The sequence below is a fragment of the Lactuca serriola genome, chromosome 3 (genome assembly GCF_051521515.1).
Source record: "Lactuca serriola cultivar US96UC23 chromosome 3, Lser_US96UC23_V15, whole genome shotgun sequence".
NCBI lineage: Eukaryota > Viridiplantae > Streptophyta > Magnoliopsida > Asterales > Asteraceae > Lactuca > Lactuca serriola.
In genome coordinates this window covers 173,005,487-173,077,575 of record NC_136410.1, presented here as the reverse complement: position 1 = coordinate 173,077,575, position 72,089 = coordinate 173,005,487, and the positions used below count along the sequence as shown (strand labels likewise).

Genomic DNA, 72,089 nt, shown 5'->3' with positions numbered 1-72,089 from the left:
CGTACTCAGTCTTACGCCTCGCATTCTTCCTCGGTGGCCAGTACGCGCAACGTATTAGCTGGGTACACCCTGCGTTCAACGCAGTTGACCAAACTTCACCATTAAGCACTTAATCATTTAAGTCACTAATCCAAACTCCTAGATCTGATCCCAAATGGTGACTTAACACGTAAAGTTGACAACTTTACTCCCATGCATGAATTAATAGGACCCAAAACTCAAAAAGAACCATATTAAGGATCCTAACACATGCATGGACCAATATAACTCATAAATATTGTAGTTTTATGGTCAAGGGACCTCAAAGGCGCTAAGATCTAACATCCATGGCTTCTGGAGTAGACCATACTCACAAATATGGATTAAGGACCCAAAAATACACAAATGAAGCCCTAAATTGGATATAGCATAAGGAATCATCAACTAGAGAAATTTATACCTCAAATAGCTTGTAAAGATGATGATGGTTCTGGATCTACAAGCTCAAGCCACACTAAGACAAACTCCAAGTGTTCTTTTTCCTTCAAATCACCAAAAACACCACCAAAACTCACTTCTAAGCTCAAAAATCACAAATGGCACTTAAGTTTTTGTTCTTAGGGTTTAGGGGAGTGGAGGCTGACCTAAAGATACCACCAAGGCAACATAAGTTGCTTAAATAGGGAACAAACTCTAAAAATTAGGGTTTGTGCCTGCTAAGCGTACCCGCGTACTCCCATGTACGCCCAACGTACGTGGGTGCATCTGTGACAAAATAATGAGCCAATACGCCAACATACTCATAGAGAATGCCCAGTGTACTCGACTCAGGACTTAAAATAAAATGAATTTACATTAAGGTTTTAAAAAGGAACATACAATAATCTCGAATGTTACAAATCTCCACCACTTGAGTCAGACTTCGTCCTCGAAGTTCGTTGCCGCAAATAACCCCGACTAATGCTCCCTCATCTCGTCCTCTAGCTCCTATGTCCATTCTAAGCCCTTGCTGTGCTGCTACTGTACTTTCACCAACTTAACAACCTTTTTCCTCAAGGTTTTTGTCTTCCTATCAAGAATCACCACCGGTTTCTCGACATAATTAAGGCGATCATCCACCTGAATATCCTATAGTGGAACCACCATGGAATCATCAACCAAGCATTTCTACAGCTGAGAGACGTGAAACGTGCTATGGATCTGATTAAGCTCCTCGGGAAGATCCAAGCGATAAGCAACCCAACCCATCCAGGCCAAAATCTTGAAAGGATCGATGTACCTGGGGACCAACTTGGCCCTCTCCGGAATCGGATGATACCTTTTCAAGGTGACACCTTCAGGAGAACCATATCCCCAACCTGGAACTCTAAGTCTGTTTGGCGCTTGTCAGCATAGCTCTTCTGTTGGTTCTGTACTGTCTGAAGTGTACTCTGAACCTGCTAAATCAACTCGGTAGTATTGAGTATGACTTCGGTACTCCCCATGACTCGCTGACCAACCTCACCCTAACATATTGGGTTCCTGCATTTCCTCCTATAGAGCATCTCAAATGGAGGTCGATTGATGTTGGTGTGATAATTGTTGTTAAATGAAAACTCCGTCAAAGTGAGATACATATCCCAAGTCCCACCAATACACATGCCTGAATCATACCCTCCAAGGTCTGGATAGTCCGCTTGCTATATCCGTCAGTCTGCAGGTGGAAAGTCGTGCTAAAATGTAGACGAGTACCTAACTCCTCATGGAACCTCTTCCAGAACCTATAAGTAAATCGGACATCCCTATCTAAAACCATAGAAACCGACACCCCATGTCGTGCCACAACTTCCCTGATGTGTATGCCGGCCAACTTCTACATAGAGATACTCTCATAAATAGGAATAAAATACGAGCTCTTGGTCAATCGATCCACGATGACCCAAATTGAATCCTCTCCTCGTGCTTTCAGAGGCAACTTCGTAATGAAATTCATGCTGATCTCCTCCCATTTACAAACGAGAATGTCTAACGGCTGCATCTTGCTATGAGGCTGCCGATGCTCGGCCTTGACTTTCCTGCAAGCCATGCACCTCTTTACATACCAAGCTACATCCCCCTTCATACAGGGCCACCAATAATCAGGACGGAGGTCTCTATACATCTTTGTCGCCTCGGGATGAATGGAAAATCTCGACTTGTACGCCTCCACCATAAAAACCTAACGCACACCACCCCAATAAGGAACCCACACCCTCAGATGGAGAGTAAAAAACCTCCGACTATCATAATCGAAGGAAGCCACCTGACCCACTATGCGCTCAATCTTCCGGTTCTCTTCCTTCATAGCCTCAACCCGAGCCTCTTGAATATGCTCCAAGACCGGAGTAATCACCATCATCCTCAAAAAAATATCTCTGATCGGAGTCATGAACGCCTTGCGGCTGAGAGCATCCTACACCACATTGGCCTTCCCTAGATGGTAAAGGATCTCACAATCATAATCCTTCACCACACTCAACCACCAGCGCCGCCTCATGTTCAGATTCGGCTGATCTATCAAATATTCCAGGCTCTTGTGATCCGTGTAAATAGTACAAAAGAACCATAAATTTAATGTCACCAAATATTGAGGGCGAGCACCACATCCCCCAACTCTAAACCATGCGTAAGATAGTTCGCCTCATGAAGCTTCAGCTACCTCGAAGCGTAAGCAATAACGTGACCCCTCTACATCAGAACTGCACCCAAACATGTGATTGAAGCATCACAATAAACCATGAGATCCTCAAAACCCTCTGGCAGGGTCAAAAATCGGCGCCTCACACAATCTCTGTCTCAGGGTCTCAAAATTTGCCAGCTGTTCAGGCCCCCAACGAAAAGTGACAGTCTTCTTTGTCAATCGAGATAGAGGAACCGTGTTAGATGCCATTTTATGCATCTTATAGGGTAATTTTCATTAGCATTTTGGTTCATATTTTGTACATTTGCATGTCATTTATTTAAATAATGTTTAGCTTATGTATTTCGTTAGAATTCCCGTACTGCTCATGCTTTTATGTCAATTTCAGATAATTCGAGTGGAACAGTGCTTTGGGAGTAGTTAGACGTGTGTTTGGAGCTTAAAATGGAGCTTGGAACTTATGGAGTATGTTGAGGAATGCTTGCAAGATGCTTTGGTCAAGAAACATCCGATCGAATTGATCACAAGAAGATAGAATCTACAATCTAAAGTTAAAGGATGTTGTAGGCAGCTTTGACCCCCTGTCAGTTATTTATCAATATCTCATGAACCGTAACTCTGATTCACGTGATTCAAAATGATCTGAAAAGTAGACAAAATTTCAAACGTCTTAGGCAAAACATGTGATCGAAACACTGGTCCATGCGATCGCATCTTTGGTCGTAACTTGGATTCGAGGTTTTTTAGTGCCAAAAATTCATTCGGGAGTAAAAACTCAAAACATGAGATTGTAGGTTCCCTCTATGCGATTGCAGGTATCCCAAAAAGTGCCAAAATAGCATCCTACTTCATTAAAAACGCCCATGACGTGTTTTCTCAAAACAGGCGATCGCAACTTTGAAACATGCGATCACATGCGCGTCGTTTTTGCTGTTGGACATATAAATAGACCCTCATAATCTTCTAGTAACCTAAGTTGGCGATTCCAGAGGTACCTATGACAACCCGAAATTTCTATCTTGTACAGTTATTCAAATCAATCAAGTTTAGACTCGTTTTTGCTATCTTCTAGCATTGTTTAGAGTCGATTAGAGTGTTCTAAGCCTAGTGCCTTCAAAGTCAGGGTTTACAATTGGGTTCTACAAGTTCACCACTTCCCAAAATGGCCAAACACTCCAACATGAGGAGTGTATGGCCGTACACTTGGGTGTGCCACTACTTGATGGCATTACAATCTACTGTTGTGTCACGTTTTGCAACCAAAGTCTCCAAGAGGCAGATCGTGAGTTTGTGTATAGATCTATATGGGATTGACTATCCTACACCTTGCTGATAGCTACAGTGGGACCTGCAGGTCTACGGGTGACTAATGTCATACTATTTCGATGCCTTAGAGCGTCATGTTATACTAGTCGATCAAGTATGGTTACAATCATATCACATTTTACCTTAATTAACAAACTGGTTTAAGGTAGTTAGTACATTGGTAGTTACTTACATACAATACTACTGTACATCGTTATTTTCCCATTTGATTCACATTGTGATCTTCTCACATAAACGGTAATGTAAACTATATTTTGGAAATGATAGTCATACTTGGGAAAGATACAAACTTTTACAAACAACACAACAGACTAAACATCTGGGCCTTGGTAGAAGGCTACTTTTTAGTAGAAAATATAGGATTTTCTAGGAGATACAAACACTTACTACAAACACTTACAGACTTTTACATCAAACATTTACAAACACTTTCATACAAACAATGACACTAAGATACTTATGAACTCACCAGCTTTAATGTTGATCTACGCTTTCAAAATAACTTGTATTCTCAGGTCACCAGTAGACAGGTACCGATGACCAGGTTTTGAGAAGATGGAGCTTTCAAGACTCATCTTTGTTTTGATTATTCATTTTTTGTGTCTTATAAACTATACACAGAACACACTTATATTAAAATTATATTAATAATGCAATAGATGATGTTGTTGCTTGTTTACTATTATGCATTGTTGTGATATTGTACATGACGTCCTCCGCCCCGGAACATTTCCGCCATTCAGGTTTTGGGGTGTGACAGATTGGTATCAGAACCCTGTTTATAGTGAATTGAGTATATCAACCCATAAAAGATATACAAAATATAAAGACTTTAGGATTAAAAATACTCTAACCAAGAGGTTATACTTTTAAATAATAAAATATTTAACCGAAGTATACACACCTGCATTCATACTAAAATCAGTGTCGCTAGGATAGAACAAAAGTATTACGATTATTGAACAACACAATCAGGCTTGGGAATATGTAATAAGATCTGGGAGTGATATTTCCTGATCAACTATATTTTCTGAGGAGTGCTTAGCATGTGCCTAGGAATTGTTGTGGTGTTGCAGAAAGTCAAAATACCAACACTACTACAATCAAAACAATAGAATAGAACATAAACTTAAAATACGATGGGAGTATTTTATGTTACTATAATTACTTGTTTGAGAACTAAAGGTCTTTATTAGTAGGTCAATAGATGCTTGGTGGATATGCTAATGTTGTGTGTGATTAAGGTTTCATAGACTTAGAATCTGTGATCTTTGCTCTATTTCCTGTTCCTTGTTTGGTTGTGGACTTGGAGTTAGGGTCACTTATTCGAAGGTCTATCATGTTTTGATTACATGTAATCGGTATGCACTATGCAAGTATTAAAGTAACTGATAAATATCATCCTATAGTTATCTTAATTAGTACGTCTATTAATTATTTCTTTTATCCCTATTCTCGCGTAGATAACATGGCTGGATTCCATCCCCACGGCGACCCGTATTTCCCCAACTAAGGTAACGGAGGATGGCTCGATGCAGAGCCATAAGAGAATCATCCAATCCCTCTGGATGACGACTTTGAAGAGAACTTTTTTGAGGATTCTGACTCGAAACCCGAAGTCAACAACCTACCCCCGGTGTCTCAAATCCTAAATCCTAACCCCCGTCCAACATTTCAAGGCTCCACACCTCTGTGGGTGAAAAACTTGAACAAATGGAGCCACGCAGAGGGTCAATCCTTACCTTACAATCGAGATCGAAGTTTCTACAACCTGAGCGAGGGAGGATCAACAGGCAGAGTCCTGCCTATTCTGGTCCGCAGGATTGCTCGTAATGATGAGCAGGGTAGGGCGGCCATCAACCGAATCATGTAAGTTGATGCTGATGCGAGAGTCAATACCGTTCGCATTCGCCATCTGGAGTCTGCTTTAGAGAGAACTCAGAACCAGAATGTGGCCCTGCAGAGAGATCTTACTGCAACCCAAGCTGAAGTTAGGGAACTTCGAGGTCGGTAGGAAACGTCTAAAAGACGCATCAGGGATATGGAGTTTCATCTGGCAGAATCAAGGATGCATTCTAGTGGTTCTCGTCGTAGATAGAGCCTACTAGACTCTCTATTTTGGATATAACTTAAGTCTATGTCAAAACTCTAGTTTTAGTTTCCTATCTATGAAAAGACTTTGAACTTGTTAAGTCTTGTTAGGTCTTAGTTCTGTCAAAATTTTCCTATCTTGGTTTGATGTAAGACCTACTCCTAGGTCATTTTTCCCAAACTTGCTACATCTGTAATACCAGTATTATTGACAGATATCTAATCTCATGGAAATTATTATCCAAATGCTTTCATCTTTCTAGTACTAGATCTACATTCAACCATACTTTCAATTATGTTGTTGGACTATGGAGAGTTAGTCCATGATCCACTCTCGTCATTCTATCTATTAAATTCTTACCAATATCTTCATCTTTTAATCTTATAGCTACAAGATGCCTCCACGTCGATCAGCAAGGCGCACTACTCCAATAACTCCAAATCAAACTCCTCCTCCTCCTCAATACAACCCAGCAACTATTCAAGCTGCTGTGAATGCGGCTGTTACGACATCTCTAGCACAATTCACCACTACTGGTGCTAGCGGGAGTGGTTCTTATGTGCCTCCCACTATTGTCGAAACTCCAGTGCGCTCTAGAGAGTGCTCATACAAGGAATTCACCAACTGCAAACCCAGGGCCTTCAATGGAACTGGCGGAATCATTGCCCTCTCACAATGGTTCGAGAGGACGGAGTCGATCTTTTGAGATCTACTCTTGTCCGGAAGGGAGCAAGGTTAACTTTTCCGCCTGCACCTTCGCGGACAGAGCCCTTACATGGTGGAATAGCCATGTCAAGGCACTATCTCTCATAGTGGAAAATGTTATCGGCTGGGAAGCTCTGAAGGAGCTTATGATCGAAGAGTACTGCCTGAGGGGCGAAGTTCAGAAGTTGGAGCAGGAGCTCTGGCGGCTAACCATGAAGGACTCCAACATAGTCTCCTACAGTGCCAGATTTAGCGATCTGGTAGCACTACGTCCGGGAATGGTCCCTTCTGAAGCAAAGAAGGTGGAGAGGTATATCTGGGGGTTGGTGCCTCCATTCCAGGGGAATGTACTAGCTTTAAACCCTGCTACCTTCGATAGTGCCAACCGATTGGCACAACGGCTCATTGACCATGGGGTCCATACCCCGTCAACAACAGCAACCCTATCCATCTCAGAACCCTCCAAGGTCGTTGGTAACAAGAGGAAATTCTGGGATGACAAGAAGAAAAACGTTGCGTACGAAGCTGCCAAAAAGCAACAGGTCGTAGCGGTTCTTGTTGCAATAGCACCTGCCGCTATTGCGCTGGTGAAGCAGTATGCGGGGAGTTTGCCGAAGTGCAACAAATGCAACTTCCACTACACTGGACCTTGCCGAGAAATGAAGTGCTTTAACTGCTACAAGAAGGGGCACACTTCCCGTTTCTGCAAAGCTCCAACAAGGCCGATCAACCATGTCCCCAGTGTTGGTGGGAGACAGACTTGCTACAAATGTGGTGAGGTGGGCCACTACAAGAGGAACTGCCCGCAGGCAGGGAATGCCGGTGGAGTGGCAAGAGTTTTGGCTATAGGCCACGAGGAAGCAATTATCGACCCAACAGTGGTCACTGGTACGTTTCTCCTCGATAACTCTTATGTATGCATTTTGTTTGATAGTGGAGCGGAGAGGAGTTTCGTGAACCAAAAATTTGCTCACTTACTTAAGCAACAATCACGAGCACTTAAAGAACCGTGCACTGTAGAAATGGCTAATGGAAAGACAGAGAGCACTAGCAGTATATACATAGGATGTACTCTAACTCTAGATAGCCATTCATTTTCAATAGACCTCATGCTGGTCTCAATTAAAAGTTTTGACGTCATTATTGGCATGGATTGGTTGAGTCTGCATCGTGCCGACATCATGTGTTATGAAAAGGCCGTTCGCCTTAATCTTCCATCTAGATAAACTCTAGTTGTCTACGGCGACAAGCCTGGCACGAACCTTCGTATCATCTCGAGCATTCAAGCCCATAAGTACTTGCAAAAGGAATGTTGCGCATTCCTTGCTCATGTTGTCGATATGAGCCAAGAGACGAAAGACATAATGAACATCCCAATAGTACACGAATTTCCCGACATCTTTCCAGAAGAACTCCTAGGATTACCTCCACAACGTCAAGTCGAGTTCAGAATCGACTTAGTTCCAGGGGCTACCCCAGTAGCCAAATCACCCTATCGTCTAGCACCAGCTGGGATGCAGGAACTATCCGATCAACTTAACGAACTACTCAACAAGGGATTTATTAGACCACCCTTCTCACCCTGGGGAGCTCCGGTCATGTTCGTGAAGAAGAAATATGGATCGTTTCGTATGTGCATCAACTACAGAGAACTAAACAAGCTTACCGTTAAAAATCGTTACCCTCTGCCTCGCATAGACGATTTGTTCGACCAACTACAAGGGGAGAATTACTTTTCAAAGATAGATTTGAAATCCGGGTATCACCAATTACGAGTGCTAGAGGAAGATGTTCCGAAGACAGCTTTCCGAACTCGTTATGAACACTACGACTTTGTAGTGATGCCGTTCGGATTGACCAATGTGCCCGCAATATTCATGGACTTAATGAATAGGGTATGTCGTCCTTACTTGGATCAGTTCTTCATCGTGTTTATTGATGACATACTTATCTACTCTCTTAGTAAGGAGGAGTATAGTAAGCATCTACGTCAGATCTTGGAAACATTACGATTAGAGAAGCTCTACACAAAGTTCTCTAAATGCGAGTTTTGGATTCGAAGAGTTGAATTCCTGGGTCACGTTGTTAGTGAAGAGGGAATTCATGTGGACCCTTCCAAAATAAAGGCCATTGAGAACTGGTCAGCACCGAAGACGCCTACAGAAATTCGCCAATTTCTAGGCCTCGCTGGCTACTATCGCAGGTTCATTCAGAACTTCTCTCGAATTGCGAAACCTCTTACAACATTGATCCAGAAGGGTGTGGCCTTTGACCGTGAAGAGAAACAAGAGAAATCATTCCAAACGCTAAAGCGAGCCTTGTGCACCGCACATATACTATCCCTCCCATAAGGAATAGAAGACTTTGTGGTCAATTGCGATGCATGCAATCAAGGGTTCGGTTGTGTTATGATGGAATGAGGTAAGGTCATCGTTTATGCCTCAAGACAACTGAAGACACACGAGGTCAACTACACCACACACGATCTTGAGTTAGGAGCAGTTGTGTTTGCTCTGAAGATCTGAAGACACTACCTGTATGGTACGAAAAGCATTATCTTTACAGACCACAAGAGCCTACAACATATATTTGACTAGAAGTAGCTCAATATGAGACAAAGACAGTGGGTTGAGCTACTCAGTGACTACGAATGCAAAATTCGTTATCATCCGGGTAAAGCCAACGTAGTAGCTGACACCCTAAGTCGGAAAGAATACTCTGGTCGTAGAGTCAAATCATCGACTATGACTATCCATTCATACTTGTCCACACAATTTAAGGAGGCTTAGCTCGAAGCTTTGAAACTTAAAAATGTGGCAAGTGAATCCTTGAGAGGGATGGATAAGAACTTGGAAGTCAAGGGTGGAGAAGCCTAATATTTCATAGATTGGATCTAGACACCGAAACACGGTGGTTTCAGAGACATAGTCATGACCAAAGCGCACAACACTCGATATTCCGTCCACCCAGGTTCAGATAAGATGTATCTGGATCTTAAAAAGTTATATTGGTGGCCTAACATGAAAGCATAAATTGTTACCTTCGTGAGTAAATGCCTTACTTGCTCCAAGGTTAAGGTCAAATACCAGAAACCATCAGGTTTACTCCAACAACCGGAGATACCTGAATGGAAGTGGGAGCGGATCACAATGGACTTCATAACCAAGTTGCCCAAAACTTCGGGTGGTCACGATACCATATGGGTGATCGTAGACAGATTAACTAAGTCCGCACACTTCCTTCCCATCAAAGAAACTGACAAGATGGAGAAGCTAACTAGAACATACATCAGGGAGATCGTATGAATTCATGGTGTGCTCATATCCATTATCTCTGATAGAGATAGTAGATTCACTTCACGGTTCTAGCAGTCGCTACAAAGTTCCCTGGAACTAGGATGGACATAAGTACAGCCTACCATCCGCAAACTGACGGACAAAGTGAGAGGACTATTCAAACTTTGGAAGATATGTTGTGAGCCTGTGTGATAGACTTTGGAAAGGCATGGGATATTCATTTACCCGTTGTCGAGTTCTCCTACAATAACAATTATCACACGAGCCTAAAGGCTGCTCCATTTGAAGCCTTCTACGGCCGAAAGTGCAGATCCCATCTGTGCTGGGCTGAGGTGGGTGATACCCAACTAGCTGAAAGACGCGTTCCTGATAGCACTCTCATAGGTCTGGAAATCATTCGGGAAACGACAGAGAAGATCGTTCAAATCTTTGAACGATTGAAAACCTCTAGAGATCGACAGAAAAGCTATGCAGACAAGAGAAGGAAACCTTTGGAATTCCAGGTTGGCGACCGTGTTTTATTGAAGGTCTCACCTTGGAAGGGCTTGATACGCTTCCAAAAGCGTGGAAAGCTAAATCCAAGATACGTAGGGCCTTTCGAGATTCTCGCTAGAATCGGCCCTGTAGCGTACAAACTCAATCTACCTCACGAGCTCAGTAACGTACATCCTACTTTCCACGTCTGGAACTTGAAAAAGTGCCTGTCCGACGAGACTCTTGTAATCCCACTCGACGAGACCGAGATCAATGAGAGCCTCAACTTTGTAGAAGAACCTATAGAGATCATGGACCAAGAGATCAAGCAAACAAAGCAAAGCCGTATCCCGATAGTGAAGGTTCGCTGGAATGCCAAGCGAGGACCTGAATTCACCTGGGAGCGTGAGGATCAAATGAAACTGAAATATATTCATCTTTTCGCTTAGTTATTCGTAATAACTTAATTGTTTAAACTCTAATTTCGGGAAGAAATTCTCTCTAACGCGGGGATGATGTGACAACCCGAAATTTCTATCTTGTACAGTTATTCAAATCAATCAAGGTCAAACTCGTTTTGTCCTAACTTCTATCATTGTTTAGAGTCAATTAGAGTGTTCTAAGCCTAGTGCCTTCAAAGTTAGGGTTTAGAATTGCGTTCTACAAGTTCACCACTTCCCAAAATGGCCAAACACTCCGACATGAGGAGTGTACGACCGTACACTATGACAACCCGGAAATGTTTTGCTTTTAGCGCTCAGTCGATCAACTCAAATGAGTGTCAAATTCACTGGTAATGAGTTCTAGCTTGGTTAAAGGTTGTTCTAAGGAGTTTTAAGCCTAATACACTTAAGGAATAAGTGTTAGAAAGTACTTGCTAGAACCACAGTGTAGCAAATCAAACCTTAACCTCATCAAAATGAGTTCACGGCCACAAGACAATGAGTTTACGGCCGTAAACTCATGTGGCCATAAACTCAAGGGTATATAGATGATACTTGGCCATTTTTCTCATTCTTTCCTTCCTTGGCCGATTTTCCTTCAAATCCTCTCAAGTATCATCAAGACTTTCTTCCTAAATCTTCAAAAGATGTAAGTATTCATCCTAGATTTGTTGATACATCTCTTAATCTAGTATCCTTTCACTCTTTTCTTAGATCTTCAAATTTCACCAAGAACACCAAGAACACACACTAGTGTTCTTGGCCAATATCAACCATTTCAAGCTTCTAGATCATAAGTGCTCTTCCCTATACTTCATATCTAGTTAGGACTCATTCTTAGAGACTTGAAAACATCAAGAACACAAGGACAAAAGGAGTTTACGGCCAAGCCATCTCCCATGGCCGTAAACCCCTTAAAGGGTGCCATTTTGGCCATTAACCCTCCTAGATGCAAGGCTTGTGACCCAAAACCCTTCCTTGATGATTGTAGGACCTTAAACGACTCTCATAAACATAAATGGTCATGATTTTATGGCTGTAAACTCCTTTGGGTCGTAAAATCATCAAAAGCCTCATTAGAAGTGGTATTTCTCATACTAGTGTTGAGCAAAAGTCCATAAAATTTCCCTAGGCTTCAAACTTACACTTATACATGATTGGCCATGGTATTACAGCCGTAAAATCCCTTTGGCCGTAAACACATGGCCCTAAACTCATGTTGGTGTCATTCTACTCTCCTTTGATGAATCACATGTGATTCCAACACATGGTCAAAGTGTTTCCTAGTCCCGGAAGGTGTTTCCTTTCATATAGTTGCTTATAAACACTATATTCATGACAATATGTGTCATTATATGTCATTTAGGACTTGTTTTGTCTCGGGACTTCATTCGTGGAACTTCTCATCCTTACACGCATACCCGTTTGAATCACCCACATTAGGTGAGTTCATACCCCGTAATGAATCTTTTAACTGTTTTAAATGCTTTTAAGGGGGGAATACAAGTAGAACACAATGATAATTGTGTAATTGTTTGTTATAAACATCTTTCAAAATGTTGCTTATGTCTTCTATAAGTGATCAAAACATTTCAATAACTATCTTGCAGTTATGTTGCTTTATAGTTTAACAAAACTCCGTTTTTAAAGTACAAGCATAACTTGGTAGTAAAATTAGTCTTTTCAATAATAGTGCAAGTAGAATACTAGTAAACTATAATGGGTATAGTTTAGGGGTTCAGTTCATACTAGATACAATACATGATAACAAAAAGAACATACTAAGATACTATAATAAGAGAAGATACTAAGATACTAAAACAAAACGAACACAATAATTTGCTATAGCATGGAATAATTACAGGATCTAACTATACCAATGAATCACTAACGCATTGTTCTAAACAAAAGGTGATAGTTATATTGGGTATACATGATCATATAATTTTAATGTGGATGTTCACGACTTGCAATTGATTGAAGAGGTTGCGTTTGGTTCCCATAATCTTTTGACAGGGAGAGCATTTAGTTTGGGATCTAGCCATCACATTATACCTTAATAATCAATTTAAGGCAATTAGTACAATAGTAGTTCTATATACAATACTACAATACTTACATTTTACAAACGACAAACAGAACAGTCGGGTCTAGTACACGCAGTAGAAAAGGACCATAATGCTAACTTTATGATTCCTTAATGTATACATCGAGGAATATATATAAATAGGATCCGGCAGGTAATAGGATGTGTGCTCTCCGCTTTACTTCCTGTTCCTTGTCTGGTTGTAGGCTTAGAGCAGATTCACCCAGCCTATTATCTATTCGATCTTAGTTATATATATGTTCCGTATACATTAAGTCATCATAAGGGGTACCAGGTATGGGTCAAGTCATAGGACACAAATTCAATGCACAGCTTTCTAGTACAAAGCATAATTTTCAAATCAGAACTTTTGGTATACAAAACTAGAAACATACCAGTAAAGGGTTTAATCCATTTTATTAAACCATAATTTTTAAAGGACCTTGGGTAGTTAACTCTACAATACCTTAGTTTATACACCAAAGGTTATATATAATTAATATCCGGTAGGTAGTTGGATGTGTGCTTTCCGCCTCCTTCCCTGTTCCTTGTTTGGTTGTGGGTTTAGGGTAGATTCATACAACTAACTATCTATTCGATATTAGATTATATATAACTAAGTATAAACTAAGTGACTATAGAGGGTACCAATGTGGACACTATTTTATTATAAGAAATAAGGGTTTTCTTAAAGAATCTTTCATTTAGATATAAAGGAACTATTACAATTAACTCCATGAGTAACAAGTGTATACACCAGGGTTATATATAACAATGATCTAACAAACAATGGGATGTGTGCTCTCCGCTTTATTTCCTGTTCCTTGTTTGGTTGTGGGCTTAGGGCAGATACATACAACCGATTGTTTTTTTTCTCTGAGTTCTATACAACTTGTATCCATTTAGTACTCATAGAAAGGATTGTAGAGTCATTTTTACTTATCTTTCATTAAAGCAGGAAATATAGGATTTTCTGGAGGAATAGGCAAACTTTTCTAAATAGAACTTACAACTTACTACATTTTACTACAACTTTCTACAACTTACATACATCAATAAAATATTATGAATTCACCAGCTTAATTGTTGATCACCTCTTTCAAATAACTTGTATTCTCAGGAAACTAGTAGACAGGTACTCGCTCCGGGAATTCTGAAGATGGAGCAGTATAGCTTCAAGTCTTGTTTTGTTATTTGCTTATGTACTCTATGTTTTGTGAACACATATTTTGTAAACACTTTATTTCTAATGAAATGGTTGTTCATTACTTGCTTACTATGATACATGTCTTATGATACTAAACATGACGTCCTCCACCCCTGAACGTTTTCGCCATTCCGGTTTTGGGGTGTGACATACACTTGGGTGTGCGGATGTACACCCCCTTCTGGCCGTACACTCTCATGTATAAATGAGAGACTTAGCCTTTATTTACCTCTTTTCACACTCCTAATCCAAGAAATCGACTTCTCTCTCAAGTATCATCCGATTTTTCATCTAGATCTTCAAGTTGTAAGTGTTTCTTCCTTTGATTTGTTGATTCATTACACTATCTAGTAAGGATCCATGATTTCATCCATGAAATTACTCCTTTTGTTTAGATCTTCAAGTGTTCTTGAAGAACACCAAGAAAACCTACTAAGTTCTTGGACCTCAAACACCCCTAAAGGCTTCTATATCGTAAGTACTCCTTCCTATGCTTGTTACTTACTAGATAATCTCCTTAGAAATCATCCAAACCATGATCATCAAGGAGTGTACGACCGTACACACCCATGTGGCCGTACACCCTTTGTTTATTGCTTATTGGCCTCAAACTCATGTTATATGCTAGCACATGATCAAGAACACTTAGAGGATGTAAGATATAGCCTTGAAATACACTTTTTGACCACTTCTTCAAGGATTGTACGGCCGTACACTCCATGGCCATACACACCAGGCCGTACACCCTGGTGGCCGTACACACACTTGTGTGGCCGTACACCCATTATATGCAACCCTTTGTACTTCTAACACTTCAATCTAGTGTTTGCTAAGTCCTAGGGTGTTTTCCTTTCATGATTAGTTGTATAAACACTAATTATATACATATATGTGTCATTATATGCTTATTAGGATTCGTTGTGCTCAAGTCTTCACTTGACACTTAGCATCCTACAAACCGATCTTTCATTCGTATCACTCATTGCAGGTGACTTCATACCCCTTAACTTATCTTTTAAATGATTTTAAATTCTTTTATGGGGGGGGGGGAATACAAATAGAAACATTATAGTTATTATATCAATCACATGTGATTAATAACTATCAAACAGGAAGATTTCTTATACTTTAAACTACGTTTCCAAACAAATTTCTTCAAATAGTTTTACAAACTCTTTTACATATTAAATTCTTTATTTAAACTCTTCCAAACTTATATTTTGTTAGATATAGTTATATAAGTAGGATTGAAAAGACTTAGGACTGATAACTCTCCTTATTTCTTGTTCCTTGTTTTGGTTGTGGACTTAGGGTATCGGTTGTTTGTCCGGAAGTCATTTGAATCTTAGTTATATATTATGTGTATGAATATATATATTAAAGTTTTTCATTCTGTCCAATACCTTTGGGTAGCAAAGGTATACAAACATGTTCATTCTTACATACAACATTACTAGTAAACTATAATAGGTATAGTTTAGGAAGTCATTACTTACTATTACTAGAACAATGAACCATACGAGAGTCAGTTCATTCATGAGTCAATTCAAACATACTGTTAAGAGAAATAGAAAGAACATACTATGATGAGAAACAAAGAGAACATACACTACACTATACAAGAGAACATACAATACACTAGAAAAGAGAGAACATACAATACACTAGAACATACTATACAAACACTAGAACACTATAACATTAATGTGAGCCACTACTTCATGGCATGGCAATCTACTGCCGTGTCACGTTTTGCAACCAGAGTCTCCTGGAGGGAGAGTGTGAGTTGGTGTATAGATCTATATAGGATTTGAGTATCCTACACCTTGCTACTAGCTATAGTGGGACCTGTAGGTCTACGGGTGACTAATGTCATACCATTTCGATGCCTTAGAGCGTTGTGTTATACTAGTCGATCAAGTATAGTTACAATCATATCACATTTTACCTTAATTAACAAACTGGTTTAAGGTATTTAGTACATTGGTAGTTACTTACATACAATACTACTGTACATCGTTATTTTCCCATTGCATTCACATTGTGATCTTCTCACATAAATGGTAATGTAAACTATATTTTAGAAATGATAGTCATACTTGGGAAAGATACACACTTTTACAAACAACACAACACAACACACATAACATTTGGGCCTTGGTAGAACGTTACTTTTTAGTAGAAAATATAGGATTTTCTAGGAGATATAAACACTTACTACAAACACTTACAAACTTTTACATCAAACATTTACAAACACTTTCATACAAACAATGACACTAAAATACTTATGAACTCACCAACTTTAATGTTGATCTACGCTTTCAAAATAACTTGTATTCTCAGGTCACCAGTAGACAGGTACCGATGACCAGGTTTTGAGAAGATGAGCTTTCAAGACTCGTCTTTATTTTGATTATTCATTTTTTGTGTCTTATAAACTATACACAGAACACACTTGTATTAAAATTATATTATTAATGCAATGGATGATGTTGTTGCTTGTTTACTATTATGCATTGTTGTGACACTGTACATGACGTCCTCTGCTCCGGAACGTTTCCGCCGTTCCGGTTTTGGGGTGTGACAGTACCAGATGACGAAAATACGATTTTGGAGGCGTTTCTTCTCCGATTTTAACGATTTCTAAATATCTGAATACTGTGGATCATCTCCTTCAAGTAGATTACTAAGATTAATTGTTTGATGTCTCTTTTCATTGTTTTTATCAGATTTTAGCCATGTTTGGCTAAAATCTTAGTTTTCAGTTCTGCAATCTGAGTACTTTTCGTGTGATTGATCATTAGATCTGGTTTTTAACTTGTGCTTCTATCTTGATTCTTCAGTTTTGTTCTTAATGAATGTTTGATTTTGTTTCTTGTTAGTCTGATCACCTGGCTAGGGTTTTATCATTCCAGTTAATCAGTTTTTATGCTTTCAATAAAGGGATGGTCGCAGTTCCATGCAAGCTTGGGAAATCAGAGGATCTTCAAAGTCACTGAAATTCAGATTTTTCACCACATTGTCGTCAAAATCAGATTTCTACCAACTTATTAGGTTCATTCATTCCCAGCTGCACCTTTTTACCCTTATATTCTTTATTGAGTTGTTCATTCCTCTCTAAGCATTGAGAACAATGCATCATTTTAAGCTTGGGGAGGGGGTTAGTAAAAAATTTGCATTTTTGTTAAAAATTTAATTTTTCAGTTTTTCATTTAAAATTTTTCAATTTTTAAATTTCTGCATTGCATTTGCATATAAAAATTTTGAAAATCCAATTTTTTTTTTTTTCTGTTTTTATCATTTTTGCATTCATAAAAAAAGCCCAAAAAGATTTTTATTTCTGGTTATTTTTTATTTTCTTCATATCAAAAAGAAATTGAATTATTTTACATGTGATGATGATATTTTTTTTACATTTGATAGCTCTATTAATATGAAGTGTGATAGTTACTAAAAATAATGGTCTCATTATAATCAATTTTAAGAATTATGTTTTCAAGTACTTTAAATGTTTTCAATATGAACCAGCATATGAGTCAGATAATTTTTACAATGGAAGTGTTGGATGGAAAAACGAACACTGTTTGGAAAATAATTTCCTTGAATGCCTTAAAAAGAACCTAGATTGGATAACCCTTATCATTCCTTGAAGTACTGAACCCTGTAGTTTCTGCGCCTTTAGAGGTTAGGAGGGAACTCTTGTTATACCCACAATTTATTATCAATTTTGAATTATTGAAGATATGGTGGGCCTCATAGTAAAATATGCGCCTAGTCATTATATATATGTTAGAAATGGTACATCAAGCAACTTGAAGAAATCTGCAATTCAAAGTCAAATCCAAGTCAAGTTCAAGTCAAAATCAAGAAGCAAGCAAGTTAAATTTGAAGAGTTGATCAATATGAAGAATATGTGAGGTATAATGAGATTGATCCCTCGATAGTGGAATCATAGGGGTAAGCTTGGAGTTTCTGTCCATAATGGAGCTTACCGCGTTTACTGGACGAGTTCGGAAAAAAAGTGAGGGGTTGGTCAAGCTAAGTTTTTATAAATGAATTTTCGTGAAATTATTTTTTAAAATACATTGTTTTCACAAATTTAATTTGGCATAAAAGTTATTTGTTCAAGCTTGGTTTAACTCATTAAATATGAAATCTGAATCATTAATATAAACTATTAGGACTGTTGTCTCGGTAGTGATTTCATTAGAGCTTCCACGTTGTGAAATCTGATAATGTGAACAAAAAAAGAGTGAAGTGTTTTGATAAAGTTTAAATTTTTAGTTTCCTTAATCTTGTTTTAGTTTTTATTCTAAGTTCCTTTTTATGTCGTCTACATCTTTCCATATGTTTATAATGTTTTATTCTTTTTCTTACTTGAGGGCAAGTAAGGTTTAAGCTTGGGGAGATTTGTTAGATGCCATTTTATGCATCTTATAGGGTAGTTTTCATTAGCATTTAGGTTCATATTTTTTACATTTGCATGTTATTTATTTAAATAATGTTCAACTCATGTATTTCGTTAGAATTCCCGTACTGCTCATGTTTTTATGTCAATTTCAGATAGGTCGAGTGGAGCAGTGCTTTGGGAGTAGTTGGATGCACGTTTGGAGCTTAAAATGGAGCGTGGAACTTATGGAGTATGTTGAGAAATTATTAAAAGATGCTTTGGTCAAGAAACATCCGATCGAATTGATCACACGAAGATAGAATCTACAATCTAAAGTTAAAGGATGTTGCAGGCAGCTTTGACCCCCTGTCAGTTATTTAAAAATATCTCATTAACCGTAACTCTCATTCACACGATTCAAAATGATCTGAAAAGTAGACAAAATTTCAAACGTCTTAGGCAAAAAATGCGATCACAACTCTAGTCCATGCGATCTCATGGAGCCTTTATGCGATCGCATCTTTGGTCGCGACTTGGATTCGAGGTTTTTTAGTGCCAAAAATTCATCAGGGATTAAAAACTCAAAACATGTGATTTCAGGTTCCCTCTATGCGATTGCAGGTATCCCAGAAAGTGCCAAAATAGCATCCTGCTTCATTAAAAACGCCTGTGAGGCGTTTTCTCAAAACATGCGATCGCAACTTTGAAACATGCGATCGCATGCGCGTCGTTTTTGCTGATGGATGTATAAATAGACCGTCATAAACTTCCAGTAACCTAATTTGGCGATTCCAGAGGTACCAAATGATGAAAATACGATTTGGGAGGTGTTTCTTCTTCGATTTCAACGATTTATGAATATCTGAACACCGTGGATCATCTCCATCAAGTAGATTAGTAAGATTAGTTGTTTGATGTCTCTTTTCATTTGTTTTTATCAGATTTTATCCATGTCTGGCTAAAACCTTAGTTTTCGGTTCTACAAGATGAGTATTTTTCATGTGATTGATCATTAGATCTGGTTTTGACTTCTGCTTCTATCTAGATTCTTCAGTTTTGTTCTTAATGAATGTTTGATTTTGATTCTTGTTAGTCTGATCGCCTAGCTAGGGTTTTATCATTCCAGTTAATCAGCTATAGAATACGTAATTGTTCTTGTCAACTGTTAATAAGTAACAAGTAATAAATCGGTTCCGTATTTGGGATTTGACTTTATTATAAACTGCAAAAGTCATATCTTTATGCTTCCGAGCCTGTGAGAAGTATTTGGTATTGCTGGGAATTTTACATAGATCTTAATGCAACTTTTTTTTTTTATCTTAATTAAGAGCTTGTTTGATTAGATAGTAAAAAGTTAGGGTTAATTCAAAGAGCTTGTTTTGGTTTACTAGTTTAGGTAAAATAGATTATACTAGAGCTTGTTAGTTTTTCTCAGAACCAGCTTAGATAGAAAGCATCTCAAATAACCAGGTTAATGTTGATTGCATGATTAGGAAAGTCGCAGCAGAGCTGAAATCATTTTTTATATTGATTTTTTTTTTTAATTTTAATATCACTGCATTTTAAGTTTTTAGTTTAATCGAAACTCCCCTTCTTAGTAATTTCTGTCTTGACTAGATTATGCCTGATGCAAAAAAGGCATTGACCATTAGGCTGTGTCCCTGAGGATTCGGCCCTACTTCCCTATGCTATATTTTTAGTGCAACCAACATTGATAATTTATTTGCTTAATACGTGCGTGACAACGTGTTAACAAACCATTATCTTGTAAAAATCCTGAATGAACCTCCGATAGTAACCTGCCAACCCAAGGAAACTCCGAATCTAAGATGGAGACTTTTGAACCTCCCGTCCCATCATCGCCTCAAACTTGGTCGGATCGACCAAAATACCATTTTGGTTAGCATGGGGCCCCATAAACTGTACCTCACGCAACTAGAACTCAAACTTGGAGAACATCGCATAAAGTCTCTCCTCCTTAGAGTCTCTAATACCTCCCTTAGGTGCTCCTCATGCAGTTCCTGGGTCTTGGAATAGATTAGGATGTCATCAATGAATACAATCACAGACCGATCCAACATCGGCCTGCACACGCGGTTCATGAGGTCCATGAACACGAGTGGAGCTTTGGTGAGCCCAAAGGGCATCACCACGAACTCGTAATGACCATAATGAATCAAGAAGACCGCCTTCTACACATCCTCCTCTCTGACCCTCATCTGATGATAACCCAAACATAAATAAGTCTTAGAAAACCAAGATGCACCCTGAAGTTGGTCAAACAAATCATCAATCCTCGGGAGTGGATAAACGTTCTTTATTGTTAGCTTACTTAGCTCCCGGTAGTCAATACACATCCAATGCGACCCATCCTTGTTCTTCACAAACAGGATAGGTGCTCCCCATGGAAAACTGCTCCGTCGAATAAATCTATTGTCAAACAGCTCCTACAACTATATAGATGTTGGGTTATGAGCAAAACATCAATCCTATGGTGCACATGCAAACCCTAAAGCTTTGGATCTAGGTTTTTCTAATTGTACATGCAATAATCATCCAAAGCTTGTAAACCCTAACACTAGAATACAAAATTGAAATCAACATAAATAACAAGTAAGAATGTTACCTTTCAATTGAAGCTTGATAACCATGAGCTTTTCAGAACCAAACACCTCAAATGCGATGTCTCTAATAGATCACAAACACCAAATCAATTGGCGAATATTAGAGAGGGGGGGGGGGGGAAAGGCTATTTTTGGCTCTTGGAATCCTTCTAGGGTTGTGGTAGCTGAAAATGTGAAGCCAAATGGGTCTTTATATAGGTGAGGAATTAGGGTTTCAGTTAAAGACCTAATCCGGTTGCTTAGGCTCTAAGCAGCCCATAGGAATCTTCCAGAACCCTAGCCTTTGACAAATTCTTATGGGCTATCCATAAGATTTCGTCCACTGCTATCTTTAGGGATCCTCAGCCTATTTTTCAATTATCTGATTAATACAACATCAGTCCCCTTAATTCAATTAACCTCTTTTGATCACAAAATTAATTCTAAATTAATTCTCGACCAATGTTAATTAAATAATATGATTTCTCTTTTAATATATTATTCATATAATATATTAATAAATAACATTTATCCTTTTTCACCATTTTTCATCTAATCAAGTTGCTTTGGTGAAGGCAACCCAAAAGGACCATGCTACAACTGGGTCGAGTACATACCAAATATAGTTATGCACTTAGACACCTAATCCAAAATAGACAACCACTGCATCTCTAGAGGAGCTAACCGATACGGTGCTTTGGCTATCAGAGCCACACCCGGAACCAAATCAATCCTAAACTCCACCTGCCTCTCTGGAGGCACTCCAGGAAAGTCCTCCGGGAACACATCAGGGTATTCCCGGACAACTGACCCATCATCCACAATCGCCTTACTCTTCTCCCGGGTATCCATAACATATGCAACATATCCAGAACGATCGTGCTGATGATAACATTTAACCCTAGTTGTTGAACATAGATTTGGCCCACACTGGGCACTCTCTCCCCCGAACCACTAAATCTCTATCACACCCCAAAACCGGAACGGCGGAAATGTTCGAGGGTGGAGGACGTCATGTAAAGTATCATAACAATGTAAAGTAGTAAATAAGCAACAACATCATCCATTGCATTAAATAGTAAAGTTTTAATACATGTGTGTTCTTTGTAATGTAATAGACACAAAAAATGAATGATAAAAATAAAAGACGAGTGTTGACTGTGCTCCGTCTTCTCAAAACCTGTCATCAGTACTTGTCTACTGACGACCTGAGAATACAAGTTATTTTGAAAGCGTAGATCAGCATTTAAGCTGGTGAGTTCATAAGTATTTATGTTAAGAGAATGCTTCATGTTTCTTTGAATAGATGAATGTTTCCCAGAAAATCCTATAGTTTATGTAGTACATGAAAAGTAGTTACGTTTGCATAAACTCGTTCTGTTTGTAATTCGATGATCTGAAATTGTACTTATGCTTGGCTAATTATACACTAACGTATTGGTAATATCTATTACATGAGTTATTATAACCATACTGACTAGATGGCCTGACCCAGTGTTATGAATGCATTGAAAACTATAGTTATAAATCACATGTGATTGATTATATAACTATATGTTTTCTACTTGTATCCCCCCCCCATAAAAGCATTTAATGTCATTTAAAATGATAGATTTAGTGGGTATGAACTCACCTGAAGTGAGTGATGAGAATGTAAGATCGGTAAAGGATGCTAAGTGTCAAGTGAAAACTTGAGCACACACGGATCCTATTTAACATATAATGACACATATATGCTTACAATTAGTGTTTGTAACAACTAATTATGTAATGTAACAACCTTACAGGCTAGGAAACACATGTACTGAAGTGTTAAACTACATAGGGTTGCATATAAGGGGTGTAGGGCCTCTTATTGGAGTTTATGGCCCATATGGTAACGACCACATGAGTTTATGGCCAACGGGTAATTTCCCCATGAGTTTACGGCCGTAAACTCATGGTATTAAGTACCAAGTTGTGTTATAAGGTCTTACAATTCATAATGAAGTGTTCTATGATCAAGTCTAAGCCTTAGGAAGGAATGGTGGCACCATTGTACCACTAACTAGAGTTTACGGCCCAAGGACCATTTCTCCATGAGTTTATGGCCGTAAACTCATGGTATTTTGTACAATTTCAAATTTTAAGGTCTTTAGCTTATTTTGGAAGTGTTCTAGACTTGGTCGCAAGGCTTTGGAAGGCATTGGGGCTTATTTGCACCCTTAATTAGGGTTTACGGCCCAATGAGGTTCCTTGGCCGTAAACACCCTTTTGATCTTGATTTCATGATGTTTTATAGGTGTAATCTAGTTGATTTAAGTATAGAACAAGCTAAGACAAGAGTACTTACAATATAGAAGCTTGTAAGGGTGCTTAAGGCTCAAGAACACTAGTGTGTGTTCTTGGTGAAATGAAGAACACTTGAAGATCTATCAAAGGAAGAGATTTCATGGATGAAATCATGTACAAACACTAGATATTGAAATATATCAACTAATCAAGGAAGGAAACACTTACCAAGTTGAAGATCTAGTGAAGAACTCGGATGATACTTGAGAGAGAATGAGTTCTAGGCTTGAAAAATGGTAAAAAGGACAAAAAATGACTACGTGTCATATTTATACCTTAGAGTTTACGGCCGTAAACTCCATGTGGTGGTCGTAAACTCCAAACTCTTGGAGTTTTGAGACTTAAGTGTTGTACAATTGACTCTAGAGTATACTTCCTATAAGTACCCCTGATGTATTTAAGATCAAAACACCCAAACTGACTCCAAAACTGCTAAAAGTTAGCAGCAGTAGGTTTAACTTTGATTGAATGTTGGGTTTGTTATAAGATAGAAATTTCAAGTTGTCACATCATCCCCCTGTTAGAGGGAAATTCGTCCCAAAATTAGAGTTTAAGCAAATAAGTAGTTACAAATAACTAAGTAAAAAGATGTGGATATTTCAATTTCATTTGATCCTCACGCTCCCAAGTGAATTCAGGTCCTCGCTTGGCGTTCCAGCGAACCTTCACTATCTGGATACAGCTTTGTTTCGTTTGCTTGACCTCTCGTTCCATGATCTCTACAGGTTCTTCCACAAAGTTAAGGCTCTCGTTGATCTCGACATCGTCGAGTGGGATTACAAGAGTCTTGTCGGATAGGCACGTTTTCAAGTTCGAGACGTGGAAAGTAGAATGTACGTTACCGAGTTCACGCGGTGGATTGAGTTTGTAAGCTATAGGGTCGATTCTGGCGAGAATCTCGAAAGGCCCTACGTATCTTGGATTTAGCTTTCCACGCTTTCCAAAGCGTATCAAGCCCTTCCAGGGTGAGACTTTCAAGAGAACGCGGTCTCCTACCTGAAATTCGAAGGGTTTCCTTCGCTTGTCTGCATAGCGTTTTTGTCGGTCTCTAGAGGCTTTCAATCATTCACGAATCTAGACGATCTTCTTTTTCGTTTCCCGAATGATTTATGGACCAGTGAGAGTGTTGCCAGGAACTCGTCCTTTAGCTAACTGGGTGTCACCCACCTCAACGCAGCACATAGGGGATCTGCACTTTTGGCCATAAAGGGCTTCAAATGGAGCAGCCTTTATGCTCGTGTGGTAACTATTGTTGTAGGAAAATTCGACAAGGGGTAAATGAGTGTCCCATGCTTTCCCAAACTCGATCACACAGGCTCTCAGCATATCTTCCATTTTTTTGTATTGTTCTCTCACTTTGTCCGTCGGTTTGTGGATGGTAGGCTGTACTCATGTCCAGCCTAGTTCCTAGGGAACTTTGTAGCGACCGCTAGAACCTCAAAGTGAATCTACTATCTTTATCGGAGATAATGGATATGGGAACACCATGCAGTTGTACGATTTCCCTAATGTAAGTTCTTGTTAGCTTCTCCATTTTTTCAGTATCTTTGATGGGTAGGAAATGGGCGGATTTGGTCAATCTATCGACGATGACACAAATGGTATCAAGTCCACCAGTTGTCTTGGGCAACTTGGTTATGAAATCCATAGTAATCCGTTCCCAGTTCCATTCTGGTATCTCTGGTTGTCGGAGTAATCCTGAGGGTTTCCGGTACTCGACCTTAACCTTAGCGCAAGTAAGGCATTTACTTACGAAGGTAGCAATCTTTGCTTTCATGTTAGGCCACCAGTACAACTTTTTAAGATCCAGATGCATTTTATCTGAACCTGGGTGAACGGAATATCGAGTGTTGTGCGCCTCGGTCATGACCAAGTCTCTGAAGCCATCGTGTTTCGGTGTCCAGATACGGTCCATGAAATATAAAGCTCTGCCACCCTTGATTTCAAGATTTTTATCCATCCCTCTCAGGGATTCACCCGCCACATTTTCAGGTTTCAAAGCTTCTAGCTGAGCCTCCTTAATTTGTGTGGAAATGTGTGAATGGATATTCATAGTCAATGATTAGACTCTACGACCAGAGTATTCTTTCCGACTTAAGGCGTCAGCTACTATGTTGGCCTTGCCGGGATGATAACGAATTTCGCATTCGTAGTCATTAAGTAGCTCGACCCACCATCATTGTCTCATGTTGAGCTCCTTCTGATCAAAGATGTGTTGAAGGCTCTTGTGGTCTGTAAAGATCGTGCTCTTCGTACCATACAGATAGTGTCTCCAGATCTTTAGAGCAAACACAACTACTCCTAACTCAAGATCATGTGTGGTATAGTTGACCTCGTGTGTCTTAAGCTGTCTTAAGGCATATGCGATGAACTTACCTCGTTGCATCAGAACATAACCAAGTCCTTGGTTTGATGCATCCCAATACACTACAAAGTCTTCTATCCCTTCGGGTAGGGATAGTATCGATGCGGTGCACAAGGATTGTTTCAGTGTTTGGAATGCCTTCCCTTGTCTCTCTTCCCAGTCAAAGGCCACGCCTTTCTGGGGTTAGTGTGGTAAGTGGTTTCGTGATACTAGAGAAGTTCTGTAAGAACCTGCGATAGTAGCTAGCGAGACCTAGAAATTGACGAATTTCAATAGGTGTCTTCGGTGCTGACCAGTTCTCAATGTCCTTGATTTTGGAAAGGTCCACGTGAATTCCCTCTTCACTACAACGTGGCCCAAAAATTTCGAATCCAAAACTCGCACTTGGAGAACTTCGCATAGAGCTTCTCCGATCGTAATGTTTCTAAGACTCTTCGTAATTGATCCAAGTAAGGATGGCACACCCTATTCATTAGATCCATGAATACAACTAGTGTGTTGGTTAATGTGAACGGCATCACTACAAACTCGTTGTGTCCATAATGAGTTCGGAAGGCTGTCTTGGGAACATCCTCCTCTCACACTCGTAACTGGTGATACCCGGATCGTAGATCTATCTTCAAGAAGTAGTTTGCTCCTTGAAGTTGATCAAATAAATCGTCAATGATGTGTAGAGGATAACGATTTTTAATGGTAAGCTTGTTCAGTTCTCTGTAGTCAATACACATACAGAACGATCTGTCTTTCTTCTTTACGATCAAGACTGGTGCTCCCCATGGTGAGAAGCTTGGCTTAATGAATTCTTTTTTGACAAGCTCATTAAGCTGACTGGAAAGCGCCTGCATCTCTGCTGGTGCCAGACGATAAGACGACTTGCCTACTGGAGTAGCCCCTGGAACTAAGTCGATTCTGAACTTGACTTGACGTTGCGGTGGTAATCCCGGTAGTTCTTCTGGAAAGATGTCGGGAAAGTCACGTACTTCTGGAATGTTCTTAATATCCTTCATGTAACACCGTATTTATTTATTTAATAATAAATAAATTAATGAGCGAGTAATAACCCAAAAATAAATAATTATATATCGAAGGATGGTCTCGAGGGGCTAATTGTCATAAATCTAGAAGTTGAGGGCTTAAGGGGTAAATTCGAGACCTTAATTAAAAAGAATTTGTCAAGCAAGGGGCGGTTTTGTAAGTTCTGGATTAGTTTTGCTAAAGATTTTGGGAGATGGTGGTTGTATTGTAAATCTCGGATTTGGTTTGTAATGTATTTAGTTGGCAGGGGTTAAAAAAGTAAATTGTGGGCTGAAATTGAAAAGGAATGTGAAGGGAGGGGCTGTTTGTGACATTATGGATAAGTGCTTAAGTGTGCTGGGTATTTAGTGAACAAACCCTAACCCTAATTCCCCACTTCACAGCCGCATCCTTCCATCCTTATGTCCTCTCAACGACGCCACCACCATCCCATTTTCCGATCAGTGAATGGCCACCATACGAACACCAAGTCTCCACCGCCCTTCTTCTCCTTCTTCTTCTACAGTCGCTGCCACTAGACATTGCCTCCTCTACCCGCTGCCTCATAAGTCGGAGTCACCCTAACCGCCAATGGAAGATGTAACCGCCACGACGTGCGCTGCTACTGCTGCCTTTTGACGACGTCAAGACCGCCGTCTGCTGCCTCGGTGATGAGAGTCTTCACGGCATGGTCGCTGGAGGCGTAACCGAGTTGTGAAGGTGTTGTCTTCGCCTCCCTCATTCATGTTGCGTCGTGAACGGTCCACTACTGCCGTTAGCCGCTTCTATGACGCCTTCGAGCTCAATCCGATACTGCCATCGATAATGGTATGTGCTGTCGTCGTCGCCGGTCACTGTACGCCACCAAGAGGGTGGTTGGGTTCTTTTTGCAACCGGAGCATGTTTATGTGGTTTTATTTTTCCACTTTTGATGTATGATGTGTGTGCTCGGGAGGTTTGTTTCGTCGGAAAGCAAGTGCACCACCATGGCAGCCAACCATGGTGGTTGCCGCCGGTTTTAGCTTTTCTGCCGCCATGTGTACCACCACCGGCCACCACAATGGTGGTTGTGTGTGTGTTAGTTAGTGTGTGTGTGTGTGTTTCTTTTGGTATTTTCATTGTAATTGTAAAAATGAATTAATGGAAATAAATTAAGAACCACCACCTTAGGGTGGTGGCTGCCGCCTCCTGCTGCCGTGTCGGGTGGCGGTTTGCTTGTCTTGTGAGTTGACTCGATATGGGATCTTGAAACCCTAATGGGCCCAATGTAGCCTAATGGGCCTAAGGAAAACCCTAATGTGCTTAATAATATTCTAATGGGCCTAATAGGCCCAATGAAGCCCTAATTAACCTAAAAGCCCAACAAAGTAATTAGTAGATTAGTATTTGGGTTGGAAACCCTAATGCAATCAAAACCCTAATTTTGGGAAAGTAATCGGGACACATGGGAATTATTTAATAATTGGAGATAGTAAATAATAATCATTGGCAAGATTAACCTAAGCGAGAGTGGGACTTAATGGATTAAGTCCTTAGAAGATTAAGTCCTTAATGGGTTAAGTAGGAAACTTAACCCTAATCGTCATTTTATATGAAACCCTAAATTAACTTGGGTTCATTATTGGGCTTTTTGTTGGGTATGGATGATTGGATTATTAATGGGTCATCCAAGATCAAGCAAATGGTCTAGAATGATTTAATGTGCCTAGTGTAAGGTCCATGTAAGGGGTTTGGGTCCAATTTGGAAAATTGGGCCATAGATGGGCCGCAGTTTGGGCCTTAATGATTACATGATGTTGGGCCTCAGAATAAGACCATGTATAGGCCCAGGCCCAATTTGGAAAATTGGGCCATGTGTTGGGCTTTGATTCCTAATTTACTTTAGGCCTATAGATTGGGCCTTGGGCTTAAATAAAGCCAAGCCTGGGGTAATATAGTAATTATCCAAAGTAGATACTTATGGTTATGTAGTGGGACCCAATTATTAATTGGGTGATGTTTTATTAATTGAAAGATCGGGAATCTGTCATCCAGCAGCTGGGGTTGAGTCTGCAGGACCTCAGCAGTGTGGGATTGAGTCTGCGGGACTTCGGCAGTGTCAGGTGAGTCTTCTCACTATACTGTACCTGGAAGCGTACTTATGAGTGACCGGTAGGTCTTGTATGATATGATGTATGTGCTATATGCGGTTATGTGATATGTATGTGCTCTGTATGTTATGTATGATAAGGACCGGAAGGTTAAGATGATATTTATGTATGTGCTATGTATGTTATATATGGTAAGGACCGGAAGGTCAAGATGATATGGACCGGAAGGTCAAGAGGGTATGGACCGGAAGGTCGATACGGGTAGGACCGGAAGGTCTATCGGGATTCGGGATGAAATTCCCTTGAGACACTTGGAGCATAAGATCCCACAGAGTTATGGTATGGAAAGGCGTATGTGTGGTATGTGGTATTTTGGGAAACTCACTAAGCATGCGTGCTTACCGTGTTATGTGTTATGTGTTTCAGGTACATTGTTTCAAAGGAAAGGAGTCGGCTTGGTCGCAGCGCATCACACTATGTTTTCCGCTCACTAGATCCTTGGGATTACACTCTGATATGGTTTTATGATACTCTGTTTGATTAATGACACTTTGGTTTTTGATATGAGATATTATTATGAAAGTTTTTATATTGATCGGTTTATGCAATAACTTAAATAAAAATGAAAATTTTGGCCTTGCATTTGGGGACGTTACACTTCACTTCTTGACTCGTATCGACGATGTGTGCGAGGAATGCATGATTTTCCTTTCACAAGCACTTCTGAGCTTGGATACATGAAATGATGCGAAGGTTCGTACTGGGTTTGTCATTGTAGATAACAAGAGTTTCGTTCTTAGGGAGGTTAACACGAACTGCTTTCTCAAAGCACTTGATGTCGGCGCAAAGATGACTTAACCAATCCATACCGATTATGATGTCGAAACTTTTAATTGGGACCGGCATGAGGTCTATTTTGAAAGAATGACCATCTAGAGTTAGAGTACAACCTATGTATATGCAGTTAGTACTTTCCGTTTTCCCGTTTGCTATTTCTACAGTGAATGATTCCTCTAGTGCACGTGGTTTTTGTTTAAGCAAGTGCGTAAATTTATGGTTTACGAAACTTTTCTCCGCTCCACTGTCGAAAAGTATGCATGCATATGAATTATCGAGGAGAAACGTACCAGTAACTATCGTAGGATCAGCTACAGCTTCCTCGTGGCCTATAGCTAGAACTCTTCCCACTCTGCCAGCATTTCCTGCCTTCGGGTAGACTCTCTTGAAATGACCAACCTCGCCACAACCATAGTAGGCTTGGCCTACACCACCAGCAGGTACTTGGTTAATCGGTTGGAATGGTGACTTACAGAATCGAGCAGTATGTCCTTTCCTGTTGCAGTTACGACACAACATCTATCGGCAATTTCCGTTATGGTGAAAATTGCACTTGCTGCATTTAGGGAGATTACGAGCATAAGGATTAGCTGGTAAGGGATTAGCAGGGACAACAGGACGTACAGTAGCAACATTGATTGTAACTAGTTGTTCTTTCTTTGAGGATTCTTGTGAAGACCCGCTTTTCCTCTTGTTCCATCCCTTTTTCTTGTTGTTTTTGTTTCCCTTTTGTTGCTCGGGTGCAGTAATCGTTGAGTTCTGGTAATTTCCGTGGTCGATAATAGATTGTGCCAGTTCTTTGGCGCTGTCAAAAGTAATAGGCCTTGATATTAACACACTTGACTGAATCTGGGGCGTTAGTCCCCAAATATATCTCTCTATTTTCTTGCTCTCAATAGCAACCATATCCGGGCAAAGAATTGCCAGATCATAGAATCTATTAGTATAGTTTGATACGTCAGAACCAACCATTTCAAGACCCCAGAGTTCCTGCTCGAGTTTTTGAATTTCCCCTCATGGACAATACTCTCTCGTCAGCATGGCTTTTAAGTTCTCCTAGCATATCGAATTTTCCATTATTAGAGTCAGTGACTTAACGTGGCCATTCCACCAAGTTAAAGCCCTGTCAGAAAAGGTACAAGTAGCAAACTTGACCTTGTTGCTCTCTAGGCAGGCACAGATTTCAAAGACTGCTTTTGTCTTTTCTATCCACTGCCTTAAAATCATAACCCCTTTAGTTCCATTGAAATTCATGGGTTTGGCATTTGTAAAATCTTTGTAGGTGCACTCTCGGGAGTGCCCATGACTCTCGCCATGGTTGGAAAGAGGTGCACCAATTCCCAATCCACTAGCGACAAGAGTATTGATGTGTGACATGGCAACCACTACGGCCGCCGTGATAGTTGCTTGGAACATAGCAGCGTCAAACTAAGGAGGTGGTGGCGGTGGTGGTATCGGTGCTTAGTTATTATTGTTACATCTTGGATTTCTGCGAGGAGGCATCTTTTAACTTCAAGTTTAAAAGATAAAAATAATGATAAGAATCCAATAGTATAGAAAATGAAAGTGTCTTGTGAACTAAGTCCCCATAGTTCGATAACAAATGAGAGTATGAATTTCTAAATAGTTTAGATAACTGCCGAAATTACTGGTATATAAGATGTAAATGAGTTCGGGAAAATGACCTAACGATAGGTCTTACATCATACCATATGGGAAAATTTTAATAGTTTAGAAGTCTAATAAAGTACTTGAACGACAGGAATAATTTATAGAGAAGTGCTACTTAGAGCATAGGTAAGAAAGGCTATTCCTTAAATCAAAAGGAAAGATGAGCTAGACATCTTCTACTGGTGACAGGTATTCCTCAGGCGAACCCTCAGATCTTCCAATTGACGTACTATGTCTTGAAGGTGTCGCTCATGAGCTCTTTGACGCACTCAAAGTTCTATAACCTCAGCGCAGGATGCAGCTATCTGTTGCTGTAGAGCCTCATTGGTTCTCCTAGTCCTTTCGATGGCTTCTTCGAGTTGGTGAATGTGGACCGTGTTTACACCAGAATTGGCATCAACTTCCATGACTCGGTCGATAGTTGCCCAACCTTGCTCGACATTTTGAGCAATCCTGCAGATAATAATGGGCAGGACTCGGTTAGCCGAGCCTCCTTCATTGAGACTATAAACGCTTCGGTCTCCATTGAAGGGTAATGGTTGACCCTGCTCATTACTCCAACAATTCAAGTTTGTCGCCCGCAAGGGTGTGGGACCTTGAAATGCAGGTCGAGGGTTGAGATTTGGGTTCTGAACTACTTGAGGTAGGTTGTTGACTTCTGGTTCGGAGTCAGAACCATCCGAAAAGCCTTCTGCGAGGTGATCATCCAAAGGGATTGGATGGTCATCTTCTGGCTCTTCATCTAGCCATTCAACATTGCCTTGATTTGGGAAGTACGGGTCTCCAGGGATATGGAATCCAGCCATGATATCTACGCGAGAAGTAGGGGTAAAAGAATCAGTTAATAGACGTACTAACTAAGATAATTATAATATGATCTTTATCAGTTACTCCAACATTTTCGTAGTGCATACCAGTCATATGTTACCAAAACAGGATAGACCTTCAAATAAGTGACCCTAACTCTAAGTCCACAACCAAACAAGAAACATGAAGTAAAGTAAAGATCACAGATTCTAAGTCTATGGCACCCTAGTAACATATAACCATAGTGTATCCACTCAGCAACTATTGACATACTAATAAGGACCTTTGATGTGCACAAAAGTACCCACTAATTTTAATATTTATAACCTAACAAACTTAGACTAACTATGCACTTATAGGAAATGTACCTAGTCAGATTACAGTGTAGCTTAGGTAAGTCGGGTGTCGATCACAGGGAACGATGGTGAATTAATTTAATATATTTGATTATAGGTTACAGGTCACACGAAAATAATAAAGAAATAGTTTAATAAATCTCAAACTAACAATTAACAACTCTCGATAAACTAACAGGAAAGCAAATCTCTTCAGGTACTTTGGTTTAGATAAATTACACCTTAAAAACATAGACAATTGCATACACAAATTCATTTATTCATGTTCACCGATTCCTAAAATGATTAGATTCGTGTTCACTATAACTAATCCTTTAGCAAACAAGTCAATTTAAACAGTGATCAGTTGATTAAACTAACATGCTTCCTAGTGTTCAGTTCGTATCAAGGAAGACTTGTAAATATAGTTAATCAAATTACTAATTCAATTTAACCTCTTGTTGATGGTCATCAAACAAGGCTCACACATTAACTTACTTATTCCCAAGTTAATCCTAGTTTCACATTCGTTATTCCTAGACTTATAATCTCGATGGTCATCAAAATCATAAGAGACAAGCAATCAAGCAGATGTTCATACAACTCAATTCACTTAACAATTAACAACAAATAATTATCATTAATACGTAAGGATCTTTTAACAAGCTTGGCAAAATAAATTAAACATAAATAAACAATTCAATATAGCAATTAGTCTAATAATCAAAGCTTCATTCAATCATAAACACAAAGTAAAAGGTTTTTACACCCAAATCAGAAACTAAATACAGAATAATAACACAATGGAATGCTAAACATGGTCACGTTAGCAACTCATATGATTACCGACACGTATCCACTCTCCAACCCTTCCGATCTCCGCTCCCGTTAGCTTAACGGCGTTCCGGCCGCCTTTTAGACCCTCAAAACGGCTTAACAGAAGTTTAGTATCGACTAAATTAAGTTGGAAGTCGAATCCCCCCTTCTGGGTAGCTGAAAGTCGACTTTTATAACCTTTGTAGCCGACTTACGTAGGCTGGGCGTAAGTCGGATTACGCTGGGCGTACTAAGGATTTATACGCGATTGAGTTTATCCGATGCCAGTCATTACGCGGGGCGTAATCAAGAATTACACTGGGCGTAATTCGAATTTGGTCGTTACGCTTGGTGTAGAAGACACTTACGCCGGGAGTAATTGGCTCCTCCAGCATTTTTCCTTTCTTTTAGCTTCTAAGCCCGATTTCCGCTTCAATCTTTTCTTTTGTGCTTTATCGACAACGAATAGCTGCAAAACATAATTCAAAGCATTATGAGTACTTTTTAGTTCTAAAAGAGAATAATAAAGGCCAAAATATTAAGATATAATGCATAAATATATATAAAAATACACATATCAACCTTTTTAGTTTTCAAATAAGTAATTATAGTAACACAAAATACTCCTATAGTATTTTAAGTTTATGTTTTGTTCTAATGTTCTCATTGTAGTAGTGTTGGTAAGTTTTTAGACTTGTTTCCATATCACAACCATTCTTGGGCATGTGTTAATCACTTCTCGGACTAGCATAGTTGATCAGGCTATGCCATTCCCAGAACTGGCCATACATCCCCGAGCTTATTTGTGATATTCAACAATCGTAATACTTTTGTTATGTCCTAGTGACACTGATTTTAGTATGAATGCAGGTTTGTATACTTAGCTGAATATTTTATTATTTAAAAGTATAAACTCTTGGTCAAAGTATTTTAATCCCATTGTGTTTATAGTTTGTATATCTTTTATGGGTTAACATACTCAATTCACTATAAACAATGCTCTGATACCAATCTGTCACACCCCAAAACCGGAACGGCGGAAACGTTCGAGGGTGGAGGACGTCATGTAAAGTATCATAACAATGCAAAGTAGTAAACAAGCAACAACATCATCCATTGCATTAAATAGTAAAGTTTTAATACATGTGTGTTCTTTGTAATGTAATAGACACAAAAAATGAATGATAAAAATAAAAGACGAGTGTTGACTGTGCTCCGTCTTCTCAAAACCTGTCATCGGTACCTGTCTACTAATGACCTGAGAATACAGGTTATTTTGAAAGCGTAGATCAGCATTTAAGTTGGTGAGTTCATATGTATTTATGTTAAGAGAATGCTTCCTGTTTCTTTGAATAGATGAATGTTTCCCAGAAAATCCTATAGTTTATGTAGTACATGAAAAGTAGTTACGTTTGCATAAACTCGTTCTGTTTGTAATTTGATGATCTGAAATTGTACTTATGCTTGGCTAATTATACACTAACGTATTGGTAATATCTATTACATGATTTATTATAACCATACTGACTAGATGGCCTGACCCAGTGTTATGAATGCATTGAAAACTGTTGATAACAATTGTCACTCGTAGGCGTGTATGCCTGACTGTAGCTAGCAGCTTGAGTGTGGGATTGTCAATCCCAATATAGATCTACACACACATTGTTTCGATCCCCTGTTGGAGATTCTGGTTATAATATCAGGGCTTAACTATATTGTTTAAAATGAAGTAAACAACCTGTATCCAAGGTCTCATAAAAAGTATATAAACGTTACATGTATTTTAGTTGTGAAAAACCCAATCATTCTGGATTGAATGATTGATATCATGTTCTTTACTAGTATTCTTAACTTGTTATGGAAAAATGTATACTCTGGAGTAGTGTAGAATCAAACCTGTGTTATTGAATAACTATGTACTTTAGTATGCCTGAATCGTGTAATAATGTTCTATGAATCATAAATTATACCTATAATAATTTATATGTACCTCTTGAATTGTTACTGAGTATAAATATAAACCCATTGCTTAACTTGTACAAAAAGTTAAGTGATGATGAAAATATACGTTTTAAAAGAAGCTTTGTAAAACATTTGAAGGTTTTAATAATAAATACTGATGACTTGATGCCAATTTATAAAATGGTATGAAAACAGTTTGTTTGATAAGACAGTTTTAAAGTATATGAAATACTATTGTTTGAAACACAGTTATAAATCACATGTGATTGATTATATAACTATGTGTTTTCTACTTGTATCCCCCCCCCCCCCATAAAAGCATTTAATGTCATTTAAAATGATAGATTTAGGGGGTATGAACTCACCTGAAGTGAGTGATGAGAATGTAAGATCGGTAAAGGATGCTAAGTGTCAAGTGAAAACTTGAGCACACACGGATCCTATTTAACATATAATGACACATATATGCTTACAATTAGTGTTTGTAACAACTAATTATGTAATTTAACAACCTTACGGGCTAGGAAACACATGTACTGAAGTGTTAAACCACATAGGGTTGCATATAAGGGGTGTAGGGCCTCTTATTGGAGTTTATGGCCCATATGGTAATGACCACATGAGTTTATGGCTAATGGGTAATTTCCCCATGAGTTTACGGCCGTAAACTCATGGTATTAAGTACCAAGTTGTGTTATAAGGTCTTACAATTCATAATGAATTGTTCTATGATCAAGTCTAAGCCTTAGGAAGGAAAGGTGGCACCATTGTACCACTAACTAGAGTTTACGGCCCAAGGACCATTTCTCCATGAGTTTACGGCAGTAAACTCATGGTATTTTGTACAATTTCAAAGTTTAAGGTCCTTAGCTTATGTTGGAAGTGTTCTAGACTTGGTCCCAAGGCTTTGGAAGGCATTAGGGCTCATTTGCACCCTTAATTAGGGTTTACGGCCCAAGGAGGTTCCTTGGCCGTAACACCCTTTTGATCTTGATTTCATGATGTTTTCTAGGTGTAATCTAGTTGATTTAAGTATAGAACAAGCTAAGACAAGAGTACTTACAATATAGAAAATTGTAAGGGTGCTTAAGGATCAAGAACACTCGTGTGTGATCTTGGTGAAATGAAGAACACTTGAAGATCTATCAAATGAGAGATTTCATGTATGAAATCATGTACAAACACTAGATATTGAAGTATATCAACTAATCAAGGAAGGAAACACTTACCAAGTTGAAGATCTAGTAAAGAACTCGGATGATACTTGAGAGAGAATGAGTTCTAGGCTTGAAAAATGGTGAAAAGGAAAAAAATGACTATGTGTCATATTTATACCTTAGAGTTTACGACCGTAAACTCCATGTTATGGCCGTAAACTTCAAACTCTTGGAGTTTTGAGACTCAAGTGTTGTACAATTGACTCTAGAGTATACTTCCTGTAATTACCCCTGATGTATTAAGATCAAAACACCCAAACTGACTCCAAAACTGCTAAAAATTAGCAGCAGTACGTTGACATTGATTGAATGCTGGGTTTGTTATAAGATAGAAATTTCGAGTTGTCATACTCTCCCACACTTAGGGTCTGAATGCATACCAACTGATGCTCACAATCAATCGCCGCCCCATTGGGGCTCAACCAGTCTATCCTTATAATAACCTTGTTACTGCACAAAGGAATAAGAACCAAATCAATGGGATACTGCTTGCCAAACATCTCAAGAACACAACCCCGATGAACCCTTGATACCCGGACAGATCGGTCATCCGTAATCTCAACCTTTAATGGACAATCCAGCTCCTCCTGAGCACCATCAAACGTCTTGATGAGTGCAAGGGATACAAAAGACTAGGTAGCCCCCAAATCAAATAATACCAAGGCAGAAATATCGTTCACAAGGAACGATCCTAAAACAAAACACATAAATATAAGCAAAAAATAAACATAAGTAAAGAGATAAGGAGAAGATACATACCCGTCACTATATTAGGTGTTGCGTGAGCCTCATCGGCTATCAGCTGAAAAGCCCTACTCCTCACAATAGGCACATCCGCCTTGCCTTGGCGGTCATCAGTAATCCATAGAGCCGCTGGAGCGGGTGCTGCAACTGGTCCTCTAACTGCTAAGCTTCGGAAATTGGTTTTATGGCCCCTCTGATTGTAGTGGAAGCAAATCAGGTCATATGTCTGGATGGTGGGGGTAGTAGCAGTGCAACCCCTGATCATATGACCTGTCTTGCCGCACTTGAAGCATCCAGAACCACCCACTTTGCATGCACCATCATGCGTCCTGCCGCACTTGCTACAGCGGCCCCAACCCTACTGGGCTCTCGATCTTGAATCAAAAACTTGGGCCTCTTTCCCAAACCCTAAACTTGCTCCGGCTTACTCTTCCTCTCTATCTCCAAGTGATTCTATCTATCTCTTTCTCTCTCTGTCTCTCTCACTCTCTTTCTATCTCTCTAGCCCTTGATATGATATCATCCAGTGTCTTGCAATTGGACCGGCTCACAAAATGTCGGATATCACTCCTCAACATCTCATGGTATTTATCCTGCTTCATCTCCTAATCCGCCACATACTACGGAACTAGCAATGTCCTCTAGCAGGACAATGTGGTGATATCAACCACCGTCTCAGTAGTCTGGCGGAGATCCTGAAACTCTCGCGCCAACTGCTAGACCTCAATCACAGGTGCGAAATTGGCCCTAAATCTCGTCGTAAAATCCTCCCAAGTCATGGACTCAATTGCCTCGCCTCCCAAGGCATGTCCTACCTCCTCCCACCACTCTCGAGCTCTATCTTTCAGAAGACAGGAAGCAAGTCTGACCATTGCCCCATTAATACAGCTGCTAGTGCGGAAGGCATTAGCGACATCCGCTAACCAACGTTTGCTTACGATTGGGTCCTTCTTCCCAAAGAACTTTGGGGCTCCACATGCCCGAAACTCACGGAAAGTCAAAGTGCGAGCTTTCATCATCGCTACCGTCTCAGAACATAATGAGATCAAACGCTCCGCTAAAACAACCATGATACCCTCCTTGATCGTACCAAAGATCACAGGAGTTTGCTCGAGTATCCCGCAAGTAATCTTAGATGAAATTAACTCCCGCATCTGATCATCCAACTGTCCGACTCCAGAACCCGAACCTAAACCCTCACCAGCACCAGAACCACTATCCGATCTTCCTAGAAGGATCATCATACTGAAAATAGATCACTCAAACCATCAGAAAATGCACACACACAAATATATATATATATATATATATATATATATATCGAGGAGTCTTATACTCTACAAGCTTATCGGTATCATCGCAACTCTCCTTGACTCGAGTACGGATCCTCTGTTTCTAGTAGTAAGGGGCCATACTGCCTTTCACATCTATCCATATTTTCCTCAAGGATCACTGTGAATCCTCCAAATCACTCCTTATCCATACATACAATCCTCAACAAGACAAGGCTCTCAACACTAAATCTCTTCCTAGGTTTTCCTAGGGCAACCACCACACTACTCCCCACCATCAGCTGTAGAAGGAACTCCCCCTAAGATCCTCTAACTAGCTAATGAATACAATTACATATCAACTACACCAGATAATTCTTCGAATGAAAGGTCTCACACTATAATAGTTGGACTCAAACAAGAGTTGCACAATAGAGTTAAAGCCTAACCTTGTAAAAAATTTTAGTCTCAACTATATGTAACTTAGTATATTCTCTTACTAGTTAGCTAAAGTTATTGGAAACTCCTAAAAGCACAAAGCAATCAGCCTTTGAGCATTGAGTAATCGGAGCAAGCATAACCTAAAATCGGAACAAGCATAACCTAAATAGATCATCCTATCCCTAACTGACCAGTTCTAGCATGCAAGTCTACAAGATCATATAGTAGGCATATAAAGGCATCTCTCCTACCATTCTATCATGTAATTCCTTAGCATATCCTTGCCCCTAACTAGCATGTGATTCACAGATTCACAAATCAAAGCATATCATAAAACATGTATGAGTATTTTGGGAAAACCTACTTGAGCTCAATCGATTGCATGCACCACACCCTTTTCATTTATTAGCAAACCCTTTTATAAAACATTTCTTTTGAAAAATCTACCAAACCCTCAGTTTGAGTTCAGACACACCCGAGAGTATGCCTGAATCCCTCAAACTAAGGCTCTGATACCAACTTGCAACGTCCCAAAAATTAAGGTGAAAATTTTCATTTTCTTAATTATAATAAAAACCATCCTTCGAAACATATCCATAAACCATAATAAAATCAAGTATGATCAAAACATCCAAATACATCAGAGTAAGGTAGAATGCGAAACATCATGGTGTGTGTGATGCGATCACCCTGGGTTATTCCCCTTGGATCCGAAAGTACCTGAAACATAAACTGAAAACCGTAAGCACAAAGCTTAGTGAGCTCCCCAAAATACCACATACCATACATAACAAACACATAATGAGCCCCGCCCATCATCGAACCCCACCCGATATACGTATAAACATATAAACACATGCAAGAATCACAAAGCTAAATAACATACAAGATAGTCATCAGGCCCCTCCCGGTAAACGTATCAGAAAACATACATACAAGGTCACATAGACAACTAGCATCCTAATCATAATAAACCATGGGCCGACATTGGTGCCTTCAACCCACCAAACACAGTAAGGAAACTCACCTCAAGTTGTTGAATCTCTCAGATAAAATATTGGTCTGCTGATTCAGAAAATCCCCACACTAACACCATCAAATAATATCCGATTAATAATTGGATCTCAACCCGAATTCAAGAATCTACATTACTTGACCAACATCCATGGTAAAAGACCATTTTACCCTTTTCCTACTTGGCCTAAAACCAAGGCCCAACCCATTTTCTCAAAAAGCCCAAACTCCTAAATGGCATCCTAAAACTCAGTATGGCCCAACTTTCTAAATGGGCCCAAAATCCATCATGACCTAAATCCAAGAAAGCCCATATCTTAGCAATGACCCAAAGTCAGAAGTCCAATGGCCCAATAAGGCCCAAACCCTAAAAGTCCAAAATATGGCCTAAACCCATAAAAGTCAACCGAAAGTCAAGGTTGCTGAGTACGCCCGACGTACTCAGTGTTACGCCACGCGTTCTACCTCGGTGGCCAGTACATGCAGCGTACTAGCTGGGTACGCCCAACGTACAACGTAGTTGACCTAACTTTACCATTAAGCACTTAATCTATTAAGTCACTAAGCCAAACTCTCAGATCTGATCCAAATGGTGACTTAGCACGTAAAGTTGGCAACTTTATTCCCATGCATGACTTAATGGGACCCAAAACTTAAAAAGAACCATATTAAGGATCCTAACACATGCATGGGCCAATATAAATCATAAAGATTGTATTTTTATGGTTAAGGGACCTCAAAGATGCTATGATCTAACATCCATGGCTTCTGGAGTAGACCATAGTCACAAATATGGCTTTAAGGACCCAAAAATGCACAAATGAATCCCTAAATTGGATCTAGTTTAAGGAATCATCAAGTAGAGAACTTTATACCTCAAATAGCTTGCAAAGATGATGATTTTTTTGGATCTAAAAGCTCAAGCCACACCAAGACAACCTCCAAGTGTTCTTCTTCCTTCAAATCACCAAAAACACCACCAACACTCACTTCCAAGTTCAAAGCTCACAAATGGCACTTAGGGTTTCATTCTTAGGGTTTGGGGGAGTGGAGGCTGACCAAAAGATACCACCAAGGCAACATAAGTTGCTTAAATAGGGCACAAACCCTAAAAATTAGGGTTTGTCCCTGCTTAGCGTACGCCCCATGTACGCCCAACGTACGTGGGCGAATCCATGATCAACTAATGAGCCAATACGCCCAACGTACTCATAGAGTATGCCCAACGCACTCGACTAGAGTATGCCCAACGTACTCGGCTAGGGACTTAAAATGAAAGGAATTTACATTAAAGGTTAAAAAGGAACATACCAATAATCTCGAAGGTTACAGTAAGGGTAACTTAGTCTTTTTCATATTGACCAAAAACGTAACGGAAACAAATATTAGGTATGGTCTGAGTTAAAAAAAAATCTTTATAGGGACCAAGTGTCCAAATAACCTAAAACCACATGGACCATTCGTGTAATTTACCCTATAATTTATTATTATTTTTATATATTAAAATAAGAACATATTTGGGGAATTAGGGATTTAGGGTATTAGTAAACGAACTTTTTAATGAGCTCGAATCAAGCTTACGTTTATTCAGGTATGTTAAGACAAAAAAACGAGCCAAGCTTTTATAATTCTTTACGAGCTCGAGCTGATCTCAACACAATAACGCTCGAATCGAGCCGCGCTCGAATCGAGCCAACCTGAATCTGGCTATGATTGGGCTCGACTCGGCTCATTTTCAACCTACCTAAACCCGAAATACATAATTAACACCCTGAAATTTTAATAAATACATAATGAGTATTTATTCACTATAAGGCTAAAAGGAACATGGTAAAAAGAACTAGCCTATATTTAAATGGGTATTTATTTTCACATATCCCTTAAACTTATATCACACACACCAACTCCCTTTACACCCAAATTGTCACACAATGATAAACACACAAGAAATTTTATCTACTAACATACTTTGCAACTCTTCCTACAATATCCGGAACCTTCCGAAGATCCAATCATATATTCACGATGCGTCTTACATTCGCCAGCAGCCGCCCACTTGGCGCAGTTCTCATGTTCATCCGTACAGGCATCACTCGTATTATCCTCAGACTTGTCAAAGTTCTTGACATGGATCCACTTTGTTGCTGACCATTTCTCGCCTTCTATCACGGGGCAACTCCCGTGTAAGCTTAATACATCGATTGTAGCATTAGGATAAAGACTAAAGAACAACAATGCATCCCCTTTCTCCGGTTTCACTGCAAATTAACATTTCTTATAAACATGTGAATACCTCTATTTCCAAAATGTGTTTTAAATTCATGAAGACAAAACTTTAAAGATAAATGTGTTAGGGTGAGAACAATACTAAGTATGTGGGTCTGAAGTATTGTAATAATAGGTTGTGGGTCCTGTATGGATAGTTGATTTGAAGGTTATTGGGTTGGTTTGTAAATTTGAATATGGGGTGTTACGTATATAATTATAATTAATGTGTTTTGATTTCAAATTTAAATTATGTGTTTTTATTAGAACTTTCAAGGGATAGAAAAAATTACCAGCATAACCTCTTTTCGCACATTCAGACCAATCTCCATTCGCTTTCGGTTGAGATTCTTTTATCTACAAAGTTCGCAAACAAATGTAGCGGAGAGTATAAAATCTATTGGGTGGTTTGGGGTTGCAAATCTAGAAATCATCTTTTGGAGGGTGGAAATTATGTAATGTATGATTTTATGCTAAACTTTTTTAAGGGTTTAAAACAATATATAAAATGTACATTCATTTATTTTTTTATTCTATTATTTTACTTTCATTTCTTCCTAACAACATTATATTTTGAAAAACCTACCCAATTTTAACAAAGTAATTTAAATAGAAACCAAAAACACTCATACCTCTGACCTTGGAAAGACAGTCTCACCACCCTTGCGTACATTAGAAAGATACATAAGAACAGTGGCAACCCTGTGGCCTCCCTTTACTTGGTTGACTTTATCATGGAAGTAATCCCAATGTGGCTCATATTTTTGACCATATTCATAATGCAATACTTGCATAGCTTCTCCATTTTCAACAGGAAGAAATGTCCACGCAGAAATCCTTGATTCAATTCCAGCAACAATTTTATCCTTCAAATCAAAGATCAAACATTATATCGTTCATATTCCTTCATTAATTTTCCATATATTTACGTTTAATTATTAAAAGGTGAATCAGTTTACCTGAGATTTCCTAAGAAACATGCCTGAACTAGTTCTGATCTCGCTTGCTACACTCTCTCCAGATTCATTATCGGCAACCTTGGACACTTCCAGCTTATCCTTCGCCTGATTATCCAAATTCATGTGAATGTTACGATATCAACTTCTATAGTAGAAAATTCCCACATCATGAATGAATTTGAAAGAGTGAGAGTAGAAATGATTACGCACCAATTCAATGAGATGATCGCACTCTGCATCTGTTAAAAAGTTTCTATACAGAAACGCCCTGAACAGATTTCAGATTTTAAACTGATGTTCATGCAATCGCACAACCAAGAACATGAAGAGATGATTCAAACCTTGGACGCCATGAAATCTGGGTGACCCGAGTAGGATCAAAGGGGTGACCATAGGAATCACCATTTGGTAATCTGATAACCGACCCACGTCTGAAGAAACAAAAGTGAATTGGAATCCGATTAGAGAGTGAAATTAAGTTAATAGTATGAGAATTTGGATAAGAGGAGTCACATTTTGCGGAATCCTGAAGATTCGATGAAGAAATTGCGGAAGAACAGGATGGAACAGAGGAAGTACGGAATCAAGAAGACTCGAAAATCCATGAGGGGTCTTTGATAACTCTCAAAAACCCCTTTTCGAGAATTATTAGAGGGAAAGAAGGGTTTATGAAATACTTTGGATGGAAAGTTGGCGACCATCTTTTTGATCTGAAAATGAAAAGAGCCAATTGGGGTAATCAAGAATGGTAGATATGGTGAATCTCTTTAAACGGGTCGGGTCACGTTTGAATACTTCAAAGAGGGCGCTCTGTTGCGGTCTTTGTTTTTGAATTTACATGAGTTTTAGCTCCAAAACTGAAACTTGAAAGAAAGAAAGAAACAGTCAAATAAATTAACGTCTTTTAATCTCTCACAAGTCGAATCAGCAACTAATATTTTCATGTTTATGTATTTTGGAAAAAAGATGAAAATGGAATAGTCAACGATTATTCTAAAAAGCTATAGATTTATAGTCTAGTTTTATAGTTAGCTGAGGGGTGTGTTTGGTTACAAAGGAGTTGGTTCCGGTACGGTTCTAGGTACAGAAGTGGATAATTTGGTTTTGGAACCGTTCAGGATTGAAAATCTTTGATTTTGAACCGGTTTCGGGTTTAAAACTGAAAACCGGGGCTGATTTTGGCACATAAAATATAAAAAGGGTTTGTTTGATACTTTTGTTTACATGCAGGGGGTGTTTTGTAACATTGTAATTCATTTACATGCAACTTCTATTTGCATGCATGGGGATTGTTTGAGACTTCATTTGTGTCATATATGTCGATATATTTGGGTAAATAAAGCGATTGATAGTGCAATCTGAATTCATATACAAGTGATGCATCAATCTCTTCCTAACGTGTCGTATATATAAAAATTCATGTATAAAATACCAACTAAACCACATGAATAATATTGAATAGCAACCGGTTTCCATTCGGTTCCAACTGGTTCCCGTTCTAACTTAGGTCGTTGGGTATACGTGTTACGTGGGCCACATGATGCTGATGTGGAAGGCTTTCATGGGTTTGAACACCGCCTCCTTTTCCGAACACCTTCACTCTTTTCCAAGGTGATACTTTCTACATTAAAGGTCATTAATCATAAAGTCAAATAGTCCTTTCAAGCTTGCATGATTTCTTCGTCTGTCTTGGGCCGACTTCATATTTTTTTGGATCGTCTTTATTTTTCATTTGTTAATTTAACTATATATTTGGGCCCACGAGTATACTCTCTCCCAGTTCAAGCGAACACAACCGGGTTCTCGATTTCTCTTGTTGACTACACGGTGGTATATCAATGCTAGAATGGTGGTTATCATGGTAAGAGATTTCCATGTAAGGTAAATATTCGTCCCACTTGCCACCAAAGTCAATCATCAAAGATATTAGCATGTATTCAACCATTTAGATGGTTCTCAAATTTCCCAATCCGTTTGAGGATGATATAAGATGGTCAAATTTTATTTCGTCCCTAATTCTTTTTGCCTAGATTTCCAAAACTGTAAAGTGAATGGGGAATCCCTGTCGGACACAATTCTCTTTGATTGTCCTTAAATGGAGATCCAAATTAAGCCTTTGGATATCTTAGCCGTCGACTATTTTCAACAAATTCAAAGTTTATGTCCATCTTTTTTGTAACACCTTAATTTTTTTCAAACTTTTTTAAAAATTATGGTTATAAAATCTTTTTGGAAATTTACTCGCATTTAACAAAACTCGGTCCCACAAAATATTTACATTTAAATCATTGTGTGTTACCATTAAACATCAATACAACCATAACAAGCAGATACAAATTACATCGATACCAATATTAAGGAACTCAACAAATTTCACTCCATCTATCATGACAACACATAATCTAGCTTCTATCGATCAACACTCTATCCTTGTATATAACTTGGGATATATGATATTAATTAAAAGAGAAACGTAAGACAAAAATGTCATGTGAGCTATGCGGGTAACATTTATCACATTATCATCAAAACATTTCATATTTGCAAAACATAATTCAAATAGACATTTTTCCACATTCCGTTCCATATCAAAATATTTCATTAGTCATAACATATTCAAAAGACATTTCTTTTCAAATTTTTCATTAAGGACTAACTCTAATGTTGAACCGTTGCCATTTTTAAACTTATGGTCTAGCAATACCCCAAAGTCTATACCAATGTAGAAAGAACAAAATTAGTCCACCAATCCATCATTCCGTTAGGACATCTATCTCGCGAAAGGGAAGCGTCACCCCCAATAGATTCCTCTATATCACGTTACGGGGACATCATTGCTCGAGCAATATATCCTTGTCATTACTTTTCGTTTCTTATCATTACTTTCCATAATTTACACATTTCATGCGTTAGTATCAAAATACTCATTTTAAAGGTAAACATCTATATTTCAAAAATATTTCAAACATGTTAACAAAACATTCGTTCTTTCAAAACATTCTTTGTTTTTAAAACATTCTTTCCTTTTAAGACATTCTTTCAAAACGTTCATTTCAAAAGTATTTAAGACATTCATTTCAAAACATTTCGTATATTAAAGCATTGATATTTCATTATCATAAAATCATTTTGCCATGTACCTCAAAGTGGGAAAACGCCAACACATACTCACCTAGGCCACCAATGTAGATTGTTACTCCTTTCCAGCTCAAATCAACGGGTAAACACTCCTTATACACCACCTATATAATGTAGGTGAAGATCAACAAAATGACCAAAATAACCTTGCGGGTTATAAAAACTATAAACTCTTCTCAACATCATTTTTCAACCATTTCTAACTAACACAATTGGAATCAGGTCAAATAGAATCTTAACGAAGAAGTTAGAAATCTTTAAATTTACTAATAGCCAAATCTACTCAACCCGACTGAATGGTGTTGCACACCTTTTTTCTTCTTTTTACATCCTACTATGTATAGTTCTTGAAGGCCCTTTCCAATTCACTTTGTACCATCTGTATAGTTTCTCACACATGATTAGAAGGTATTTTATCATGCTAAAACACTTCACTTTATTCATTAAGTGCTCATTAGAACGTTGAGATTAATACAGAAAAATCTCATTATTTTAGGAAATATTATAATAAAATCCTAAAATTTTTTTTAACAGAAAAGTCCCGATTATTTAACATTTTGCCAAAATTAACAAGAAAGTCATTTTTTATATTTGAACAACAAATGATAGATTATGTGATTTTCTTAAAATAATGAGACTTTTCTGTTCAAAAAAAATTTTTAGGACTTTTTTTAACTTTTCCTGAAAGTTAGGACTTTTTTTTGTAGATTTCTCTTAAAGCCTTGAAGTATATGATGACCCTTAAGCTTTAAATGAAGTTTTAGATAGTCTAGTTTCTAATTGCACATTCTAATTCTCACATAGTTTGTTCCTAATTCATTGAGTACCAATGTGAAAGTTGTTAAGCATATAAAACCACCATCAATCTCATTATAAGTACATAAACTAACTATGTAATCCTCAATTCCATTCCATGTTCCCCAAATTGCCATTTGGGCCAAAACAATCACTAGAGTTAGACCTTCACTAGCATCCCTTCATGTTTATGTTCTAATATCCTCTCTAGAGTGGTAATTCATATTCATGAATGTCATTCACTTCTAGTATGTCAATCATCATGTAGTTATCCGTAGACTTCCCAAAATACCTTTATGGCCAAATATTCCATAAATTCAACTAAAGATCATCCAAGTCTTCATTTTTTTGCATTCATATCATTAAAATAGTATCCATTCATGATTATGAACTTCCTTTACTAAAAATATTCTCAACTATAAGTAGGGTTTTGTTTTTTTTATCACAATTTCTCCCAAAGCCACCTAAAATTCATGTTTATGTAAAATTCTACCATCATGGATGAACTTGAGCATTCCAATTGGATTTGTTGCTATCAAATATCATCTAGGCCAGAGAATACAATCCAATATCATCATCAATTGAAATATCCCCAATTTGGGGTTTCTAAGGTTCATGGATATTTTACCAAAATCATTAAATCCATCAATGTGATGATTGGATTGAAGTTAGAACCATGAGAACCACTCAATAGGAGGTTAGAAAACCAGACCCTAATCATAATTTTAAGCCAAATCGACATTGGAGTTTTTCCCCAAACCTTGAATTCGAAATTTAAAGCTAAGGGAGAATAGATTATACCTAGCAAGCTTTTGATTCTTCTTTCCTTTGCTTGATTGCTCAAATCTTGTCTTGGATCAATCCTTAGATGCAAAAAATCACCATGAGATTCCTCTCCAAGTTTTTGATTAATGAGGGGAAATGGATGCATCTTATTTCGCCAACATTTTCACATTTAGTCCCTCAATATTACTTGTTTTGTCGAAAACCCATATAACCTCAATATTTGTGTTTTTAACTTAAGTTTTGACATAATAAGTCCTTCCTCATCCATTATAAATTTGGTAGTTGTAACGTCTCGGTTTTCAATCCAAAATTTTCTTTTTTATTTATTAAATTATATATCATAGTATAATTACATTATGCGGGAACATGTTGTGAATGCATGTATGTACAGTCGAACCTTGCCTTTCTCAAGAGTCAATGAAGTACCTGGAAAACATTTATTTTCAACTGGGTAAGCACGAAGCTTAGTGAGTTCCCCAAAATACCATCTACCACAATACATATACATGTATATGAACAATGGCTCCCGTACTTTTGTTGTTCCACCATCAAACCTAACTAAACCTAGATGGGTCTATAGGCTCCCGTACTTTGGTCATTCTATCATCAACCCTAACTAAATCTACACGGTTTTATAAGCTCCCGTACTTTGGTCGTTCCTCTATCAACCCTAATTAAATCTACACGGGCCTATAGGCTCCTATAATTTGGTCGTTTCGCCATCAACCCTAACTAAATATGCGTGGGTCTATAGGCTCCCATACTTTTGTCGTTCCACCATTACCCCTAACTAAATTATGACAATTACGCACATAGAGACTGCACTCTAGATTCTACTGACACATTTATAATTTCTACTCTACCAGTTTACACTTAAGCACATAAAGACTATTCTATCATCTATACTCTACTAGTTCTCTATACTAACATACATGGACATGTATTGTAATACATTGTATAGTGAGATAACTCAACCATATAGTTACTCTGGCGATCGACAACTATCCGGGTGATTCTACTGGCGATCCAACTGGCGGGTAATGCGCCTAACAAGTATTGACCTATAATACTATAACTTATCAATCCCTATGACAATCTGGTAATGAAAGCAAGATCTTTCACTAATCCCAATTAATAACGAGAGTTCTATCAAATAAGGATTAACTAGGCCGAACAATTGGGAGGTATGACCATTTCGACATATAGCCTTTCTGAAAACCAACAACCAAGCCAACATGACCATTCTAGACACCTCTCTCGTAAGTAGATCAATTAGCATTATAACTGGAATTACTAATAAATCTTATTTATATATTCATAACAACAACTATGAATAACATAAATTACACTTAGAGCAGAGTAAGTGTAGTCTAACTTACAGAGAGTTTCTAGTGAAAACTAGAAAAGTCGCGAGTAGAACTTTGACTCGAAAACTTCTATCTCTTCAACAACTTAGGGCTCCACTAACTATTTCTAAAATCTAAAGGAAAACTGAACTCGATAGGATAATCGATTCAGAGAGAGAGAGAGAGAGAGAGAGAGAGAGAGTGAGTTTAAAGAATTGTGATAGAAAAAAGAGGGTATGGGTTGTTATTTTTCTGAGATGCATATTGTGCCTATAAAGGTGCATGTCGCTCACTTCTGTTGACGTCGCCTACGAAATATTGTCACGTGTCAAGCTCTTTGTGGTTCGTGTTGCCAACTTTTATAAGCGCACGTCGTGCAAAATGTAGATTTTGTAAATTCCGTAACGTCTTCATACGAGCTCCGTTTTCGACATTCTTTATATTCATACGTAGCTATCGACGTTCTTTATATACATCGGCTAATTCTCACTTTATTTTTAAAGTTGTGTTTTTATAGGCTTGGACTGTTAAAGTCCGTATAAAAATCATAACTCTCTCTAGCGATATCCATTCTCGACTGTTTTTATATTACGAATAGGTATTGACGAACTTCAACTCTCGTTTATATTGTTAATCCTAACAATCAACCAATCTTAATTTTGGTTTCTATGTCACACATTGTTGTGCTGAAACTTCTAAAAATGATAACTTCCTCCTACGAAGTCAGATTTGGGCATTCTTTATATGGACGAGTTTGCTTTTTCGATTACTATGAGTTTTATCAAGGCTATTTATCCCTAAATAGTCTTTTCATCAAAAAAAATTATCTTCGTAAGTGGTGGTTTATACTATAAGGAGAAAATGGTGTGTTACAATAGTCACATCCACTCATTTAGTCAACCCTTTGATCAACTCACTTTGCCAACTTGACACTTTTTCCCCTTTAACTTTTGAAATGTTATTATTTTCACTTCTAACTTTCTAAACTTTATATCAAATAATGATATGATTATTACATAATGATTTAATTAATTAAATCATCTTTTATTTGTTTAATTTATTAATTTAAGAGCCTATTCTTAAATTTTAGGATGTTACATTTTTTTATCTTGATCGCATCACTCTTCAATGCACCAATTTATGCATCCAATTCATATTGACCTTCCTTTAATTAGATTTTCTTGTATTTTTTGGCTCAAGGCGTTAGCTACAACATTACTTTTCCAACATGGTGAATTATCTCATATTTTTGCCTCATATTCAAGTCTTTCTCGTGCAAATACATGTTGTAGTATTTTATGATCTCTGTAGAGTTTACACTTCATACTATAAAGGTAGTGCATCTATATCTTCAAAGCAAAAACAATACCTATAAGCTCTAAATCATTACCCTTGTATTTTGTATATGCATCTTTAAGTCACTTGGATGTATAGACATTTATTTTATCTTTTGCACAAGAACATAACCAAGGCTCATGTTTGACATGTCAATATACACAACATCATCCATTACCTCAGACAAGGAACGGATGGGTGCTTCATAGAGTTTTGTTTTAAGATAAAAAATTCTTATTCTTTATTATGGTCCCATATAAATTTCACAAATTCGTTTTTCAATGATGTAATTGACTCGACTATATGTAATAAATCTTAGATAAGTCTTTTATAATATCCAAATACTTCGTGGAAAATTTTCACTTCATGTTGGATTCTTTAGAGGCTCCTATTTTAGCATCACTTGAATTTTTAAGGGGTCCATATTAATGTCATCATAATAGACTATGTATCCCAAAAATTGGACTTATCGCACCAAAAATCATATTTTGAAAACTTGGCAAAAAGTTGCTCCTTCTTTAAGACTTGTAAGAAATCCTTAAAAAAAATGTTACTCATGTTCCTTTTTCGCTATAAAAATAAATGAATATTTTATCTGTGAATGCAATACTTGATTTATCGAGAACGGTCCTGCATATGCGATTCATTAAGTCCATATAAACAATTTGTGTGTTTGTGAGATCGAATGGTATCAAAAGGAACTCATAATTATGTAACTAGTTATGAACACTTTATTTTCATCATTGGATAAATAATCAACTCCTTAATAGTCGAAAAGATCATCAATATTTTATGGTAATAGTAATAGTTCGTGATAGTGATTTTCTTCAATTCTCTGCAAACTATACATATGTACATAAAACCATATATATTCATTATAAATAACACAATCACTCCCTAAGGCGAGGAACAAGGCCTAATTAAGCTATTGTAAAGTATTTCTTGTAATTGAGACATTAACTCGTGCATTTTGGTAGGAGTAAAACGATGGTGTACGGGTAACATTCTATGTCCTTGATTTATTTCTATTGAAAATCAGAAACTTTGTTCCCCTCCTTTCCATAGGGAAAATATTTTTTGAACGCTTAACTAACGCATCCTCATCTACTCCTAAATTACACCAATGTCTCAAGAATGACTTGAACCTGAACAATCTTGACTTTGACTTGGTTTCTTGTTGCTTGAAGAGTAACAACTTTTTTTATAAACCTGGACAATCCACTACAATGTCATTTTCCAATTACTTATCTTCCATTGGCCCTCTTCTTTATCATGTCTTCCATATCATGAGTGTCAATAATAGCATCATCAAGTGTAATGGAACGTTTAACCTTAACTTAATATTTTTGCTAATATTCTAATTGCATGTCAACTAATCCTTCCTTAACTAATCCTTTCCCTTTTTAGGGGAACATATATTCCAAAAACAAACCAATATCCATGAATCTTTTTGTTTCTTCATCAACCAACGTGCTTTCTTTATGAAGGTAAAAAAAATCTTCTACAATCTTTTTGATATTTTCAGCTAGCACACAATTTAGTTTTCAATCTTCCCAAAAACTCATCTAAACTCCAACTTGGTATTCTTTCTTTCCCAATAGTATTATATACAAATTTCCACAAAAAATGCTTCAACTTTAAGAAGTTGGGACGCAAACCCCACATTTTGATTTTCATTGCCTTCACTAACTTCAAGTACTTGTTCAGTTTCTCATATCCAATTCATAGTGATGATGATCATATTCGTTTAGGCAACATGTAAATAAGTATTTTAACATGCATATTTTATTTGAAATTGGATAAGGTCTTTCTCTATAACAACTTAATGGTTGGGTGATAATATCAGTAGATTTACTCCTTGTAGCGTTTTTTGATGTATTTTGGGGTTGATCGCCCAAAAGTTCATCCCCATATTTGGTGCATATCATAAGTATTTTTTTCATTGCATATTATCATGAAGTTTCTTCATTGGTTCTACCATAAATACTTGTGGGCTCTTGTTTTCATTAGAATCCTCTTCATTGGTATTTGGAGGAGACCAGCCCCCTATAAAAGGTAAAGGGTTTGAATCTTAAGTGACATGACACAAGACATTCCCATTTCTTATCTGAACAATTATGTTTAAAGTTAAAGTTTTTGAATTTAGTAGTCCCATAATATCAATTCATAGCACATAAATCTTAATCCAAATGTTTAACATATATTAACATAACAACTTATATGCACGGATTCCTACATTTAATAAACATATAATTGTCACTAACGATGATCATAACATTGTCACTCTTGCATACTCACTCACATTTTAAATCTAGGTGTGTCAAGTTACTAACCAATTCGTTTAATCTATTACTTTAATACCAAGTTGTAACACCCATCTCTTAGCATCGAGAATTAACATAATAAGATAACACTAGTTGTTAGGTTTTCTACAGTAAAGTCTCATTATTTTTGGAAAAGTTTAAAAAGTCCTTTTTTGAATAAAAAAAACCCAAACATTGGGAAATTATTTAGTTTAGTCCTTTTTTACTTATTCAGCCGGTCATCCGCCTATGTAGCATGCCAAGTTGGAAAGGGATGTTGCATAGCAACTGATGTGGCATGCCACGTCAGCCCAGTTATATACACTTAAAAAAAACAGGTTTTCAGAAGTAAAGGAATGTGTTTGTGCGTGGGGGGGGGGGTTTCAAACTCGGGACCTCTACGTCCCAACACACACAACTTAGCAATTAGGGTAGAAGCTCTCCTTGCTTTTTATTCATTCTGATGTGTGTAAAATGCACTAGCTTTTAATCTTACTACTTCAAACACAAATAAACACACGAAAGGCAGTGTACCTATCGTTTAGCAATATAGTTCAAGCAAGCAGGTTATCGAACACAAGGAACGGTAACAATTACACTAACTACTAGAATTATCTAAATAAAAACAAGCAATAAAAAGAAGGGTTTTCTCTAGTTTTGCAAGACTAGAAACTTAAACAATTAACTAACACTCAACCTAAGATTACTAACAACTAACGCAAATAAGAAGTAATTAGATTCAATAATAAAAGAGACTTATGTTCAGGTTCGACTCACTTGTTTCTATGGTTGATTTTATGGCAAGCGCAATGGATTATTTTGTTATTGGCTACCGATTAATGTGATAGATTCATGTTCAGAATTACTAATCCTTAGAAAACAAATTAATTCAAACAGTGACCAATTGGTTAAACTAATTAATGGAACCTCGTTCCTCATTTGACCTTGCTTGTGCTTCGGTTAGGTTCTTCCTGATTGCCTGATTGCTACTGCAAGATCACAGAGAACAAAGGTCGTCAGCCGCTTTCCGGGAGGAGCTCCCGGAAGAACGCTCTGATGGTTAAGTTAGAGGATGATTTAGGGTTTCTGTATGTATTCTCTAGAATGGCCAGAGAACTTACCTCACTAGCCTGAGAATGCATCCTTTTATACCTAGCGCCCCTGTCTGGTCCGTACCAGACATGATCGCTTTTCTGGGGAGAAAGGATCAGAGGCGTTGATTGGAGGGTCATGCGCCTTCAACTGCTAGAGCGCCCTCATTGGCTCTGGTGGTAATGCTCTGATCCCACTGTTTGTCTCCTGACCGTATCTTTTGTCTTGGAGCACGGAGCGTCACTTGGCGGGCGCGAGCCTTCCGCCCGGGCGTTTTGCTCCCAGGGGCGCCAGCGGGCGCTGAGCCCGCTGGGCTGAGCCTGGCTGGTGTGCCCGGCTTTAGGGCTTGGACGCGACTCTGTTGTGCTACCCTAGGCACACCATCAAGTCCCCCGGTCCAGTAGTCGTAGCGTTGCGGCGTTAGTTACGGCGTTCTGGACTTAGATGATTGACGCGTGTTCGCTTTTCTCTACCCGCTGCTCCGTTTTTAATGGCAACGTGACTGTACCTGACTGCTAGCAGTTACATCATTTCGTCAGATATTTAAATGTCCCGCCTCTTCCCCTTCTTTAAGAAGGTATCTGTATAACTTCTTTTGCTTCCTCTTTTCTTCCTTTCCTCTTCGTGTTCATTCTTCTTTTTCTCCCATGGCTAACCTTCCTGGAATCGTCCCTTCTGCTACCGAGTATCGACAACTGGAGACCACATATGGCTTATCCTCCTTAGAAGGTGTGGAATTTCCTACCCTGGTTCTTACATCTCTTCCCCCCCTCCTGGCAAAATTGGGGTTTTCCTGAAAACCTTGGATGCCGGCATACAATTTCCCCTGACAGACTTTCAGGAGGAAGTTTTTCAGAAGGATGGCTGTAGTCTTCAAATGTTGACCCCTAACATTGTCAACAAGGTGGTTTCTTTTGAGATGATCTGTAGGGCAAATGGGTATCTTCCCGACTACTTTGTCTTCAAGTTCTTCTTTCGATTCTGCCTCATCGGAGATAAATGTACCTTCTCAGTTCGGCGCGGGGGGGGGGGGGGGGGGGCATGCCTTGGTTCCTGATGGTCGTACCCCCAAGAACTGGCAAGATAAGTGGCTATGGGTGAACCAGGGACTGGTTGGAAGTGGCCGTTATTGTGCCAATGCATTCGCTGATACTATTCCAAAGCTTTTCCCTCATAATCAGGGTGTCGCCGATTATCTGAAGAGTGTGCAGGTGACCGCCAAAGATTACTCTGAGGCACTTCTTTCCGGTGTGGGGATGAGTCCTTCGTGGCGGTGACGTGGCAAGATGGCAGTGTTCTTCTCCGTCGTTGATGGTTAGTGTAGTATCTTCCCCTTTTTCTTTTTTCGTTTCTCTTCGTTGCTTCTGTGTTTTTGATATCTCTACTCTGTTTTCCCCCAGGCACCGAGTCTTCTTTGTCTATGGATGAGGTACTGCGCAAACGCTATCAGGGTAAACTGGAGTTTCGTGAGGTAGACCTGGTCGATAGTCTTCCCCCTCCTCGCTGGGCGGACCGTCTTGCTCTGACCGTTGCGCCTCCTGTTCCTCTAGTAAGCTCATCGGTGATCAAAGAAGATATGTCGCATGTTCCCCCTATCTCCTCTGTTATGCCCTTGGGTGGCGCTCCCTCTTCCTCCCTGGAGGATAGTGAAGATAGCAAAGAGAGCATCATTGGTGACGTCCAACGGATGCAGGCGAAGCGAAAAGCTATGCAGACCATGGGCGGGCCGGTTACCGGCGCCCCCCTGCTGCTAAGAGGGTTCATACTAGGCGCAGCTTTTCCCGCCTGCTGTGTTCGATGAGTTCTGCACCCGTGAGTTCCACCTCCACCGGTGTGGTTGTGATTCCTGATGCTGACGTGCAACAGTTTGAGGGAATCGATAGGGCGACTGAACAACCCGTTATTCCGGATTTCTCTTCCATTCCTTCTCCAACTATTCTGTTTGCTCCTTCCAAGCTTTCCCCGACGAAAGAATTCGGCCCTCCTGGGCCAGTTACAGCTTCCAATGATAGTGGTCCTGGTGGCGATGCTTCTGGGCCTACGGTCTTTGTGCCATCTTGGAATCTTCATGATGATTCTCGTTTGTCTGTTCGTGCCAACGCTCTGGAATTCTCGCGCCATGCCTTTCCCCAAGCTGCTGTTGAGGATATGGAAGCGATGGGTAATCTTGCCCTTGCTTCCAATATGGCTTATGCTGCTGCACAGGAGATGTTTTATCTCGTTGCGGGTTCTCGGCGTATCCACACCCTGGGCGAGGTGGAGGCTACACATGCCACCTGTGGATCGCGTGTGGCAAGCTTGGAGCACCGTCTGAATGATCTTGGGGATGATCTTCTCTCTTCTGAGAAGAGATGTGAATTGCTGGCATCCGAAAAGAACATTCTTGACGAGGCTAGGTCTGCATTGGAAATCAAAGTTGATTCTCTCACACAAGCGAATGAAGGCTTATGCTCCTTTGGTGGTTCAGAGGGTACGCCTGAGAGTACTGTGGGTGATGGTAAGGACCGCGGGTCTGGTGGTGGTACTGTTAGCGAAACGGTTGTGGGTGAAGAGGGTGATGGTAGCGCGATTGGGGAAAATTCTGGAAAAAGTGTTGGAGTGGAGGCTATGGCGGGTGAGAAGAACGTTCGTAGGGATGATCTGGAGCCGTGAGTTTTCCCTTTTCCTGTTGGTTTAATATTTGGTATTTTGTTGTAGTTTTGGGACTTCTAAAACAATATTTTCTTTTTTTGGATGTATGTTTGGCCTGTTCTAGGCATTATCAACTTGTCTGCTTGTTTTGCTTTGCTCTTTTTTTTTGTGTGTGTTGTTTCTCTTGCTCGCTTTTTGCGCCTTGTTCAGAACATACAGCGCCTTGATGCGCCAGGTGCTTTGTTTTATCCTTGTTATCGCTGATGCTCCAAGTGTCTATATTGGACGCACTAACGTCCACGATTGAGTTTCATATGTGATCACTCATACACTAAGTATGTAAAGATCTTGTAATTATCATTTTTAGCCGTGGGTCCTGTGAATACACTAAGCGTTTAACCCATGACGCTCAGCATGGCACTTTTAAATACGCTAAGTATTGGACTCATGTCACTTAGCATGGGATTGTATGTATATATACACTAAGTATTTAGCTCATGTCTCTTAGCATGGAATTTTGAATACACTAAGTATTGAACTCATGTCTCTTAGCATGGAATTGTAAATACGCTAAGTATTGAACTAGTATTTCTTAGCATGGGATTATATATACACTAAGCATTGAACTCATGTCTCTTAGCATGGAGTTTTAAATACATTAAATACTAAACTCATGTCTCTTAGCATGAACAAATATTCTCTAAGCATTTTGGGGTACAATACGCTCAACGGGATGCCCACTAGTTACGCTATCTCCTTTTCTTCTTCCCCTGTCTTAGAAGAAATATTTCTTTAAGTTTCTAGCATTCCACGTTCTTGGAATGGGCCTTCCTTCCATCGTCTCTAGCGTGTATGCACCGCTCCTACTTGCCTCCGTAACTCTGTATGGGCCTTCCCATGTTGGACCCAACTTTCCTTGAGGTTGGGCTCAGCTTTCTTCGTTCTTCCTCAAAACATATTCGCCGACTTTGAAAGCCTTCTCCTTCACCCTTTGGTTGTAATATCTCTCTGTTACTTGCTTGTACGTGGCTTGGCGTACGCTCAATTCTTCGCGTTTCTCCTCTAGGACATATAGATTTATCCTTAGGTCTTTCATATTGCTTTCCTCATCCTTGTTGGCTACTCTCAATGTGTTTACTGCTATTTCCATGGGAAGCATGGCTTCGGTCCCATACGTCAAACTGAAAGGGGTTTCCTTTGTGCTTTTCTGTGGCGTAGTTCTGTATGACCACAGCACCGTTGGTATCTCTTCTGCCCAATTCCCCTTTGCTTTGACCAACCTCTTCTTAATCCCATTGACAATGGTTCGGTTGGACACCTCCGTTTGGCCGTTCGCCTGAGGATGTGCCACCGATGTGAAGCGTTGGCTTATCCCTTTGGCAGTGCACCAATCTCTGAACGGGTTCTCAGCAAATTGCAAGCCATTGTTGCTGATGAGAATCTTAGGTGTTCCGAATCTTGTCATGATGTTTTTCCATACGAATTTTATCACGTGCCTCCCGGATATGCACGCCAGAGGTTCAGCTTAGATCCATTTTGTGAAGTAATCCACAGCGACTACCATGTACTTTAATTTTCCCGGCGCTTCTGGGAACAAGCCCACTATGTCTATACCCCACTGGTAGAAAGGCCATGGGCTAGATATGTTGCTTAACGGGGCCGAGGGGTTAACCTGGACTGGGGCATAAGACTGGCATTCCCCACATTTCTTGGTTATTTCTGTTGTGTCCCGCTGTATCGTCGGCCAATATATCCACATTCGTAACACTTTGCCCGTCAAAGCTCTCGCCCCTTCATGTGCGCCCACTTGTCCCGAGTGTGCCTCCTGCAATATCTCTATCCCCTTGGCTTGATCCACACATTTTAACCATGGAGACGTGAACCCTTTCTTGTACAGTTCTCCATTTACCAACGTGTATGAGGGCGCCTTTATACATATTTTCCTTGCTTCATCATGACCATCTGGCAACACTCCTCTTTGGAGGTATTCTTGGTACGGTGTCATCCATGTAGGTCCAATGGGGGTTAAGATACTCACTTGCTGCTCATCTATACTCCTTTCTCTGAGTACTTCTACTAAAACTTTCTTTGATAGATGGTTAAAGCATGTGGACGCCAACTTACTCAAAGCGTCCGCCCTCTTGTTTTCGCTTCTAGGTATTTGCCTGATCGCAAACCGGCCGAACGACTCTACTAGCTGTTTCATCATCTTTACATATTTCCCCATTCTTGGGTCTCTTACCTCGAAACTACCATTGACTTGGTTTGCTGCTAACCTCGAGTCGGTTAAGGCTGTTACAGCTTTCACACTCATCTGTTTAGCTAACCGTAACCCTACAAGAAGTGCATCGTACTCCGCTTCGTTGTTCGATGTGTGGAAGTCGAAACGGAGGGCATAGGTTACCTCCTCTCCTTCTGGGTTTGTTAAGATTAGTCCCGCCCCCGAGCCTTCCCTGCTGAATGCTCCATCTGTATACAGGGTCCATGAACCCTACTCCGTCGGGGCCTCTCCAACTACCCACACCTTCTCCTTTGCCGGGCTCCCTCCATATGGGATTTCCAGTAAGAAGTCGGCTAGTGCCTGCCACTTGATACTCGTTCTTGGGCGGTAGTTTATGTCGTGTTCCTCCAACTCAATTGCCCACTTGGCCGGTCGCCCTGACGTCTCTGGCTTGAGCAAGATATTTTTAATGGGGTAGCTCGTGAGTACCTCGATTTGGTGCGCCTGGAAGTATCGCCTGAGTCGTCTCGCGGCATAGATGAGTGCTAATACCAACTTCTCCAGCATGGCGTAATTGAGTTCCGGTCCTTGCCGGGATCTACTAACAAAGTACACCGGCCTTTGTTCCCCCTCCCTTTCCACAGCCAATACCGAGGATATTGCTTCACTTGACGTTGAAAGATACATTTGTAACGTTTCTCCAAGGATAGGGGTGGCCAACGTCGGCAGTTCATGTAGCACTTCCTTGATTTTCTGGAGCGCCTTTTCTGCCTCGTTTTTCCACTGGAAGTTGTTTTTCTCCATGCACCTCTTTAAGGTGTGGAACAATGGCATGGCCTTGTCAGCGGATTTCGAAATGAACCTGCTTAGTGCTGTAAGCTTCCCGTTCAGACCTTGTGCATCGTGAAGAGAGTTTGGGCTTAGCGTCTCGATGAACTCGTCAACCTTGGTCAGGCTAGGTTGGACGCCCTGTCAGGTAACATAATATCCCAGGAATTGCCCCTCTTCTACTCCAAACGTGCAATTAGCTGGGTTTAGCTTCATCTTGACCGCTTCTAGCGTCTGGAATGTTTCCTCGATGTCTTGCAACATCCTCTCCTCATCCGGGCTTTTAATTACCATATCGTCCACGTATACCTCGATGTTCCTTCCAATCTGTTTGGCGAATATCGAATCAACCAGACGTTGATATGTTGCCCCCGCGTTCTTTAATCCGAAAGGCATCTTAGTGTAGCAAAAAGTGCCATGATCCGTATAGAAGGCAATCTTCTCTTTGTCTTCCTTGCTCATCAAAATCTGGTGATATCCCTTATACGCGTCCAAAAAGCATTTCAGCTTAAATCCCTGTAGTGACTCTACCTTCTGATCGATCTCCGGGAGGGGATAACAGTCCTTAGGGCATGCCTTGTTTAGATCGGAGAAGTCTATGCACATACGCCACGATCCATCCTGCTTGCGGACCATAACTGGGTTCGCGATCCATGTTGGGAATATTGCCTCCCTTAATATCCCAGCCTCTATCAGCTTGGTCACTTCTACAGTAATTGCCCTATTACGGTCTCCCCCTGGACCCTCTTCTTCTACTTAACTTCTTTTGCTCCTTGTCTGATCATCAGTTTGTGTTCCATGACCCTCCTTTCTACTCCCACCATGTCTGTAGGAGTCCATGCGAACACATGTTTGTAGCACTTGAGCAAGTCGACCAGTGCTCTTCTCGTATGATCTGGGAGGTCGCATCCAACATTGATTGCTGGTCAGGGTGGTTTTCATTGATTATCTCCTTCCCCTTTATGGGATTGCCCCTGGGTCTTTTGCACCCTTTGGTTATTTCTGCTGGCTTCATGACTGTATAGCACTGCAACTCTTTGGGCGGAGTGGCTAGTATCATGGCTTCGCCTTTCAGTGTGTCAAATTTCATGATTCCATGCATGGTTGATGGTACTGCTCCTAACTTCAAGAGGGATGTTCTTCCTAGAATGATGTTGTGCTCTGCTGCGTGTCGAATGACCATGAAGTTTATCAAGGCAGTTTTATTTCGTTGTTTGTCATGGCTGGTGATTGTCAGGGGAAAGTGGATTGTGCCCAGCGGCCACACGCTATGGCCAGTGAATCCCACCAGCCTACCAGTCGTAGGTCGCAAGTTGTCTTTCCAGCGATCAGGGAGGAGTCGGAAACAGTGCTCATAGATGATGTCTGCTGAACTTCCGGTGTCGATATAGACCCGGTGGATAGTTACGTCTTTGATAGATGCTTGTATTATCAACGGGTTGTCGCCTCTCCAACCATCCGGCCTGGGATCCTAAATGGAGAACGTGAGCGCGCGTGCTGAAGGTTTAACGGTCGTCTGTTCTCCCCATTGTTCCTCCCTACTTCTCTTGTTGCATATCATGAATATCTCCCTGGGCTGAACCCCCTCACGGGATGGGCCCTTGGCGTTCTCGGCGTCAAACTTGGCGTGCAGACTTCGTGCCACCTCCACCAGATCTCCTTTGAGTTGTTTCTCCTCCATATCTTTTTTTAGCACCGAACAGTTAACCGTATCATGTGTCTTACTTTTGTGGTATTCACAGTACCGGCTCTTGGGTGACTTGGGCAGTTGCTGTTTCCCAGATACTGTGTACACTTCCGGGCGACGACCCCGTTTGTCGTCTCTGGTGAATGGTCGAAAACGCGCTGGCGGTCTTCTTGCCTGACTATAATGTCTTCCACCTCCTCGTAAGTCCTTATGACTCGGCTGGTGATGCTTGGTGGTCGTCATGGCATTCAAGTAAGCTTGCTTAGCCGCTTCACCATCCTCCTGTCGTAGATATCGTTCTACTCTTTCCTTCAACTCGGCTCGTGTTAAGGGCTTCTTTCCCATGAGTTTTTGCGACAAAGGTCCTGGCAGAAGTCCCCACGTGAAGGCTCCAGCTATAAGACCTTCGTTGTCACAACTAGAAATTTTGTGTCTTGTAATCACTACACTCAAGTAAAATGTAGAATCAAAAACTTAAGAGCATGTATGATGCTTACTCTATGACAACAAAAATTTCAATCCAATACACCATGCAAGCACTTCGAATAGTCAACAAGTAATTGGAAACCCTAGAAGTTCTTGTGTAGGTCCACTTTGGACTAGGACTTCCTTATTGGGCCCAATGGGCCAATAAGCTTCCAATTTGACTATCTTGGGTTTAGAACCTTTAAGTAGGCTCTAATTGGACCCACTTTCATTTACTTCAACATTTTGGGCCATATTGGGCCTAGAATGAAATAAATTATTTAAATGAACTATATTGGGCCATAATTAACCTAATTTAGCCTTAATAGGTCATAAAAATCACATTTATAATTTATTGGGGCCAAACATCACTTAACATAACCATGGAATGGGCTTAAGCATACAAGGCCCAATCCTCATCTTTCTCTCCATTCTCGGCCCAAGGCAAGCCCAAGAAGAAGAGTTGACTTTCCTATGCCACCTCATAATTGTCCATAGGATTCCCATGCACCATCTCATGTTTTCATGCAAATCAATTCAAGAGCCTCACTTCTCTCCTCTCTCTTCTTGCTCTCGGCCGAACACAACACACACACACTCACAAAAATTTATTCCACTCTCTCTAAATCTTGAAGAACATCTCCTCCCTCCTTCTTCAAAAATTTCGAGAATCAAGAGCTTTTCAAGGAGGTTTTTCCCACAAACACATCATCTAAGGTAAGTTGATGACTAATCCATGATCTAGCTACTTCATTTCATCAAAAATCTCTTCTAAATCTATTCCAACTTGTGATCATGCACCTTAGAAGTCACCAAACTCGAGATCTACCAAGGAGACTTGCTAGGATCGAAATTTTCCCCTTTTCTCTCTTCAAAACCGAAACTACAACTCAAGGTGAGCTTCATACCCTCTATTTTTCGGTTTTTATAAGTTGTGTGGGGGCGGGGGGGGGGGGGGAATACAAGAAAATGTGTAGATCTATGAGTATATGTATGCTTTGTATGATTTCTATGTTTATTTACATGTTCTTATGTGATTGTGGTGTTAAAACTAGTCAAAAAGTCCTCAAAATCGAGATTTGCATTAGGATGTATGAATCAAGTATTAAACATATTATTACACACAATTCATTTCTAGAAAAATAACCAAGTTGGTTAAGATGAACTCCTTGGGCTAAAAATCCCATTTTTGGACTTAAAATGTTAAAAATATAAGGTTAAAGGGCCCAAAACGACAAAATACAAATTCTGATGGATGAAATGAGTCAAAACAGTTTCAGTAATGTATTTTTCTGGAAATATTCTCTTTGAAGGATTAAATGTGAAATTTTTAAGCATAATGGGCCAAAAATGATTTTTTCGGCCCAATAAAGCCCAATATGCGAGATTTTCAAATTAGAGGGGCTAAAACTGTATTTTCTGTAAAACAGGGGACTACTAGTGCTCCAAGTCCATTTCAAGGGTTAAAAATGCTTTTCATATTTAAAAGGGACCAAAGATGCAAAAAAATTCTACTTTGGGCCAAAAGTGTAAAAATTGCGAAAACAAGGGTTTCAGCCGAGAAAAATTTCATTTGATGGACTAAAACTGTTTTTCAAATAACTTTGAGCTGAAAAATAACTTTTCTACAAGTTTTGATACTAAAGTGTCAAGAAAAATGGTTTGAGGACTAAAATAGAAATTTTTTTATACAAAGGTTTAAAAGTGTAAATTATCCAAAAGAAAGGGGCTGTAATAATGAAATATCCTAATGTTTTAAACAATAAATCCGACATGATGAAATACTAGCACCTCGACTATCGGCGAATTATAATACACCTTCAACACCAAAAATCGTTATCAAACGAATTGATTCGGTCTCGAATCAATAATGAATCTGAAATTACTAACACGACGAAACTTCAATACACACGCGGAAATTTCGGGAAGTCAATACACACGTGGGAATACACCAGACGTTGATACACCGTCTTTGGGCCCGAAAGTTTCAAATCGTGTTTGTTGGGCCTAGCTAGCCCAATGACATGATCTTTAGGCCCGAAGGAAACTCGCTTGCATGTAGTTGGGTCTTATATGACCCAATTCCGTGTAAAAGGACTTTTACAGGCTTTGTGTTGTTGGACCCCAAGGGCCCTCTGGTGCTGCTAGTAAAGTCGAGAATTCACCAAATGCGAGTCGGGCTAAGGGCCCTTCGCATTCACGATAGCCTTGAACGACTTACGGAAAATATCGGGGCTTCGCACCCTCTTTTCCTCCTCGGTTGTGGGGCTACAAGAAGTCCGGGTGTTTGGATTAAGTGAATAGTGTGAGCGACGCCTAAGGGATCGTTTGTATGGTTGTAAACTAGTCATTTTCATTAATGTGTGTTTATAACAATTCACAATCCATAATTAATCCAACATCACCGGGACTCAACGAATACACCCCTCGTAATGAAATAACAAGACATAAATCATTTGATGCAAAGTATTAGGAAAAACATCGGGTTTTCCTAGGGTTTTCAATAAATACACCTACGAGATTACATACCGAGTTTTACAAATCATACTTTTACATTTATAGAAACAAACAAGCATACTTACGGATCTTTATACTTTTTATACTATGCTCTTTTCAGAAAATATCGGATTTTCTGGCGATTTTCAAAACAATACAAACCACTATATTTCAAACATTACTTATGAACTCACCAACATTTCGTATGTTGACCGTTTTCAAAATACTTGTATTCTCAGGTAACAGGTGAATCGAAAAGGAAAATATGTATTCAGTAACGTCTTGCTGTTGTTTTAATTAGTATCGAACAATTTACTTTTGGGCATGTAATATTATGGATCAATGTACTGAATGTAAACGCTACCAGTTGTAACATTTCAATTCTTGGTAATGTATGATGTTATGTTTCATGTATATTCATTGTGATGGTATTCAATTGAGTCACAATAGCCCTCAGACGTTTTCGCCGTCTGGTTCGGGGGTGTGACAGGTTGGTATCAGAGCTCTATTTATAGTGAACTAGCATATCTAACCATACATTGATATGCAACTATAAACCAAAAGAGGGACTAACATAACTCTGAACAAAACAAGTAAAATACAACAATAAAACACCTTTGCTTGCATTTGGAATAAGGAACATAACGCCGAACCAAACAAAATAATGCTAGTATCTCGGTTAATTTAGGACTGTTCTTAGTGGTACCAAGGAGTGGATGTAGCCTGATCAACTACATTCTCTCCAAAGTATAACTAACACACGTTCTGATGAGATCGGGATAGCTAGGGAACCTAAAACTATACCCCTTTATCACCAAATAGAGAACGCTTGCTTAGTACGTACAATAGTTGTAGCATCCTAGGAATAATGTTAGCATATTTACATACTCACGCAGACAGCATGGCTGGTTTTCATCACCCTGGAGACCCTTCTTTCCCTAATCAGGGGAATAACGGATGGTTAGAGGAAGAGCCTGAGGAAGACCCCGAAAAGGAATCTGACGGGGAACCGGAGGCTGGAGACGAAGGCGAGCCTGCCGAACCAGAAGAAGACGAAGGGAACTTCGAGGAGGAACCCGATGACAGTGAAGGGGGTGATTCGGACGCAGATTCCGAAGTCATCAACCCCCCTTACCCGATCAGGGTGCCTGCTTACCGTGTGGGCCCCACTGGTCCTACCCCTCCCTGGGGTATTGATCTTTGGAGATGGAGCAGACAGCAGGGACAGCGACCCCCGTTTGGCATGTCGCGCGAGTTCTTTGACCTGAGGGACGGAGGACCGGCCGACCGAGCCCTACCGGTCATGGTGAGACGATTACGGAACACCGGCGATCTTGCTCAGGGCACTGCTGATCAGGTACGCCAGCTGTGGACTAGGGTCGAGCGTGCGGAACAGGAGACATGTGACATCCTTCGGGAGTTTCACATGAGGCAGGTAAGGTGGGAGTCTCGACTCTAGGACGCAGAACGACTGGTGGCTCGTCTTCAGGGAGCATCCACATCCTCGGCACCACCTTCGGACGCAGCTCATCGCGGTTAGGGATAGACTTATCTTAGTAGGTCATTAGGAACTATGCTATGTACCCCGACTCTATGTTTAAGTGACTACACTACTCATAGAGCCATTATGCTGTCGAACTAGTGTCACTCATGTATGCTCTTACGAGAAAAATTTTCATGTATCAAATGCGGATAATATTAGTAAACATTTACGTGCTTTGTTATGATATTACAAATTGCTATGTGTTGCGAATCTATGATTGTATGCTAAATGGTAGGAGTGTTTAAGTTCGTACCATGCACCTAGTCAGTAGGGTCACAACCTCCCTGAAACCCCAAACACTCAACATCTTTCCGTTTCATGACAGAAAGATGCCTCGCCGACCTACTTGCGGAAACCCTGGACCAACCCCACCCGAAGTTGACTCCACTGCATTCCAGGCGGCCGTGTCTGCTGCGGTCACCGCAGCTATGGCACAACTTCACCAAGGGAATAACGGAGGAGGCAACGGGCAAGGGGCCGGGAGTTCGAACAACGGGATGATTCAAGGACCCACCAAAACATGTACCTACAAGGACTTCACAAACGCCAAACCACGAACTTTTAACGACACTGGAGGGGTGATCACTCTGAAGCGATGGATCGAGAAGGTGGAATCGGTATTCGAGATATGCGATTGTCCAGAGGAGATGAAAGTGAAGTTCGCAGCCTGCACTTTTGTCGATCAAGTGCTCACTTGGTGGAACGGACACATGGAAGCCATGACACTCCCTGTAGCCAACTCCATGCCGTGGTCGGAAATGAAAGAAATGTTGATGGCTGAATACTGACCACGAGGTGAGATCCAGAAAATGGAGCAAGAACTATGGAACCTCACTGTGCAGAATGCGAATATCGATGCCTACATATCGAGATTTAGTGAACTATCTCTGTTGTGCCCGGGTATGATCACCTCGGAAGGAAAGAAGATTGAGTGATTCATCTGGGGACTAACATCACCAATCCAAGGAAACGTGATAGCTGCAAACCCCGAAACCTTTGACAGTGCAAAAATATTGGCGAAGAAGTTGTATGACCATAACAACAAAAAGGGTGAGAAGCCAGCGGAGACTGAAGGCAAGAAGGAAGGTGATGGCAAGAAAGGGAAGAACAACAAGAGGAAGGGGCGTCAGGGCCCCGAGACCTCTAAAAAGCAGCAGACAGTGGCAGTTAATGCTGTCACCGCACCGGTTCCAGCCACACCACATGCTCCAGCCTCAGCTGCTTCAAATGCTCCCAGACCTTATTCCGGTAATCTTCCCAAGTGCAAAAAGTGTGGTTTCCATCACAATGGAGAATGCAAGGAGTTGCAGTACACCAGTTGTAATCGAAGGGGACACACGGCGAGGTACTGTAGGACTTACCCTCCCCAGAACCAACAACAGGGAAACAACAACAACAACAACAACAACAATCGCAACAACAACAACATCACCACCGGCGGCCACAATACAGGGCCTAGCCACACCTGCTATGGGTGTGAGAGGACTGGGCATTTCCGCCGAGATTGCCCTAACAACAACAATCCCGGAAACGGAGGAACAGGAAGGATGCTGACCATGGGTCAGGGAGAGGCGATTCAGGACCCCGCTGTTGTTACCGGTACATTTCCCCTAAACCACACTTATGCATGCATCCTATTTGACACCGGAGCGGAGCGAAGTTTCGTAAGCAATAAGTTTAAGCATTTATTAAAACAACAACCCTATAAGCTCAATGAAACCTTTACGGTGGAAATGGAAAATGGGAAAACTGAATCCACCGGGGAAATCTACATCGGATGTACCCTAACCCTAAATCAACACGTCTTTCGAATAGACTTAATGCCTGTATCAATTAGGAGTTTCGATGTGATTATTGGCATGGATTGGTTAAGCCCCCACCATGCTGAAATTATGTGTCACGAGAAGGCCGTTCGCCTTCGCCTTCCTAATCACGAAACCCTAGTAATTTACGGAGACAAACCTAGCATGAACCTTCGCCTCATCTCGTGCATCAAGGCACGAAAACATCTACAAAAGAACAATTTGGCATTCCTGGCTCACATAGTGGATAAAATCAAGGAAGAGGTGAAGGTTCAAGACATTCCCATAGCATGTGAGTTCCCAGACGTGTTTCCTGAAGATCTTCCAGGAGTACCCCCAGAGAGACAAGTGGAGTTCCGAATTGACCTCGTTCCAGGAGCAACTCCTCTCGCTAAATCATCCTATCGGCTAGCTCCTGCTGAAATGCAGGAATTGTCCAACCAACTCAGTGAACTCTTGGACAAGGGATTCATCCGCCCTAGTTACTCGCCATGGGGAGCTCCAGTCCTCTTTGTCAAAAAGAAGGACGGATCTTTTAGAATGTGCATCGATTACAGAGAGTTAAATAAACTCACTGTTAAAAATCGCTACCCACTCCCACGAATCGATGATCTATTTGACCAGCTCCAAGGAGCTAGTTATTTTTCTAAGATAGATCTACGATCCGGATACCATCAACTCAAAGTCCGGGAAGAGGATATTCCAAAAACCGCTTTCCGAACTCGCTATGGACATTATGAATTTGTCGTAATGCCCTTCGGTCTAACAAATGCCCCTGCCGCATTTATGGATCTGATGAACCGAATCTGTCGACCATTCCTCGACAACTTTGTCATTGTCTTCATCGATGACATTCTCGTCTACTCCCGAAGCAAAGGAGAGCATGGCCAGCATATCCGACAAATCCTAGAAACTCTGCGATCGGAAAAGCTATACGCGAAACTCTCCAAGTGTGAGTTCTGGCTCCGGAGTGTGAACTTCCTAGGTCATGTAGTTAGCCAAGATGGAATTCATGTGGGTCCCTCTAAGGTCAAAGTTGTTGAAGGATGGGCAATCCCGACAACACCCACGGAAATCCGTCAATTCTTGGGCCTAGCAGGCTACTATAGGAGATTCATTCAAAACTTCTCTAAGATCGCCAAGCCACTTACCTCGCTTACACAAAAGGGCGTACCATTCAAATGGACGGACAAACAAGAAGTCGCATTCCGAACCCTGAAACAAGCTCTCTGTAGTGCCCCGGTACTATCACTACCGGAGGGAACGGAAGACTTCGTGGTCTACTGTGACGCGTCAAATCAGGGCTTAGGTTGCGTTCTCATGCAGCGTGGAAGGATGATAGCTTATGCATCCCACCAACTAAAGACGCACGAAGTGAACTATACAACCCATGACCTAGAGTTGGGAGCCGTGGTCTTTGCCCTAAAAATTTGGAGGCATTACCTTTACGGTACAAAGTGCACCATCTTCACGGACCACAAGAGTCTCCATCACCTCTTGAACCAGAAAGAGTTGAACATCAGGCAACGGAGATGGGGTTGAATTACTAAACGATTACGAGTGTGAGGTCAAGTACCACCCAAGCAAGGCCAACGTGGTAGCTGACGCATTAAGTCGGAAGGAGTACTCTAATCGTCGTACGAAAACTCTCTCAATAACCATTCAATCTCACCTAGCCACTCGAATTGAAGTAGCCCAGTCAGAGGCCATGAAGACAGAAAATAGAGCAAGCGAAGCATTGCGCGGAATGGAGAAGAACCTAGAGGCAAAGGAGAATGGAGTATACTATTTGATGAATCGTATTTGGGTCCCTAAACTCGGAGGATTTAGGGAGGTAGTTATGAAGGAAGCCCACAAGACACGATACTCCATTCATCCCGGCTCAGACAAGATGTATTTGGATATTAAACAACACTATTAGTGGCCCAACATGAAGGCAGAAATTGCCACCTATGTTAGTAAGTGCCTTACGTGTGCCAAGGTAAAGGTGGAGTACCAGAAGCCCTCAGGGTTATTACAGCAACCGGTAATCCCTGAGTGGAAATGGGAGGGGATTTCTATGGATTTCGTGACCAAGCTACCCAAGACGTCGGATGGACTAGACACCATATGGGTAATAGTCGACCGACCGACGAAATCTGCCCATTTCCTGCCAATAAAGGAATCCTACAAGATGGAAAGATTGACACGTTTATACATTCGAGAAATCGTGAGACTCCACGGAGTACCAGTGTCTATTATCTCGAATAGGGACCGTAGGTTCACTTCACGTTTTTGGCAATCACTCCAGAAAGCACTGGGAACTCATCTTGGCATGAGCACCGCTTATCATCAACAAACGAACGGTCAAAGTGAACGAACCACTCAAACGCTCGAAGACATGCTTCGCGCATGTGTGATAGACTTTGGGAAGTCTTGGGATACCCACTTACCCTTAGTCGAATTCTCATATAACAACAGTTACCATTCGAGCATCAAGGTCGCTCCTTTCAAAGCACTATATGGGCGTAAGTGTAGATCACCGTTATGTTGGGCTGAGGTGGGTGATACCCAACTAGCAAAAACACATACATCGGACAAGGCACTAACGGGACCGGAGATCATTCGTGAAACCACGGAAAAGATTGTTCAAATCAGAGCTCGATTACAAGCATCGCGTGACCGACAAAAGAGCTACGCCGATAAACGGCGAAAGCCCTTAGAATTTCAGGTTGGGGATCGAGTACTGTTGAAAGTCTCACCGTGGAAAGGAGTTATTCGTTTCGGAAAATGGGGAAAACTGAACCCACGATACATTGGACCTTTCGAGATCGTCGCCCGAATAGGTCCAGTGGCGTATAAACTGCAGCTACCGCAGAGCTAAACAGTGTACACCCCGTGTTCCATGTCTCTAATCTAAAGAAGTGTCTATCGGATGAAACGCTCGTCATTCCCCTTGACGAGATCGAAATCAACAAGAATCTCCTGTTCGTTGAAGAACCGGTTGAAATCATGGACAGGGAGGTGAAGTGTACCAAGCAAAGTCGCATCCCGATCGTGAAAGTACGGTGGAACGCGAAGCGTGGGCCAGAATTCACGTGGGAACGCGAAGACCAAATGAAGCAAAAGTACCCTCACCTATTCTAACATTCTCAAATCTAGCTTTCAAACAGAATTTCGGGACGAAATTCCCTCTAACGGGGGGATGATGTCACAACTAGAAATTTTGTGTCTTGTAATCACTACACTCAAGTAAAATGTAGAATCAAAAACTTAAGAGCATGTATGATGCTTACTCTATGACAACAAAAATTTCAATCCAATACACCATGCAAGCACTTCGAATAGTCAACAAGTAATTGGAAACCCTAGAAGTTCTTGTGTAGGTCCACTTTGGACTAGGACTTCCTTATTGGGCCCAATGGGCCAATAAGCTTCCAATTTGACTATCTTGGGTTTAGAACCTTTAAGTAGGCTCTAATTGGACCCACTTTCATTTACTTCAACATTTTGGGCCATATTGGGCCTAGAGTGAAATAAATTATTTAAATGAACTATATTGGGCCATAATTAACCTAATTTAGCCTTAATAGGTCATAAAAATCACATTTATAATTTATTGGGGCCAAACATCACTTAACATAACCATGGAATGGGCTTAAGCATACAAGGCCCAATCCTCATCCTTTTCTCTCCATTCTCGGCCCAAGGCAAGCCCAAGAAGAAGAGTTGACTTTCCTATGCCACCTCATAATTGTCCATAGGATTCCCATGCACCATCTCATGTTTTCATGCAAATCAATTCAAGAGCCTCACTTCTCTCCTCTCTCTTCTTGCTCTCGGCCGAACACAACACACACACACTCACAAAAAATTATTCCACTCTCTCTAAATCTTGAAGAACATCTCCTCCCTCCTTCTTCAAAAATTTCGAGAATCAAGAGCTTTTCAAGGAGGTTTTTCCCACAAACACATCATCTAAGGTAAGTTGATGACTAATCCATGATCTAGCTACTTCATTTCATCAAAAATCTCTTCTAAATCTATTCCAACTTGTGATCATGCACCTTATAAGTCACCAAACTCGAGATCTACCAAGGAGACTTGCTAGGATCGAAATTTTCCCCTTTTCTCTCTTCAAAACCGAAACTACAACTCAAGGTGAGCTTCATACCCCCTATTTTTCGGTTTTTATAAGTTTTGGGGGGGGGGGGGGAATACAAGCAAATGTGTAGGTCTA

The 72,089-nt window shown here is 40.0% G+C and overlaps 2 protein-coding genes across 2 annotated transcripts; both read right to left on the bottom strand.

Annotated features, from left to right (window-relative positions):
* Positions 1 to 41,955: 41,955 nt before the first annotated feature.
* Positions 41,956 to 44,036, bottom strand: LOC145094747 (putative prolyl 4-hydroxylase 6). The gene is made up of 7 exons (XM_079032811.1): positions 43,916 to 44,036; positions 43,744 to 43,833; positions 43,613 to 43,670; positions 43,403 to 43,507; positions 43,076 to 43,309; positions 42,737 to 42,800; positions 41,956 to 42,436 (listed from the first exon to the last, which is right to left on the bottom strand). The coding sequence occupies exons 1-7, from the start codon at positions 44,005 to 44,007 to the stop codon at positions 42,138 to 42,140; spliced, it is 942 nt and encodes a 313-aa protein (XP_078888937.1). The 5' UTR covers positions 44,008 to 44,036; the 3' UTR covers positions 41,956 to 42,137.
* Positions 44,037 to 58,353: 14,317 nt separating this feature from the next.
* Positions 58,354 to 59,142, bottom strand: LOC145095882 (uncharacterized). The gene has a single exon (XM_079033696.1). It carries the CDS (start codon positions 59,140 to 59,142, stop codon positions 58,354 to 58,356), a length of 789 nt encoding a protein of 262 aa, XP_078889822.1.
* Positions 59,143 to 72,089: the final 12,947 nt, after the last annotated feature.

What these genes read in the sequence shown, in the direction of transcription:
- LOC145095882 (XM_079033696.1), bottom strand. Translation starts at nt 59,142, where the DNA reads ATGAGTGTGAAAGCTGTAACAGCCTTAACCGACTCGAGGTTAGCAGCA.
- LOC145094747 (XM_079032811.1), bottom strand. Translation starts at nt 44,007, where the DNA reads ATGGATTTTCGAGTCTTCTTGATTCCGTACTTCCTCTGTTCCATCCTG. An exon ending in CAGATTTCATGGCGTCCAAG is followed by an intron (nt 43,671 to 43,743) that starts GTTTGAATCATC and finishes AAATCTGTTCAG; the next exon opens with GGCGTTTCTGTATAGAAACT. An exon ending in CTGTCTTTCCAAGGTCAGAG is followed by an intron (nt 42,801 to 43,075) that starts GTATGAGTGTTT and finishes CGAACTTTGTAG; the next exon opens with ATAAAAGAATCTCAACCGAA.